Here is a 68,879-nt window from a genome sequence, read left to right as displayed (position 1 = left end):
CTGGCTCCACATGTGCCCAAGTTGAAAAATCCTCTGCCTGCAACGAAAATAAGACAAACATGCACATTAAATGGAGCATTAGAGGAAGATCAAGATGGTATTAATATTCAATTAGAAATGATCAGGGTGAGACTGAGGCTGACTCTTCTATTATTGCTTTGTTTGCAGGTGGCCCTTTCCTGCTGCTGGAGCTGGCCTGGGAGCAAGGGCGGTCCCCACGTCCTCCAGAGGATCACACGCTGGTCCTGAGCCCCCAGATGAGGCAGTGCCATCAGCTAGAGAAACTGGGAAGGAATTGCAACTTGTGGTGCTGAACCAGCCTGTTCTGAGCGGGTCTGGAGGGGGGAGCAGCCGCTCCCGTGGCAGAGGAACAAGTCCCAAGCTGCAGGGAGGATCCAGCCCCTCTTTGCCATTCCCATCCCCACAGCCACGGAGCACAAAGGCAGGATTGGGGCAGCAGAATAGCTGGGCTTGTTTGTGCTTCCAGGCTGTGCATGAATAAAACATCTGGGGAGCACAGGCCGCCTTTGTCCGGCTGCTCTGGGTTTTGGAGGGCAAGATTTTAATGGGACCAAAAGAAATGAGTGATTGTTCCGTGTGTCTGTGCCCAGCTGAGGGGCTTCCTCTGGCCACAGACCCCTAAATCCTCCCAAACAAGAGCAAAGTGCCCTCAGGGAGGTGGCTCTGATGGCTCTGCTGAAGCTGCACAGCCCTGGGTGCCTGTCCCACCTACTGAGCTGCTTCTGAGAAAAGTCTTCATCAGAAATGAGTCACAGCCAGAATAATTGAAACTTTTGATGTTTCAGAGGATAAAGGGCTCAGAGAAGCTCACGCAGAGCTCTGCCTGCACCCTGAGCAGCTTCCTGAGGCTCTGATCTGGAGACTGCCAGCCTGGAATGGTTTGGGTCGGAAAGGACCTTAAAGCTCTTCTCATTCCACCCCTGCCATGGGCAGGGACACCTTCCACGAGACCAGATTGCCTCAAGCCCCATCCAAACTGGCCTGGAACACTTCCAGGGATGGGGCATGCTCTGCTTGCAGATGTTTTTGGGTATCAGCCTGGGAGGTGACCAGGGGAGCCCACACTGGAACCATCCCAGCTCACCACTGGGTCAAAATGGGGAAAATTCCTAAAGAGAAGGGGATTTGCTGGCAAATGTCTGTCCCAGGGGAGCAGCAGCAGGCACAGGAGTGGAAAAGCTGCTCTGGCCTTGGCTGGTTCCCCCAGTCCAGAAATATCTGGGAAAACTCATCCCCCTTTGAGTCACGCTGCAGGCAATGGGGGAAACAGCACTTAAGATAACAACAACAATAATGATAATGATGGTAATAATGAATAATAATAACAATAATAATGAATAATAATAATAATAAACCAGTTCAGTGGGAGCCTAGAGGAGCAGAGTCTGCCCGCTGGAGTTATTCATCCCCTCCCTGTGGCCCAGTCCCTGTGCCTGTCCCCGCAGGACCGTGTCCCTGTGGATGTGACACCTGTGCCACCCCTGCGGGGTGCAGAGCCACTCTCAGCAGGGTGACAGGTGCTTGGAAATAGTTTATTGTGAAAAATGGAGCCTCTAAAATGTTCCCAGAAAAGCGACTGGGAGGTGTTTCACATCCATGTGATTTTCCTTTCTTACAGATGAAACCTCTCCACGGCTGTTCGGCTCAAGGAGAAGCTGCTGAGGTGAAAATGAATGATTAAAAGGTCCGATTTTTTTTTTTTCCCCTCCCTCAAACAGCAACAACTTTGATGGCACCAAATAAGCGACAAAATGTTCCTTCCAAGCAGGAGGTTTATAATTGGAGACGAGGATTTGTTTGTAATTCCCAGCCAGGAGCGGTTTCAGTGGCTCTGACGAGGACACTGAGCGTGTGTCCCCCCATCAGCTCCGGTCCCAGCTGTCCCCATGGAGCACTTGGAGCACATCCCTGTCCCCCAACGGCAGCTGGAGGGGAATGAGCCGACTGCAGCCGGGGTGAGCCTATATAGGGCTGCAGCCCGGGGGAGGAGTGTTTTTGGGAAGGAGGACAGCTCCCAGCCACGGCAGGGGTGAGCCGTGGAAAACCGGGTGCTGGTTAATCCCGCCGGAGACACCCGGGAGAGCAGGGAAGCAGGAGGAGTGGCATGTGAGCGCTGATTGCTCGCTGCAGGCGTGTTGGCTCCGCATGTGTAAAAACAATAATTAAACGTAAGATGTGGGAGGATTATTAAAGGTTTTATGGCATCTAATCCTTTTTGAAACCTTTCTGTAGGCTGGAATCTGAGGCTGGAGCAATAAAAATGCAAACTACACCCAGATTAATTCCGGGCACCATTATTTTCCCTCCCCAGCCCTTGCCCTCGGTGTTTACGGGGCTGTGGGAGCCGGATGGGAGGCAGGAGCTGGGATGGGCATTGCCTTGTGCTGTTGATGGTGGGGTACTGTGGGATACCAGTGGGATACAAGGCTGAGGCCCTGAGGCTCACGGGATCGGGAACCACATCCAGCTGGATGCAGGATCCACACCGGCACAGGGTCACGTGTGCCTGTGAACACACAGACACACAACTCCAACATACAGACACACATATCTTAACTCCATCTCCCAGAGATGCCCCTCGGGTGCTGCTCCCATCCCTCTGTCTGGGGACTGAACTGAGCAATCCCAGTGTCCCTGGCACGGATGTAAATAACTAAATAACCGAATGAATGCAGGCGCCTTTCGCATTTCAAAGCTGGGAGGGTTGGTTTTTTCCTTCCTTTTTTTTTTTTTCCCTCTTCTTTTTTTTCCCCTCTTCTTTTTTTTTCCTCCCCTCCTTCGGAATGGCTTATCTCCATGAAATTAGTAATTGGCATTTCTTTCTGAAGCTGGGGAAAGCGCCAGCAGCCGGTAACACCCACGCGACACTCCATTCTCTGCGAGAGAGGCCCCGCAGCCAAAGCAGCGAGGCTAATAAAAATAATAACAAGGAATTAAAGGGGGGGGGAGGGGGGCAAAAAAGGCAGAAAGTGCTGAAATCAGATTTTACTTTCCCTTTTGCCTCCCTGGTGTTTTTCGGGTGTGTAAAGCTGCGTCGGGCCGGGCAGCCAAGGGCGGCGGGCGGGTTTCGGGCACCCCTCGGAGGAGCGGGTGAGTCAGGGCGCTGGGTGCTCCCTCCCCGGCCCTGGCCAGCCCTTCTCCAGCCCTGGGTGCAGACGCGGATTTACAAAACCCCGTTTCATCTCCGAAGCGCCCTCGGGGCATCCTCCTCCTCCCCCGGAGCTCCCGGCCTCGTCTGGCACGTCGGGGCGGCAACCCCGAGCCAAAACAGGTTTTGGCTGCTGATTTCCAGCTGCTCATTAGCGCTGGGTTCTTCTGGTTGGCTTCATTAGGGTTTTGTTTTTTTGACATGTGTGCCAGCTCATCCTGCCCTGCTGCTGGTGCTTGGAGAGCACCTGAGAGCCAAATCAGCGCCTAAAGGGGCTCCAGGGGAGCTGGACAGGGACCCCCAACAAGTGACAGGACACAGGGAATGGTTTAACCTCTGCCAGAGGGCAGGGTTAGGTGGGATATTGAGAAGGAATCCTTCCCTGGGAGGGTGGGCAGGCCCTGGCACAGGTTGCCCAGAGAAGCTGTGGCTGCCCCTGCATCCCTGGAAGTGTCCAAGGCCAGGTTGGACGGGGCTTGGAGCAACCTGGGATAGTGGGAGATGTCCCTGCCCATGGCAGGGGGTGGTCCCTTCTCACCCCAGCTATTCCATGATTCTATCCCATGATTCTATGCAACCAGCCTCCTGGGGTTATCCCGAGTTATTCCAGTGGGTCTGGGGTCAGGGGCATCCAGAGTGACCCCCGGGCTGCTCCAGCATGCGGTGCCTCGTCTGGGGGAGCTGAGAATGGAGGAGCGGGGCCGTTCCCGGGCAGGGTGTGCCCGGTGCCTCACCGAGGGCTGCGGCAGATCCCTATCGTACATCCCAACCTCCCGAAAACCAACCCGGCCTGCCAGCGGCGGGCGAGCTCTGCGCGTCCCGAGATCCAGCGGCACTTCCCTGCTAATCCCCTTTGAGCTGCTGATGCCAACCACGCCCTGGGCCGATGGTTATCAGTGTGGGAGATCCTGGGTGCAGCCCGACGGCCCGGCCGGGCCACAGCTTCCCCGTGTGCCTCGCGTCCCTACGGTGTGTCCAAGGCTGCTGCAGTCCCTGATGGAGAGGTGGGATTTCAGCCCTGTCCGCTCGGCTGCTGCTCCGCTCGGATGTTCCAGCCCACAGCAGAGGCACTGGGGCAGACCGGGGGTCAGAGGAGGGGGCTGGAGGCTGCATCCCTCCTGATCCCGCTCCTCACCAGGGTCCTGGCCCGGGCTCTGCTCCCCGGAGCGGTGATTCACTCACGCTGCTCCCAGCGCAGCTCCCTGAGCGGGTTAATTACCTTAATAAATAGAAATTCCAGTGTGAATTAGAGCATGCTGTGGTTTCCAGCCCGGGCTTTAAGCAGCACCCCATTTACTGCTGTAGCCCGCTGCTGACACTGTGGGAGGTGGATGGGGCTGAGCCTGGGCACGGGAAGGGGGAACATCCCTGGGAAGGAGCCACAGACTCCATGTGCCCTGCCCATGCTGCACACCCCCATCCTTCTCCATCCCTCCCATTCTTCCCTATCCTCACCCATCACTCTCCATCCTTCCCATCCCTCTCATCCCTCCCCATTCCTCCCATCCCTCCCTCCCTGACATCCCTCCCATCCTCCCCCTCTCTCCCAGCCACACTGGGTGATGCAGGCACCAATCTCCCACTGCAAAGCATGGAACATCCATGGAAAAGTCATTAGGAATTTGGGTTTCATTCGGCTGAGTCCTGGGCCACGTGCACACACAGTTCCCAGGATTTGGGCAGGGACTCGGCAGCATCCCCATTCCCTCCCCCCTCCCAGCTGCCCACAAGAGCCAGGCCCCAACGAGCCACTGTAATTTCTATATTTTTTATCTTTCTTTCCTCGGCAAAACCAAGAGCACAGAAATTGTGACGAATCGATTCTGGGCCCCCGAGTTTGGACGGGTCCCATTTGCCGCGGTGTCGGTGCCCGGTGCCTGCGCCGGCGCTTCCATCATCCCATTACGCGGTGACACGGGGCCAGCACCGCCGAGGAGACACAAATTACCTCATAAATCACCTCCCGGGATGGAGAGCGGACAGAGCTATTAGGCTGCTCCAGAGAGGGATACAAACAGCCAGGGATGGATCCGGGCTGGAGAGGCTGGAGAGGGCAGATCTGCACCTGGAGCTGTGCTGCTGCACTGGGCCTGGCTGTGCCTGGATGCTCCATGGGCTGTGCCTGGATGCTCCATGGGCTCTGCCTGGATGCTCCATGGGCTCTACCTGGGTGCTCCATGGGCTCTACCTGGATGCTCCATGGGTTCTGCGCTGGCCCCATAACATTTATCTCCTCCAAGGCTCTGGAAGCCACTCCCTGGGCACGTGGACTGGGAGGAGGTTAATGGTGCTGGGGGTGTTTTTATCCTCCTCCCCCTTCCCCTGAATCCTCCTTGCAAGTTCTCATGGCTTTGACGAGGGATTCCGAGGGCTCAGGACTGAGCCTGCTCCAAACCATCAGGTCTTTGCGGCCGTCCCTGCACAGCCCTGCTTTCATTGTGGGATTATAATTAGCGACTACAATGCCATAATTATGCACCACTTAACTTCTTGGCTTTAATATCTGCGTGAGGCGGCATGAAAGCCAGCAAGCAGGATCCCGGTGCTCCGGCGGGGAGGGGGGGATAGGGAGGGAAGGGGGCATTTCCAAGGGGTGTCATCCTGGCGTGCAGCTCCAGCTGCCCTCTCCCAGAGCCATCCCTATTGTTCTCGGTGAGAACGGAGCGGGGCTGCGGCTGGAGGAGCCCTCGGCCCCGCCGGGGCGATGGGCAGAGGAACAAAAGAGGGCTGCAGGAAGGAAATGCTTCAGAACCTTCTAAAGGCTCCTCTCAGCAGCAGAAAAGGCTTTTGATTTTTATCACTTTTGTTCTTTCAAATAACCTACCCTTAACCTTTTTGTGTTTCCCTTGCTGGGACAGCGAGATAGTGCTGGGACTGCTCGGAACTCTTGGCTCCAGGGTGCTGGTGGGGAAGCCTTGGATCTCTTTTTGGTGTCCCTTGCCTTGTGTCCCATCTGTCTCTTCACCTACAGCAGAGTCATCTCCGCTGCAGCATCCCCATTTCTGGAGGCCCTGCCAGCCCAGGGTCACCCCCCATGGTCCCCTGCCCTCCTCTGCCCCTGGGATAACTTGATTTTGGGTGGGTGCTCCTCCGAGTCCACCACAGCCATCGCCCCCCCGTGTCATTTAACTCATCAAAAGCTGCCCCGCAACTCATTATTCTGGGTGAATTAAATTGTTTGTAATTGATAAATTATGCAAAAGTGCCTGCCAATTCCGAAATGTAGAGCTGATATCAACCCACCCAGGGGGACTCATTCTAATTTTATCTCAGCCTTGCATTGTGCCTTGCCTGCTTGATGTATGTTGTATTGATTTAACAAGGCTCCTGGGAATTGGGCTGATTTTCTAATTTTATCCTCTGGATGAAATGAATCAGATTTGAATACAATGAGGGCACTGCCTGAGGGGGGAGCGTGGTGGGAGAGCCAAGTATCCCCCAGCCCCACGGTGGACTGTGCTCACCAAGGGGATCCGTGGGCTCTGTGCTCATCCCGGGCTCACCCCAGTCCATCCCCCAGGGACTAAACCCACCCTGGTCTCCCCTGAGCTGGTGCCCCCACGCTGGTGCCCTCCTGGACACGAGGCTCCTGGTGGCAGATGCTCCCTGGGCTTTTCCTGCCCACCATCCCCCCAGAGCAGGAAATGTGAGATTTCTCCTTAAAATAGAATCATGGAATCCTGGAATGGCTTGGGTGGGAAGGGATCTTAAAGCCCATCCATTCCCACCCCCTGCCATGGGCAGGGACACCTTCCACCAGCCCAGGTTGCTCCAAGTTCATCCAGCCTGGCCTTGGACACTTCCAGGGATCCAGGGGCAGCCACAGCTTCTCTGGGCAACCTGTGCCAGGGCCTGCCCACCCTCACAGGGAACAATTCCTTTCCAATATCCCATCTAACCCCCTTCTTTCACTTTAAGTAGCCCTGGTTTCCTGGCAGGGAGCGCTGCTGGAACCTCTGTGGTGCTCCGAGGATGGCACTGGCCTGAGCAGTAATGTCAGGATTAAAAAGAAGCTCAGCAGAAGATTAAAGCTGCATTTTTCCCATGCTTATTCCATTCTACATGGTAATAGTGTATAAAGGGGATAATGGAAGAAGCTGATCCATGGATCAGGTACATCTTTGCAATCTCCATCTCAGAAATTCTCATTACGGTGAATTCACAGGTGTTCCCAGGTCCCTGGAGCCTCCCCAGGGCAGAGGGATGAGATTCAGCCCATTATCATCTCCCACTGGGAAGACTTTCAAAAAGCAGCATCTGATGCCCAGCACAGCTGTGCTCTGCCAAGAATTCCCTGACCCGCCCTTTCCCCCCTCCACTTATCAGATAACTGGGACAATTAGGAGATCGTGACCATAAATAATGTAGATTATGCAAGAAAAAAACAGTGGTTGGGATAACACATCCTGATGTGTTGGATTCAAAAGGCTGGGAGAGACCTTTGGCTTCTGGGCACGGCTCAAATCGCTGGGTTTGGAGGAGGTGGGTGGTTTGGAGGATGAAGCACCAGCCAAGGGCACAGGCTCTGGGGGCTTTGCTTTGTCTCTGGCTTCCTGCTGGGACTGTGGTTGAATCTCTTCAGGGCTTGGTTTTTGTAGATATTTGTTGTTGATATGTCCCCAAGTGCCACATGGCTTTTAAATCCAGCCGGGGATGGAGACTCCACCACTGCCCTGGGCAGCTGTGCCAGGGCTGGACAGCCCTTTCCAGGAAGAAATTTTCCCTGTTATCCCGTGTAAATCTTTTCTGGCACAACTTGACGCCATTCCCTCTTATCCCATCCCTGCTGGGGAGAGCAGAGCCAGACCTCCCAGAGCTGGGCAAGGTCCCCATTTTGCTCCTGTTGCTGAGCTTTCCTGTGGAGGTTTTATCCCTGGGATATTGGGTGCAGCTTGGAAACCTCCCCGGGATTCCTGGGTGGGAGCTGCCAGCCAAGAGGAGCACTGGGAATTACAGAATCCTGCAACGGTCTAGGTTGGAAGGGACATTTAGGGGTCATTAAGTCCAAGCCCTGCCCTGGGCAGGGACACCTTCCACTAGACCAGGTTGCTCCAAGCCCCGTCCAACCTTTTCCAGGGATGTGGCAGTGGAGGAGTGTCCGGAGTTCTGAGTGGGGATGGCATCTGCACCCTGGGGAGAATGTCAGGGAGTGCCAGCAGGGAACCAGCAGGCAGTGGGAGGAGGAACTCTGAGGTTCAGCCCCCTTTCCCTGCCCAGTCCCACCTGTTGGGCTCAGCCCAGGGGACAAACAGGGCCCTGTGCCCCTCAGGAACCAGGGCTGTCCTGCAGTGTCCCCTGGCCCAGAACAGGGGAGGGAAGGGGAGAGCTGGGCAGATCTCCCTGGTTGGGATGACAAACACAGAGGAGCCAGCAAGCACATTGGCATGCAGGAATTCTGCATAACTTGTCTGTGCATATGGCACAGCGGCCCCGGGGCAGCCCAAATCAAATTAAAATTAATATTTTTTTTTTTAACTCCTGTTTTAAATGAATATGCATGTTTTGCTTACAGTCAGGACCAGCTCTTCTCCCTCTCCTCCCTCCTGCCCTCCAAACCTTCGGGGCTTGTAACTGGCCTGTTGTTCATTATGTATTTCCAGAACATGGGAATATGCTAAAGCAAAAGTACATATTCCGGTGGTGAACTGGCTTTTGGGAAAGGGGTTGGCAGCAGGAGGAAGAGAGGTTTGATGTCTGGGTGGGGAAGTCCCCAAGAAGCTCCTGCTGGAGCTTCAGGAGGGTTTAATGCAGAGGGGATGGTTCTCCCTCCCCATGGGAATGTTTGCTGGGTCAGGGGGTGGTCCCAGGGCTGTGGAGCTCCCTGTGGTTCCCAGAACAGCTCCATCCTGCACAGCCCTCTCCCCCCAGACCTGGAATCCCTTCTGCCTCCACATGAAACCTCTGCTAAAGAGCATGGATGGACCAAGCCATGCTCTTCCATCCCTGCAGGCCAGCCCAGCCCTTCCCGACACAGCTCTCAACGTGCCATTAGGGAAACAAAAGTGCTTCTCCCACTTGATAGCCGGTCTTTTATTTTTGGAACCGATCCTTGCAATCACAGGCACATGGCCCCAGCAATTAGGGAGAAAAGCACTTTTCTTCTGCAGGCCCAATTACCCATCCTATAATTGACATAATTATTAGCTTTCACTTTCCTAATAATATTTATTGAACACCACAAATCCTCCCTGGCAGTGGAGCTGCTCGGGGAGCTCAGCAATTTTCCAGTCCTAACAGGGTCCTTGCTGGAAGGAGGGATCAATATGGTGAAATATATGGAAGGGGTTGTTCCCTGGGAGGGTGGGCAGGCCCTGGCACAGGTTGGGCAGAGAAGCTGTGGCTGCCCCTGGATCCCTGGGAGTGTCCAAGGCCAGGCTGGACTGAGCTTGGAGCAGCCTGGGCTGGTGGAAGGTGTCCCTGCCCATGGCAGGGGCTGGGATGAGATGAGTTTAATATTGCTTCCAACCCAACCGTTGCAGGATTCCGAGGTGCTGTGGGGCTGGATTGGAGTGCTGGATGAGGGATGCTCCTCCCTGCAGAGCCTGCCGGGGTGGCCCGTCACTCATGGCCAGGCACAATCCCCTGGTGCTTTGGGGCTTTTGTTTTTATTCCACGGTAAATAAAACTCTCTGTGATCCTGCCTGAAAGATGTCTGGGAGAAATTTCCGCGTGGTGGGAGGGGGGGAAGGGAGCGGTGATTTATTCCCTCCTCGCCTGGTGTAAAAGACACTGCGCTGGGTCTGCTGAGCTGGGAGTGTTTGTGTAAATCTGTCTGCTCCAAACGCCTCCCAGAGCTCACTGACGGCCCCCTGGAATTCAGCACACAGCTCCAAATCTGAATCCTGCTGGGAGCTGGGTACAGGAGCTCCTGTGCCAGGGCTGGGCTTTGGGGGTGCCTGCAGCACAGCGGGGGCACTGCTGACCCCCGGGTGGCTCCTCTGGCATTCCCATGGGATGGAGGCATTGCCAGGCACGAGGGGTGCCTGGTGGAGCCTGGGGATGCTCGTGGCTGTAGGGCAGCCTGAGGGGTGGTGGCCCTCTCCTCAGGGGGTGATTACGATGCCCATGGATTCAGTGGACTCTGGGACATCCCAACAGCCTCCCCTGAACTCTGGGAAGCCCAAGGGCTGCCATGTCCCCTCATGTAGGAGTCATTAAGGTACCCATGGGTTCAGGGGATCCCAGATCCCTGGCTGCCATCCTCGTGTCCTCTACACAAGCTCCCCACTCCAGCTCCTTTCCCACCCACCAGGGGCTGGGTTTGGGGCACAACAAGGCTGGTTGGCAGCCTGACCTTGGGGCAGGATGCTCAGCCCATCCCTCAGGGCATGGGATGCCACCAAGATACCCATTCCAAAATCCCACTGCCAGCCCTGGGATCAGCTGAGAGGCACCAGCTCCCCGGACTTGCCCGACTCCCATTCCTTTCTCCTCTTTCCCGTTCATCTCCCACTGAATCCGTCTGCCACAGAGCCCATATGTTTGCCTGGAGATGACGAGGTTTATTTTTTTTCTCCCCCCTGAACTATAAATAGACGTTTCAGCACAACTTCTTGCTGCCAGTTATCCGTCTGCACATCAACATTAACATAATTACCGCCGTGAATCCCTAATCCCGGCAGCGGCAGCAGCTCGTGCAGGTTGGAGCAGCGGATCTGCTTCCTAAACGGGGGTAATTTGGGTCTTTAGTGAAGTGACAAACCTGCGGGCGAATCACAGCGGCGGGTTGGGAACTTCCCCGGGTTCTGAGCCCTGATTGCTCCGGAGCAGAACGGTGACAAGCGAGATGGGAACAATGAATTACATCAGCCCCGGCTCCCAGAGGAGGGGATGGATCACAGCCGGGCTCGCGCTGTCAGGAGAGCCCGGCATCAATCTATCAATCTTTCATCTTCCTTGGTTTGTTTGCAAACGTCCCTGAAGGACGGGGCTGCAATTGGGCCAGGACTGGCAGGGGGATTTCTCTGCCGTGTTTTCCAGCTGCCAGTTCTGACAAACGCTCTGGGGAGCTGGTTTGGAGCCTGGCGCATCCCGGGGGTGATGCCTGACCACTCACCTGTCCCCAGGACACGCTGCCCAGGGCTGTGCTCACACCAGTGTTTGCAGGGCTCGAGCCTGTCCCCAAATCACCTTCCTGAGGCGGGGGCCACTGGCAAAGCACTGCTGCAAACCCACAGCAAGCCCTCACCTGTCCCTGCCTAATCATGGAATAGTTAAGGTTGGAGAAGCCCTCTAAGATCACTGACCCCAACCATCCCCCCAGCACTGCCATGCTCACCCCTAAACCCTGTCCCCAAAAACCACATCCACGTGTTTTTCTTGGAATGTGATATTTCCAAGAGATGCATGTCCCCTTCTTCCCAGGGAGGGGGATGTGTTTGCTGTTTGCAGGGGCTGGTAAGGGAGAGCTGCCCCTCTGCAGCCCCTCTGATGCCCCCAGGGCAGGAGGCTCCGTGCCTTGGCTTTGCCCAGCCAGGGATCCCACCAGCTCCCAGCTCTCCTCAGGGAAAAGAGTTCCCCCAAACCCCGAGTGCCTGTGTGTTCCTTTCCCAGCCTGTGAGTGATCCAGGCCCTGGTTAGATGGTTTCAGTGGTTGGATGACTCATGACCTCATCACATTGTGGCAACGCTGCTGCAGAGCTCACACTGCAAATTATGGGCTGGCTCCCTGTGGCTGAGTGCCCGGGGACTCCAGATAGGGCAGAGAGGGTGTTTGTGTGCTGAGCAGCTTTGGCTTCGGTGGGAGGGGTTGGGCTTGGGGTTGGTTTGTTTTGCCTGAGGAGGAAAGAAAGGATGGAGCCTTAAAAATGGACTGAGCTGTGCTGCTGGGTGGGATGGCCCTGGGTGGGATGGCCCTGGGCTCTGCATCCCTCCCAGCAGCACCAGAGCAGGGGATGGGCAATCCCCCCTGCACCGAGCCAGCCGTGCTGCCTGTGACTCCTCCGGGATGTGGGAATGGCATTTAAAGAAGGAGCCTTTCCCACTCACCCCAAAATCTCCCCTCTGGGTGAGCTGGCGTAGCTCAGGCGACGTTGGCAGCGCGGTTCCCACTGCTGTGGTGGGGTGCTGGGAAGAAACCTGCTCAAATAATCATCACTTTGATTCCCAGCAAAGGAAAGGAGCCGACTGAGTTAAATGCCTTCCCTCTGATGTGCTGTTTAGTTATTTTGCTTTCAAGAAAAAATAAATCCCCCCTCGGCGTGTGTACAGAGCTGATTTGGTGCTGCAAACACGAGCTGGAATTGGAGGGCAAGGCACTGTTGGAAGGAAAGGGAAGACAACCCTGGAGCTGCCAGAATGCCCCCGTGTGGGGCAGGAGGGGCCCTGGGAGCTGGATCCCCTTGCTGTGGGAAGGAAACCCGAGGCTGGGTTTGGAGAGCTGCTCCCCCAGCACTCCTCCTCTCCCTTCCTGGGCTTTCCCCTCCCTGCCCCCTCAGCACAGTGACCCCGGAGCTGCTCTCCCCGGGGTGATTCCCCCCATTTGCATCCTCTCCAGCTGCTTCCTCGGGCCCCAGCACTGCTGCTCTGGGTGGGGGGCTGGGCTGGGGACCCCCTCCACCCTCTGCCCATGTCCAGCCTCCCCCAGCCCCGGCTGCCTGCACGAGGTTTCACATTTGCATTTTGTTTGCATCCAGTTTTGGTTGCATTTGGGTTTTGTTTGCATCTCCTGCTCCTGCCTTGCCGGTTCTGGGGCGGAGGAGAAGGGACCAAACCCCCTGTCAGCAACCACCCCACGTGCAGATGTGCCAGATGTTCCTCCCCAGTGTGGGACGTGGGGGCTGTGACAGTGACAGCAAAGGGAGCCCAGGAAAGCAGCAGTGCTGGGGTGGAGGGATCCCTGACTGGGATGGATTGTCCTGGCCCAGAGCAGGGAATGTCAGGAGCAGCACCTGCTCCTCCTCCCCAAAATCCTCAAGATATGAGAGAGGTGGAGGGTTCCCCTGGAGAAGAGAAGGCTCCAGGGAGTCCTGAGAGCCCCTTCCAGGGCCTAAAGGAGCTCCAGGAGAGCTGGAGAGGGACTGGGGACAAGGCAGGGAGGGACAGGACACAGGGAATGGCTTCCCAGTGCCAGAGGGCAGGGATAGATGGGATATTGGGAAGGAATTGTTCCCTGGGAGGGTGGGCAGGCCCTGGCACAGGTTGCCCAGAGAAGCTGTGGCTGCCCCTGCATCCCTGGAAGTGTCCCAGGCCAGGTTGGACAGGGCTTGGAGCACCCTGGACTGGTGGAAGGTGTCCCTGCCTGTGGCAGGGGGTTGGAACTGGATGGGCTTTAAGTTCTCTTCCAACCCAAACCTTTCTGGGATTCTGTTGGGGCTGTTGGAATTGAACTGCCCAAATTTCCCTCGGTGCCTCCCCTTCCTTCACACCCACTCCCACGAGGGAGCTGAGCCAGGGGTGCGGGCAGGGGTGCAGGCAGGGGTGCAGGCAGGGATTACAATCACGGAGCACTACAGGGGGTGAGGGTTTGAGGGTTGTTTTCCTTCCCCGGGGCTCGTGTGGCTGCGCCAGCATCTCTGACAGCACCATCCTCTGCCTGGTGTCATCATTATGGAAACAAGCTGTAAATCTTCCCTTGATGTTATGTAGATCCGGGATGCTTTGCCTCACGGGAACAGCCGGCGTTAGGAAACAGGGTGTCGAACATAAAGATTAAACATATTGCAAGCACTAATTTGGGGAAGGAGGTGCCCGGGCCGGGGGGCCGCGGCCGGAGTGGCTGTGCCGAGCTGCGGGCCATGCCTGCCGCCCTCCCCTCCGCTCCCTCTCCGGCTCCTCTCACCGCACCCTCACCTTGCCTCCTTTTTTCCCTTCATTTCCTCCGGCAGGGCCGCGGAGCAGCGGGGGGAAGGCTCCCGCGGAGCCAGGGATGCTGCTGCACGGCAGAAGTTGCAGTGGGGATATTTTCGGCGCGGTTCTGCTGACCCGCAGACACCTTTGTTGGCCGCGGCTCCCAGACCTGTCATCTCCCCACCTGCTCCCATTTAATCCTGCCCATCCCGACCGGCTCTGCGTGTCGGTCCTGGCGCTGGGAGTGTTCCTCGCTCTCCTCCAGCAGCCCTTTAATCTCGGGGAATATTTTTTTTTTCCCTCTGACATCTCTGCCTCTCTTGTGAAATGCAAATTAATTAGATTCTAATTACTCACTGTGTGCTGTTGCTGTTTCCCTCTCGTGTTAGGTTAGTCGAACATCTTTGTTGTCAGCTGTGTGTTGTATGTATTCAGCCCATTAAAAGTGATCCTTGTTCAGCGGGAGACAGGCAGAGCAAAGAGACAGTTCCCCCCTCCCGCTGGGCTTTGTCAGGAGCAGCTTTGTCAGCACTTCCCGGCAGCACCGCCAAGGAAAACTCCGCTTTTTTTATTGTTCCCTTTTTCTCCTGTTTTTTGTAGCCCGGTGAGTTAACGAAACATTTAGTGAGCCTCGGCCTCTGGCTCCCTCAGGGCCTCGCTGGGCTCTGCTGGATTTATCCTGCCCAGGGGCTCCTGTGCACTGGGAAGGCCACGCTGGAACTCCTGACCAAGACCTGGAACTCCTGACCGAGACCTGGGACCTCTCCATCCCATACCCAACCCCATCCCACGTCCCACATCCCTATATCCTGGTAGGGGCTCACAGGCAGAGGTGGGACCCTCGGTGGGACCCTCAGTCCAGGGATGCTCATCCCTGGGGCCTGTGAAAGGTCCCATCACCACCCTGGGAAGCCAACACCAACCTGTATCATCTGTCCTGGCTGTGTCCCATCTCCTGGCCCCTTCCCCTCTCTCCTGATCGACCCACAGGACTGGCTGTGTCTCCTGTCATCCCTCTGCTCTCCATGAACCCCCTTTGCCCCATGGAAACAGCCATCTACGGGAATGATGAGGGATAGAAATGCTCCTCACTCCCCACGGAGCTCCGTGGGGTCCATGGGCTCACTGCTGGTGTGGCTGGGATGTGGGAAGAGGTTTCTCTGGATTCATCCAACTCCCAGCTCAGCACCTGCACCGGGAGATGGATGTGAGCTGCACTCCCTTGGGTGCCTCTTTGATGTGTTAACAACCCAACAAAACATGTGGCAAACAGGAGAGCTCATCCCACGCCCGGCGTCGGAATAAGACACAAAATTCCTGTAAACTGAGTGTGTAAGTGGGGAAGATGAGGGGGAATGACACAGGGAAGTGGGAGCATTGGCAGCACTTCTCTGGCAGCTGAGACTGTGGTGGCCTCCACTGCCACCTCCACCCCTGCTCCCCCACACCATTCCAGGGATGCTGGTGGTTGGGGGGGGATGAGGATATTTGGGGGTGATGGTGGTGTTTGGGGGTGATGGAGGTGTTTGGGGGTGGCCCCAGTGTGAGCACAGCTTGCTGGCGGTGCCACCGTCCTTGGGGTGAGGTGGGAGCCATCCTGGTCAGTGAAGGCTCTGTGGGAAGCTGGGATGGGGACGTAGGAGCAGGATTTGGCCCCCCTGCCAGGGATCACACTGCTGCCCCATGGAGCAGCCAGCACCCCTCCTGCCCCACTCCTGGCACACCTTATTTCCCTGTTCCCACCGGACTGGGCTCCTTCCCAGCGGAATGTGGCACTGGGCAGGGAAGGACCAGGCTGGGACCGTTCCCTGCTCCCTGTTCCAGCAGCACCTCCCTGCCCTCGGCGGTGGGAACCAGCCCTTGGCTCGGGGACGCTGATGGAGATTTGCATCGATCCATCATTAGGCTGTAACTCTCGTTTAAGGCAATAAAGGTGCTTAATTTCATAGGGAAAACTTAATGGAGCACTCAGTTCCCATGCGCTGCTTCCCTGACATTTTACAGTCTTTGAAAGTGTAAGTTAGTAACGGCCAGAACCCTGGATCCCCGGGGCCTCCTGACCCCCCAGGAAACAAAACAGAGCTGCTTGGAGAAAAAAAAAAAAAAAAAAAGAGCAGGTGTTGTGGAAAAGTCAGAAGATGCAAATTCTTCCTTCTCATTAATTATTGTATTTATTCCACGATTCCACCTGTCCGTGTGACGTCTCTCCCTCACGGAGACTTCTCACAGCAGATTAAAGTGCACTTTTATCATTATTCTGAAAGGCATTTCATGAGGGAACATTAGTTCTCCTACATTATTCCCGCATGTTATAAAAAGTGTCTTTTTAAAATATTAGACAGCAATCGAGGTTAATTTAAACCACATCAAACACGCTCGGCTGGTTTGCTGCAACGCTCCCCCCAACGCTGCTCCCGGACGCAGTGGCTCGGCTCTGGGCTCTGCTCCCAGCACCCATGGACAGGCAGGAAGGGGATGGTGATCCCAAACTCCACACAGAGGAACACAGGGAGGTCTGGAGCGTCGGGACAGGTTCATCCTGTCCCGGGGCTGCATCCCCTGTGGAGGTGATGGGGCTCATCCAGGTGTCTCCTCCGAGCACCACGACACCTCTGGACCCCACTGGACCCACAGCACCACTGGGCTCTCAGGGATCCGCCACCAGGGATCCATCACCATCCCTGGGAAAGCTGAATCACTTTCCTGGCATGACTTCCACCACTACTGCTGCTCCTGCAGCCCAGTCTGTGTCCCAATGGGGAGATGCTTGGGTTTTGCTGGTGGAACAAATTGCCCAGAGAAGCTGTGGCTGCCCAATCCCTGGAGTGTCCAAGGCCAGGTTGGGCAGGGCTTGGAGCAGCCTGGTCTGGTGAGGGTGTCCCTGCCCATGGCAGGGGGTGGGACTGGATGGTCTTTAAGGTCCCTTCCAACCCCCACCATCATGTGGTCCTGTGATTCTGTGACCCATTTTCATCCAAAGTCATTCCTCCGGGAGCCAAAAGTTTATAGAGCTTTTAAATATAAACTGTTCCACCTTTATCACCTCAGTGAACAAGGACTTTGCAGATCCTGTGGTCACTCCGAGCCGCAGGGTTTTATCACATCGGGCAGAGCAATCTCCCCTTCCCGCCGCCCCAGGGGCCGGATCCGGCAGCGCCTCACTTGGCATTCCAGCCACATCCTCCTCGAGGAGGACCTATCAGCCAGATACCTGAAAACACATTTTCAACTCCAGTGAGCAATTGACTTTCAAAGCTTGTGATGCTTGTCAGCCGTGTCTCCGAGGGCAACAAACAAACTCCGGAGAGCGGTGAGCCGGCTGCTGCCGGAGGAAGAGAGCACGGAGGGAGAGGATTCTGCTTGTATTTTAACACTATTTATGGGCTGTGCAGCACTTGGAGGAGAAAAAAAAACAACCTGCAGAAACTTTGTTCTGCTTTGCTTGGTGGTGTCTTGTTATAGGAGCATCTTCCTGGCTCTGCAGCTGCGGGTGCCAGGGAGATGTTGTATCCATATCCAAGAGCTGAGAGCTCCTTCCAGGGCCTAGAGGGACTCCAAGAGAGCTGGAGAGGGACTTGGGACAAGGGATGGAGGGACATGACGAGGGGGAATGGCTTCAAACAGCCAGAGGGCAGGGATAGATGGGAGACTGGGAAGGAATTCCTGTCTATGAGGGTGGGCAGGCCCTGGCACAGGCTGCCCAGAGAAGCTGTGGCTGCCCCTGGATCTCTGGAAGTGCCCAAGGCCAGGTTGGATGGGGCTTGGAGCAATCTGGCCATGCCATGTCCCTGCCCACGGCAGGGGGTGGGACTGGATAACAACCCAGCTCCTTTCCCACCCAAACCATTCCAGGATTCCATAATCAGGCAGCACAACTTGCAGCTCATCCCTCCCATCCTTCCGAGGTGTGGGGAGCGCAGTTTTCGAGGCAGCGCTTTCATCTGGTAAATACCTTGCTGTTAATTTGCATGAGGGTTAAACTGCTGAGCTGTGAGTGCTGCAAAGCCCTGCACGGAGCAGACACCGCGGGGTAACTCGGGCTCCTCGGAGCAGCCCCGTAACCAGTCGGCCCTGCCTGGGAATGCCGGGACTATCCGAGCTGCTTATTCAAAGCCTTAAAAAGCAACCGACTTCCTTGAAGTCATTAAAGCCTAACCTTTAAACTCCAGGAGTCTAATGGTTCAAGCCAAGCATAATGCTGAGGCACATCTGTGATAAATCTGCTTTTAATCTCCACAAAGTGCTTTTCATGGATTCCAACGTGAACGTATGAGGTGTTAGATGAACACACTGAGTGCTAGTAAAATACACCCGATTGTAATCTATTACCTTTTACACAAAGCAGCATTTAGTTTTATTAACTATTGAAATATACTGAAAACTGTTAAAAAAGCACCGTGTAAATCTCTAAGATGCATGCTGCTTGATTTTATAGAGGCCTAATTCCTTGCAAAAGTAGCAGGAGAGCAGTTCGGCCAATGACTTAATCGTTTGTAGCTGATTAACAGCAACCTCCCACCTAATCCCTGGGAAGGGCTGGATAATGAGGGGCCAGATGCTGTGCAGGGATGGAGGGGGCACTGTGGGAGCTGGTACCTGGCCCTGACACCCCACTGCAACCCAAAGCTCCTCTCTGCAGGGGTGGAGGGGCTTCGCCAGTGGGTGTTTAAAACTGGGATGTCCCTGGCCTCAGGTGTGTGCTGGGGAAGGATCATGGAATGGTTTAGGTGGGAGGAGACCTTAAAATCTCACCCAGACCCACACTCTGCCATGGGCAGGGACATCTTCCACTAGCCCAGGTTGCTCCAGCCTGGCCTTGGACACTTCCAGGGATGGGGCAGCCACAGCTTCTCTGGAAACCTGTGCCAGGACCTCTCCACCCTCCCAGGGAAGGATTCCCTCCCAATATCCAATCTAATATCCCATCCTCTCTGGCAGTGGGAAGCCATCCCCTCGTGTCCCATCCCCAGCACACAAGTTTCCCCAGGTGCAGCAGTGGAGGATCACACTGTGCAGGCCTGGTTGGGGGTGTGGGGGGTCAGGGCTGCCTCCTGCCCCCTCCGTGCCCTGGGAAGAACCATCCCAGCCCGTGCCTGCCCACGTGAGCCCCGGGAGTTTCCAGCGGGCAGGGGCAGGATGTGGGCTGAGTCAGCACCAGCCCTGCCGGGTCGGCTGGGGGGTCTGGGCTTCCCCTCCCGCCGCTGCCCCAGCGGGTGATGAGGAAAACCCAACCCACACATGAGCCGTGGGACCTGCCCGGGGCCACCTCCCAGCCTGGCCCTGCGTGGGGGGAGCTGGAGCCGCTCCCGGGGCTCCCAGCCCAGCTCAGGGTGTGTGGGCAGGGCTGGGGGGCACAGGGGATGTGTCCTGCTCCAAACTGGGCCAGGGGAGCCTGAGGATGTTTGGTGTTTGAACCCCACCAGACCTGGCTGAGCTCAGGGTCACCCTCCTGCTTGAGACATCAGCCCTCAAAAGGGGGACTTCTCTCTTACAGACATGGGTGCAGCCCAGCAGAGGCACACACGGGGACAGGCTGGATCCCCCTGGACACGAGGATGTGGCCATGGCTCAGCCTTGGCTGCACAGCCAGCTCAGGGCTGTGGGCTTCATTTGCCCCCTCGTGTGCCAGTGTCCGAGCTGAGCCTGCGTGGGAGGCTCTGGGATTGCACCATGGGATTTGTGCCCCTCGGCTGCCCCATTGCTGCCCATCCACGGTTTCCCAGCAATTCCTGGCAGCTGCCCACCCCTGGCTGCACCACAGTGCTGTGCTGGGCTGGGCATCCCAATCCAGGGCTGAGCCAGGGCTGATCCTGGTGCTGAGCTGGGATGGGTTTGATCCAGGGCTGATCCCGGTGCTGAGCTGGGATGGGTTTGATCCAGGGCTGGTCCCGGTGCTGAGCTGGGATGGGGATGAGCCAGGGCTGATCCTGTTGTCGATCCAGGGCTGGTCCCAGTGCTGAGCCAGGACTGGCCAGGGCCTCCTCAGCACCGAGGGAGGTTTGGATTCTGGGGCTGAGCTCGTCTCCATCTCCAGCTCTTCATCTGCACTTTTACAGCCAGCGGGGCTAATTGTCAGGAGAACACGCATTTGAGGGGAAAAAAAATCCTGTAAGCCACAGCAAACCATAAACATGGGAATAATTAAAAGATATGCAGGGCCAGAAAGTTAGCACAACAGTAGGTGATTTAAATACGTGCTGGGGAGCTCTCACAGGGCTTCCCGGCCAGCAGCTCCCCGAGGGCTCCGGAGCAGGGCAGGGAATGTTTGTTGGGGTGCCAGCAGCACGGAGCAGGAGCTGCACAGCCGGGCACGGCGGTGTGGCAGGAGGCAGCTCTGCACGGATCTGCCGGGGCACGGCTTTATTTTAATAAAAAGCTAAATTGAAAAAGGTTGTTGGAAAGGCTGTTCCAGATCTAGAGGAAAATAACTCCGGTCCAGGGCTGAGGAAGCCAAAATGTGTTTTGGTTCTTTCCACTTTTGGAAGAACTGTCGGTAGTTGTTGGTTTCTTTTTTTTTTTTTCTCTTGCTCTTTCTCTTTCCTCCCCCTCATATGATTATTCAATTTGCCATGAAAGCTGGGACCAAACCAAAACCTCCGTGCCAAAACCTCCGCACTTGGAGAACATTTGGACCCTGAGCTGGAGCTTAAATTACATCTTGCACATGGCCCCAGCCGCACTGGATTAAAATCCAAGATATACACGAGTTCCTGGTTGTTGAAACGCGGCTCTGAAGGAGTTGCTTTCCGCCTGGGGGGTTCTCTGTCTTCCCAAACACAGGGAAAAAAATACCCTGGTGCTCTGGGACGAGGTTCCCATGTAGGGACCTCCGTGGGTGCTGCGGTGCCGGGGTCACAGCTGCCCTTTGGGGGCTGTTGCACTGTTTGTACCCCAGTGTGGAGTTGGGGGTCCCTTATTGCTGGGTGGGACAACTGCTCCCTCCCCTTCCTGGGGAGGAAACACCTTTGGCAGTTCAGCCCTGGGGGGGAGGTGGGATGGGGAGAGAGCAGGTTCTGCCAACACCAGGAGATGGGGAGATGAGGGCTGGCACAGCTCGGCCCCACCAGGGGCAGCTCAAAGCCCTGGAGCAGCCACAGCCCAAAGGCTGGACACGGTCATGACACGGGCTGAGAACACCCCTGGCCTCGGGAGGAGGGGTCTGCCACAGCCTCGATGGCCAGGCCGGTTCCCCATGGGATCAGCCTTTCCCAACAGCAGGATGGTCCTCTCCAACCCTCCAACCCCACCACCTCCCTCTCCAACTCCACCATTTCCCTCTCCACCCGAAGGCCTCCTTTTCCATGGAAACCCTGTGGGACCCAAGCCACGGCCACCGGAGTTCTTGCCCTGGACACTCTCACACTTTCAAATCCCCTTTTTCTCCCTCCATTCCCAAGTCCCTTCCCACTCCTTTGCATCCAGCACAGCTCACAGACAGACACATCCTCCTGCCGTGGAGCCCATGCCCGGAGAGCTCTCGGCCTCCTTTTAGCCCGTACAAGGCGTTCCAGCGATTACTGCCCCTCAATAACGTGGTTTAACAATTAACAGCTTGTATAAAGAGCATTTGCATTTCCCTGCTGCCGAGCAGGAGGCTTTAATCTCCACGCACAAACAGTCGCGTCGGGACAAGCTGCGGAATCTCCGGGCCGTGCTCGCCCTGGTTCGCTGTCCCTCGCCGGGGTTTGGCCGGGAATTATCCCAGGGCGCTGCCGGGACCGGGCTGGGCCGGGGCCGGTGTGGCGGGGCTGGGCAGGGGGGGCCGCGCGGTGCCGGCTCTGCCGCTCCACCCCCCTCGGGCTCCTTTGAACGCGCTCGCCTCAATTATCCCTCATTCCCGGCGGTGCGGTGGGAGCCAGACGGCTTTGAACCTGGGAGGGCATCCGCGCCGTTTCCAGGTGGGAGCAGCACAGCCGCCCCGGCCACATGAAAAACGAGATTTCTGCAGCTATTAGAGAAGTGTCTTTGAGTGATTTAATGAAACAGCCACGCAGAACGTGTTCTCTCAGGTGTCCAAACCCCAGCGCAATGAACGACCGGATCCCTCCGATGCATCATCGGGGAAGGATTTTCCAAGGCAACCTGGGATGTCCACATTGATGGAGCTGAAAGGGACCCGGGAAGCTTCATCACTGCTCCAGTTCTCACTCAGAGCTCACCCTGCTCCATTCTTCAGTGTGCGTAGAGACGAGGGAGCATCTGAAGGTGGAACAGCGGGGCCACAATCCCATTTATTTTGGGGATGTCTGGTGCCCTTTTGCAGGCGCTGCTGATAAATGCTGGGTCAGGCCGCATTGTTCTCTCTGAAACCAAGAAACAGAAGCATTAATCATCCACCCAGGCATTTATCGTGGTTCGGGGGCATTCATTTGATGGTCTGTCATTTCCCTTTGGTTTGGGTGTTGTGCAGTTGTATTCAAAACACCCTCAATTAGATGTAACTGATGATATGGAGCTGTTTGAGGGACCGGTGGTGCCTCAGAGCAGGAGGTTCATGAGACAGACACAGCCCTCAGAGCGGCCACCTCTGACACTGGGGAGGAGCAGGGGGCAACCAGGCTTCCCCTGGAATCAGAGAATCCCAAAATGGTTTGGCTTGGAAGGGAGTTTTAAAGGCCTTTTAGTCCAGCCCTCTTCCACGGGCAGGGACATCTTCCAGATTGTGGCTTCCCCAATCCCTGGAAGTGTTCCAGGCAAGGGGTTGGATGGGGCTCGAGGCAACCTGGGCTAGTGGGAGGTGCCTCAGCCCAGGGCAGGGGGTGGAACAAGATGAGCTTTAAGGTCTCTTCCAACCCAGACCATGCTGGGATTCTACAACCCAGAGCTTGATCCCTGGCCGTGCATCCCCAGCAGGCAGCCAGGCAGACCACAGTGCCCAGATCAAAGGTGCCCAGAGGGGAGCAGAGCTGGGGCCGAGTTCCCTGGGCAGGGCAGCACTGGCAGCTCAGGGACCAGCGTGTCCCAGCCCGTGCCTGCCCTGGGCTGGCCCCGGGCACCGGGCGAGCTGTGGCCCGGTCAGGAGGGGTGGGTTTGGCTCCACGGGCTCGTTGCACAACCCGCGTGGAGCAGGTGAGGTCCTGCCCCGCTGGTTTGGCTCCCGAGGGCTGCTCCGAGCGCAGAGCACCCCGGAATGACCGGGCTGATTTGTGGCTGCCCGGGGAGTCTCAGCACAGTGGGCAGATCAGAGGAGCTGCCTGCACACAGCTCTGTCATCCCCTCAGCGCTGGCTGCGACTCCCTTATCTCTCCCAGACTGGGGCAGCTCCTCAGCACGGTCTGCCCGGGGTGCCCACGGTGCCAAGGGCACAGCGGAGCAGCAAACACCCATTAGGTGCTGGGTGGTGCCTCCTGAAGCCACAGTGACCACAGCAAAGCCTGGCTGGAGCATCGGGCTGGGGGCAGCACAGGGCAGGGCCAGGGGCTGGGTCAGAACAGCCCAGGTTGGGCCATGGCTGTGCCACAGAGACAAACTCCTGTGGGGAGAAAAGTGAGGGCCTTCCCTGCAGTGGTGCAGCAGCACATCCTGCCCACCATGGCCAGAGAGCTGGAGAGGGGCTTGGGACAAGGCATGGAGGGACAGGACACAGGGGAAATGGCTTCCCACTGTCAGAGGGCAGGGATAGATGGGATATTGTGAAGGAATCCTTCCCTGTCAGGGTGGGCAGGCCCTGGCACAGGTTGCCCAGAGAAGCTGTGGCTGCCCCTGGATCCCTGGAAGTGTCCAAGGCCAGGTTGGACAGGGCTTGGAGCAATCTGGGCTGGTGGAAGGTGTCCCTCCCCAGGGCAGGGTGAGAGATGAGCTTTAAGGTCCCTTCTCTCCCAAACCATTCCATAGTTCTATGATTTTAACACTCTGGAAAGCCCTGTCTCCTACAGAGCTGCTCCAAAACAACCCAGGGAAAGGCAGCTGCTGCCCTTTCAGAGGAGGATGATTTACTCCATCCCTGGGATGATTCACTGGGAGCTGGTCTGGGCTGTTTGGTCAGGGCCGTTTTGCAGGCTGGGCTCAGCTCCTGGGGCAGCATCACCTCAGGGGCCCTGGGCACAGCAGCTCCCTCTCAGCCCTCTCAGCTCCCCCACTGGGTCTGGGGGCTCTTTGGGCTGCAGGGCTGCACCCTGGCAGTCATCCCCAGGGCTTTGCCCCGGGAACTGAAGCACTCCCAGGCTGGGCTGAGCTGTGCCCCACACTGAGCCCCGAGGCCACCTGCACCATGGGTGCAGAGCAGGCAGGTGGCAGTGCCAAAGCCCCCGTGGAACACTCCTGGCAGCTCCAGCCCCTCTCTGGGAGCGCCGAGCCAGGCCAGGCTCGTTAGGGCTGCCACAGCAATGCCTCTGTTCTTCCCAGAGCCCGCAGCGCTGTGCACTCTCCCTGGCTCCAGGCAGTGCCCTGCCTGTCTCCACAGAGTGTGAAGCCCTTCTAAAACTCTCCGGCTGGCTGACAAAGTCCTCCGTGGTGCGGCGGCCCCGAGTATTTGCTTGATCTTGTGTTGCCACACATTCTTCCGAGAACACCCCGCGCACGTCACTCCCCTCCCGAGAGCTGCTGCCGCCGTAAACCAGGGCTGACAAGTGTCAGCCCTCCTGCCAAACCCGCGCTGACTGGCATTCTCCTGAGCGTTGGTCAAACAGTGAAATCCATTCATTTGTCTAAAAACAAACCCACAGCGTTCTCCCCGTCTCGGGCTGGGACAAAGCCTCTGCCTGTCTGCTCCCAGCGTCCTTCCGATGGGGGCGGGGGGCATCGCCCCCTCCCAGCCCCACAGCTGGCACCGGGGGGGTGGCACGGCCCCCCTGGATGTTCGCTGGTGGGGGAGGTTTAAGCAGGAGCCCTGGCAAAGCAGGAAATCCAAAGCTTGGGAGATACTGCAGCGGGAGGTGGCGAGGCTGATGTTCTAACACAAGGTTTGATCCCCTCCCATCCTCCAGCACTGCAGACACAGGACAGTGTTCCCAGCCCCAGGACAATGTCACCACCCCCAGGACCCATCTCTGCCCCCATGGACTCCACAAGGCTTTGTTCTCCCTGGCCATGGCACATGGATCAGTTGGATTCCTGCTGCTGGGAGTGACTTGAGTGTGCTCCTGGTGTGTGATTGAAGCTGCTGAGGAGGGAGATGCTTCCCTTCCAGCCCAGCACCAGACTGAGCAGCAGAAGCATCTCTCCCTGGAGTGGGGCCTTCAGGAAGCTGTGGGTGTTTATTCCTTTCCTCAGACGTTGGATTTGTGCTGGGAGGAGAGCGGGAAACGGGGGGTGAGCATCGTACAAACCTGGCAGCTCCTGAGAGCAGCTCGTGCTCGGCATTCGGCCACTGAGCCACTCTTTGCAGGCTGCTGGGATCTCAGGGATGGGAGCAGCCCTTAGTCCTGCAGCCCAGGTGGCTTTGAGGACCAGCCCTCTGCAGACAAACACCGTGTTTCATCGGGCATGAGGAGGGGCCTCTTCATCTTCCCTCTCCTCCATTTTCTCTTGCTTTGAGGCAGCTCCTCCCGGGGATCCCAAACCCCACACTGCTCCTGCCATCACAGAGGCCCACGTGGAGCTTGGCTGTGGAAAAGCAGGTACCTGCCTGAATTTTTGATGTCAGAGCTGCCAGGAGAGTGGCCAGCTGGCTTTGGAATCAAAATTGTCCCTTACATGGGGTCCTGCTCTTCTGCAGCCATCAGCTCAACCCAGCCTGGGGGGCTCTGAGGATGCTGCCCCTTGCTGTGGCTGTACCAGCTGGTACCAAGGTCCCAGTGCCTTTTGGGGAGTTCCTGAGCTTCTGGACAGCTTGGAAATTATCACCCCTCAGTGCTGACAGCCTGTTTTAGCCCCAAAGCACGTGATTTAGGGTCGGGCTATAAACCATGGTTAATGAGCCAAGGAATGGGGTGCAGGGACAGAGGGTGCTGCCACCGCTGCTGGCAGCCATGCCCTGCCTACCACGGGATGGAAAGAGCCCCAGGCCCGTGGGAGACAGCACGGGTAAGAGGTGGGAGAGTCGTTATTCCCCCAAAGAGAGCCCACCAACAGCCCAGCAGATCCCGGGAGCAGCGCTGAGCTCCGGCTGAGCCCCGGCCCGACGCGCGCTCTCGTGTATCAGCGGTGAATGTCTTCCTGTTTAAAAGCTCTCCAAATCACAGGGGCAGCTTGTTTTGACATTTGATTAGCCACAGAGAACAACTTGAGAGTGCTTGAGTGAGTGAGTGAGTGAGCAAACTCCGCAGCGGGGCTGGTGCTGAATGCTCCGGCCTGCTGGCGATAGCGGGCAGGGGAGGGTGGGCACCGCTCCAGGGGAAGATAAGTGGGCTGCCGGGAGAGGCGAAGGCGAGGAGAGGAAGTGGTGAGTGAAGTCAGCTGAAAACAGGGTTTTTTTTGCTCACTCTGACTCATAAATTTCATTAATACCTCGGCAGCATCTCCCTGGCCCCGCACGGAGCCGAGCGCTGGAGGGGGATCCAGCGGGATGGATCCACCATCACCGAGGGCTCGGGCCGGGATAACCCCCCTGTCCCCTGCGCTGGTGGCCTTCGCAGGCCCGGGAACCGCTTCTCTCGTGGGTGGCAGAGTGATGCTGTGGCTGGAGCCCCGGGTGTGGGAGCAGCTCGCAGGCCGGGGAGCGGTGCCGGCAGGGTTTGGGGATCATTCCCGCTCCCAGCCGCCCTCCCGCAGTCATGAACTCCCAGGGCTTTGTTTTCTTTCTCTCCCCAGACCGACAACATGTTGTGTCAGGTTGGTCGTGACACTGCAGGGCTGTTTTCCTTTCCCTCGCTATCATCGCTATCAAGTAGGAGTTAACAGCTCTTGTTTATACAATGACTATCTGGCCAGAGGCTGATTTAATACCTCCCACTTCTTTTAAGTGCAAATAGACTCTAATGTGTGTATTAGGCTACTTGAACGGCTGTTCTGGTGAAATACTAGCTTTCCAAATAACTTATCTACAGTTAATGCCGAGCAGAGGAGAAGAGCAAACTTCTTAAGAATTTAGCAATAAGGAAAAGAAAACAATCCGTTTAATATTCCGCTCTTCCCTTGGCTAAGCCTTTGGCCATACCGAGCTCGCTGGGATTTCACAGGCAGGATCCTGAGATGGTTTATGGGGTCACAGCCCTGATTCAGCTCCTCCTGAGCAACCCAAGCCTGAGCCCGACCTCTCTTATCGCAGGCGATGCCCCATCTGGGGACACGGAGGTGCCACTGTCCCCGCGTCCAGCCCCGCGTGGGCACCGGCCGTGACATCCCACGTTCCTCGCGGACCCCGAGCCACTGGAGCGTGGCAACCGGCGAGGTGGGAGCGGTAGCCACGCTGCACAGGCAGCCGTCTGCAGCCACGCTTGGCAGGAGAGACAAAGAGTAACATCATCCCTGAGCGAAACTGCGGAGTTTCTGCTGAGTCACAGTCATCAGGGAATGGGGAGAGCAATTACAGCCGAAAACTGGGAAGGCATCCCAAACAAATTGGTTATAATTAACAAGTAGAAGAATAACACCAGTAATACCATTAGCAGGCCCAAAAGCCATTTGCAATATAATATCTATAATTAGACAGTGCACAGCAAAAGCCTGGGCTGAGCTGTTTGCCCCGGGAAGGGAGGGCAGGTGAGATTGTGGATCAGAGGGATCACGGACCGGGATCCGGGGGCGGGGAGCACCTGAGAGAATCCAGGAGCATCCGTGAGGATCTGTGAGTGACCTGGCTCCGGCCACGGGGGCCGGGGAGGCTGGCAGGGGGACAGCCCAACCTGCTCTGCTCTCCCACCTCCCTCCGGGGTGCAGCCTGGCACTTCATATCCCTGAACAGTCCCATCCCTGGAAGTGCCCACGGCCAGGCTGGACAGGGCTTGGAGCAACCCGGGCTAGTGGAAGGTGTCCCTGCCCATGGCAGATGGTGGAACGAGATGAGCTTCAAGGCCCCTTCCAGCCCAAATTGGAGCTGCAGGGTTTGGACCTGAGCTGCCAGTCCTGGGCATGTTCCCTCCTCCAGTTCCTCCTGTTGGTCCCAACTTTTTGGCTAAAACTTTGCAAATCCAGCCCTTTGGAGCTGCCTCTGCTGCCAGGAGCATCCCTGGACTCTCCCTTCCTCCAGCCCCTCGTCCACCTCCTCCCACCCCCCACCCCAAATTCAGGGAGACAGGGGAGAAAAATGTTGCTTTTGCTGCTGGGCCCCTCAGTGGGCGCTGGGAGGGGTTCTGGGGGTCCTGAGCGGGTTCGCTGCCCCCCTGGCCCCCCTGTGGTGCCGCAGCAGCCGGAGGCGCTGGGCTGGGCCGGGCACGGGGATTGCTCAAGCAAATCCGCGGATGAGGGTGAGGTCAATGGGAGTTTTGCTTGTGAAAGGACGGGGTAATCGGGGCCTGTTGTGGCAACACCAGCAACCCGACGCTCTTCCCGGTCCCGCCTGGAAACGTCACAGAGTCCTGGAATGGTTTGTGTGGGAAGGGACCCCAAAGGTCGGGTCCAGCCGTGAGCAGGGACATCTTCCAGCAGAGCAGAGCTGCTCCGAGCCCCATCCCGGCGCTGGCTGAGGAGCCGCTGGTGCCAGAGCCGGACTGGAGCCTCTCTTGCCGAGGGGCCGTAAAAGCTCCCTGCCAAGAGCAGATAAAGCCCAACTCCCCACAAAGCCACATATCCGGGCTGAGAGCTCTCCCTGCTCGCCGCTCATTCGTATGCGTTTCGCTGCCTTCCCAGCCCTGAAATCCTTGTTTAGATAAACTTGAAAGCTAAAGGAAATTTGGCAGGCAGGGTCCTGCCCTGCGCGGAGGGCAGATAGTGTCACCTGCAATGTAAACACACACCATTGACCGGGGTTGGGACCGGCTTGTCAGCGATAAAGTCACCTCTCGGGGCGGCTCCCGTCACGCCGGGCGAGCTCGGCTGCTCCCGGGGCCGGGGAGGGAGGAGGGGACAGGAGGGACACACGTGGGTGCGTGTGTGTGTGTGGCTCTGTGTGCGGGCAGGATTCGCCTCTCCCCCTGCCACCTCCTCTGCGGCCTCGCTGCAAATCCACAGGGAAGCTGCAGCTGGACTTTTCCCCGGAAGGGGAGATAGAAGTTTGGGGGAAAGTATGTGTCCTATGGTGTCCAGTGGGTGTTTTGGACCTGGTTCCCGCAGGGATGCTCAGGGTGACTGCGGCTGTGCAGATGTTCAGTCCCTTCCAGCTGTTCCAAAGCTCATCCTGAGGGATTCTTCCTTATTCCCTACAGCTGACCCATGGCCCTCAGGATGGCCCAGCCCTTGGGAAGGGCTGAGGGGGGCTGTGTCCACCCCCCGAGGGGCCAGGACCTGGGGTCACTGGGGCCAGCAGGGGTGGCAGTGCCAGGTCATCATCTGTGGGAGGATGGGGACAGCGGGTGTTCCCCACAGGGGCCCTTTGGGAAGGGGAAGGGGAAGGGGAAGGGCAGCTCAGACGGTTTCCCCGAAAGGGTGGCATTGCAGTGGGGACAGGACGGTGTCACAACACCCTGTGCCCAGAAGCTGAGCCCGAGGTTTGTCCCAGACAGGGTGGGGGAGGACATCTCCTGCTTCCCTTCCCGGCTCTGAGAGCTGCCGGGGGGCCAGGGCTGCACGTTGGCATGGGCTGGGCACAGCTCAGGGACAGGGGCACATCGTGGCCTAAACCACCCCTGGAGCAGGGACATCCTGAGGGAGGGACCACCCCATCACCCTGAAGGGCCCCAGCGCCTCCTGCTCTCCCTGGGCCGCTCCACTGCCACATCCCCATGGGAAGCTGTCCCTGGCCAGGCACCCCAGTGATGACATTGGCCTTTGCTGGGTGTCCCCAGAGCCCTCATCCCCATCCTCATCCTCACCTGGGGCTGTTGGCTGCCCCATCTGGAGCAGGGCTGGGAAGAAGACAAGGTGCCTCCATCCCTGTGTCCCTCCTGCCCCTCACGGCCCACAGAGGAGCAACACAATGTCCCCAGTCACGGTGACAAAGGCACCTCGTGGCTGGCTGGGGCAGGAGACAGTGGCTTCTCACACTGAGGCCTTTTCTAAGATCCTTAGGAAAAAAAAAAAAAACTCTCAGAAAAAGAAAAATAAATTATGGGAAAAGATCACGGGTTTATAATTGGGATGTGCAAATATCAATTTAAGCAGATCTTAAATCAATATGAACCAGAACGTTTCCTTTCACCCCTAATCGTTCTCTTTCTTCTTTTTTCTTTTCTTTTTTTTTTTTTCCCAAGCAGGTGAGTTTTAATAAGCTAAAATAAACCAGCTCCTATTTCAGCACAGTCCCAGTGTGAGGAATATCAATTAACGAGAGACATCCTTGGTCGTTTGAGTTCACCACAACAGCGCAGGAGCTGCAGCTCGATGGGAATGGGAAGAAAATTACAACCTTTTCGGGGAAACCATTAAGTAAAAATCAGAATTTGTCCATAAGTACCGCTGGGGGAGGGGAGCAGCTCAGCTAATGTGTTCTATTTTGAGCAGTGAAGTGAATTTTCAGTGCAAAATCGCTGCTTTCCATGGCTCTCCCCATGGCCTCCTGTCCCCAGAGTTAGGACCTGGAAAGCTTCTGGGATAGAGGGTCTGGCTCAGCCCCACCCCTGGGATCACCCCCCTTTTCACACTTCTCCAGCTCAGTGAAGCACAGAGTGAGGATCATCCTGGAATCACAGAACCCTGGAATGGTTTGGGTTGGAAGGGACCTTAAAGCTCATCCCTTCCCACCCCCTGCCATGGGCAGGGACACCTTCCACCAGCCCAGGGGAACCATCCAACCTGGCCTTGGACACTTCCAGGGATCCAGGGGCAGCCACAGCTTCTCTGGGCAACCTGTGCCAGGGCCTCTGACCCTCACAGCCAACAATTTCTCACCAGTATCCCATCTCTCCCTGCCCTCTGGCAGTGGGAAGCCATTCCCTGTGTCCTGTCCCTCCATCCCTTGTCCCCAGTCCCTCTCCAGCTCTCCTGGAGCCCCTTTAGGCCCTGCAAGGGGCTCTCAGGTCTCCCTGGATCCTTCCCTCCTGCAGGTGAACCGCCCCAGCTCTCCCAGCCTGGCTCCAGAGCAGAGGGATCCAGCCCTGGGAGCAGCTTGGTGGTGTCTGGGCCGGATGGAGAGGAAGGGCAGTGCCTGTCCTGTCCCCAGGGGCCTCACAGACCAGAGGGTTTCCAGGTGCTGCTCCCTGTGCTCTGCAATCCCCCGGGACCGATGTGAGTGTGTGACACCAGGAGCACTGGGCACGTTCCTCCACTAAATAGCTGTCACCTTGGAAGCACTTGGCAGAGGGAAGTGCCAGGGAGAGCACTTTGCAGGAGAAATAAGGACCGGTTTCACCACTAATATTTCCAGGGTTGCTCGTTGCCATTAATTTTCACTGTTCTCCAGCACATGAAGCCTCAGGAGCCCCCCCTGCTCCGTGTGGTTTGGAGAACTGTGCACTCCTGTTCTCCAGAGACTGGGCCAGGCCCTGCCTGCCTGGCTGCATCCCAGGGGGGCTTTGCACCCAATGAGTGCCCCGATGGGAACCCCAATGAACACCCGGCTGATGGATGCTCCAGTGGGTGACTCAGTGTGCACCCCGATGTGATGGGAACCCCAGTAGGCATCCTGGGGACATCCCAATGGATATCCCACTGCCTCCTGATTTGCACCCCAGTGGGCACCCCAAGTGCACCCACATTGTGCCCGGTGCAGAGCAGGGGTTTGCCGAGAGCTGCTGCCTCGGCAGAGGGAAAGCCAAGAAAAGGCCCAAAGGGGCAAAGCGAGGACATCAGGAGGGGGGGATGGCGGAGGAGGCGGGCAGGGCGCGGTGGCTCCGGGCCCGCGGTGGCTCCGGTTCCTCTCCGGGATCCGCTCCGGGTTTCGCGGCGCTCCCGCCGCGCCTCGCGGGCCCCACGTGGGGCGGGGGCGGGGCCGGGCGGCGGCAGCCAATGGGCAGCGCCGGGCCCTGACAGCGCTTGTCACGTCAACAGCCGGAACGCGCCCAATTAGCGGCGGCGGGGGGGCCGGGACACCCCAATCCCGCACCCCGGGGGTCAGCGGGGCGCTCCGCACCCCCTGCACCGGGAACCGGGGGGCGCGGCGGGACCGAGGGGGGTTTCCCCCCCCCGTTTGATTGTTTAAACGGCGGCGTGTGATTATTGCCGCGGAGGAGCCCCATCCGGCGCGGCGGTGCCGGGGCCGCTCGGCGCGGCCCGCCCGGCTCGGCGGTGACAGATTGTTTGAGCGGGGGGAAGCGCCGGCCCGGGCTAATTACGCCGCCATGGCGGGCGGGGGCTGCGCGCCGCGGCCCCGCGTGGCTTTGATTGACAGCGCCGCTCCCCGCGGCCAATCGCGCCCGGGCGGCGGCCCGCTCCGCGCTGTGATTGGCGGAGGGGCGCGGCCCGCCGCGCGGCCCCACGTGGGGCGGAGGCTCCGTCTGACGCGCGGGCGAGCGGCCATTTTGTGCGCCGGGCCCGCCCGTGGGGCCGCGGCCGCTCCGGCCCCGCCGCCCCCGCCCACCGGGCCGGGGCTGCTCCCTCCGCCGCCCCGGCCGGGGTCCCCCGCGGGCGTGCGTGCGGGTGTCCCCGCGGGTGTCCCCGCGGCGCGGCGGGAGGCGCTGACGTGAACGCCATTGCCCGTGTTCCTCGTTACGGCCCCTCGGGCGCGCGTGGGGGCGCGGAGCGGGGCCCTCACAGCACATCAAAGCGGCCGCGCGGCCGCCGGGGGAGCCAGGGCGGCCATGTCGGCGCGGGGGGCTCGTCCCGGGCGCTCTGCGGGCCGTGAGGGGAGAGCAGGGTGTGACACAGCGGCTCTGAGCGTTGTGCGGGGCCCGGCCGTTCTCACCGAGGCCGCTCCATCGCGGGCTCGGCCGGGCCAGGGGAACCGGGGGGAGGGGGCGTGGCCTCGAAGGGGGCGTGGCGCGATAGGCGTGGCCCGCGGGCAGCCCTCTCGCGGACACAAGCTGGCATTGTGACGTCGCGCGCGGCGGCGCCCAATCGGCGCCCGCTCGCCGTGCCCCCACGTGGGCGCGGCGCGCCGCCATTGGCCGCGGCCGGAGCGGCCGGCCGGGTTTTGTCGCCCGCCCGCCGCCCCGCTCCGCCCGGGCGCTGTGGCCGCACCGCGTGCTCGGCGCTGCCGCCCCGCTCCGGCCCCGCTCCGCGCCCCCCGCGCCCGCCATGGCCCCCGCGCCCGCCGCCCGCCCCGCGGGACGCCGCTGAACGGCCGCCCCCGGCCGGGGGGGATCCGCTCGCACTTCGCATGTCCGCGGCGCCCGGGAAGTCGGATGTGTACGGCCTTCCTCCCCCTCCTCCTCTCCTCCATGGCCGTCGTGCTCCGGCGTTAGTTCCTGGCTTTGCTTCCCCTTCTCCCGGCCGCAGGAATACCGCGGGACCCTCCTCCCGCCGCCGCGTTGTTGTTGTCGCTGTGGCTTTTTCGTCTGTGTTTTTTTTTTTCTTTTTTTTTGGGGGGTGATTTTGCTTTTTTTTCCGACAGCGAGTGCCGGAAGGAGGGGGTGAGAAGCGGAGGCCCGCGGAGCGCGGCGGCCGGGGGTCGGCACCTGGCCCCGGCGGTGCGGAGCTGGGCTCGGCTCCGCGGGCGCCTCCCCGGCGGTGCGGGGCCGGGGGTGGTGTGTGCGGGGGGAACCGGCCGAGCCCGCTCCCCCACCCCTCCGCCCTCCCTCCTCCGCCCCCCGCACGGACTTTCCTCTCGTCCCTTTGTTCAGTTCTCGGCCTCTCCGGGAGCGCTCCGAGCCCGGCGGGCAGCAGCGGCAGCACCGCACGTCGCGATCGCCCTAGCGAGGCACGGCACGGCTCGTCCCAGTGACCGCGCCCCAGCCCGGCCATGTACCCCCAGGGCCGGCACCCGGTGAGTCCCGGTACCCCCTCCCGACCCCTCTCCCGCACCCCCGTACCTCCCCCGCCTCCCTCCCGCTGTATCCCCACGGTAACCTCCCCCCGCACCCCCGGTAACCGACCCCGGTGCCCCCTCGCAGGCTCCGCACCAGCCGGGCCAACCGGGCTTCAAATTCACCGTGGCCGAGTCCTGCGACCGGATCAAGGACGAGTTCCAGTTCCTGCAGGCCCAGTACCACAGGTGAGCCCGGGGACCCCTGGCTGCACCCCCGCCCCGCCGCCCCCGCCCGCGGGGTCTCACGCTCCGCTCTCCCCCCCCCAGCCTCAAAGTGGAGTATGACAAGCTGGCGAACGAGAAGACCGAAATGCAGCGCCATTACGTTATGGTGAGAGACTTTAATCAGATTTCGGATCAGCCTGTAAATGTTATTAGCTGGGAGCCTGCGGACGGGGGGGACCGAGGGACCCCCCCCGGGACGGGCACTGCCTGCTCGGGGACCCCCGGAGGCGCTGGGGGGTGCCCGGTGCCAGGCGCACGGAGCCCCGGGCGGCTGGAAGCGCAGTCCCAAGTTTCCTGTTAACCGCTTTGTAGAGCTCCGGGGGGGTTGGGGGAGGCTGGAGCAGCGCCCCCGAGCTGCGGGGGGGTCCCTCGGCGTGGCGGGGGTCCCCCCTTTGCTGCCCCGAGGCGCGGGGTGAGGCCACCCGGGAGCCATCCCAGCTCACCCCGCTCATCGTTCCCGGGGGAAATGGGCTCTTTTGTTGCCTCAAAACCCTCTTTTTTAGCCAGATTTTCGGCGCGGGGCCCCCAGGTGGGCTCGGTTGGGTTTCTCCTGGGTTCAGCAGGATCCAGCACCCCCTTTCCCGGCGGCTCCCGGGGCTCCCAGCAGCTCCACTAGCCCTGGGAAGGGGGGGGGAAAATAAATCCACCCCCCCAGTGAGAAGCTGGAATTTTGGCCAGACTCCGGGCTGTACCTGTTCTGCCAGGGCTGAGCAGACGCCTGTCACCCAGTTCTGCGCCTCTTTGTTTTTCTAAGTAGCTTAGGAGGAGAAAACAGGAGTCAAAAGGAGTGTCCCCTTGTTAAGTGCCTGCCAGTTAAACCCATAAACATCTGCTTATTATAAGGTGTAATTTCCTTGGCTACCAGTGCTTTAAGCCCAGTTTTGACCAGGATGCTTTTTGGTAATGACCTTATGCAAATACCTTCTGTGAAGTTAATTCAAATTCTCCTCGGCTCTCTTCTTTAATTGAATTTATTTGTGTGTTTTTGTTCCCCAGTACTACGAAATGTCGTACGGTTTGAACATTGAAATGCACAAACAGGTGAGTAATTTCGAGGGGGGAAGTTGGGATTGATTGATCTCCTGTTGCCCTTTTCCTCAACCTGAGGTAAAATGGGCCCTGATTGCACTAAATAGGGAGTAAGTGCTGAAGGCAGGGATGTGACTCCAGGTGGGAATCCCGTGGCCTGGCAGTTGAATTGGGAACTGCAGGTTGTTGGCAGGTTGGTGTTTTGTCTGTGCTGCTGAGAAATTCGGGTTTTAAGCAGAGTGTTTACGCGAGGGGGTGAGAACAGCCTTGCCTGCCGTGCTGGGCTGTCGCTACCTGGAATAGTGCGTTCCCAAAACTGGGAAAACACTGATATGTGCTGCCTTTGCCTCTGGTTGTGTTGTTGGTACAACAGGACTGTTTCTGAGGTCATACCCTGATCTTCCCCACGCTGTAGCGTGAGACTGAGGAGGGAATTATCTCCAGGGCTCCGATAGCTTACGGTGTGTTGCTCAATGTCACGGATTTGTCTTTGCATCTGGGAAATGAAGCAATGTTTGGGGTTGGTGTGTTTTTTTTTTTTTTTCCCTTCCAGTCTCCTCTAATATGTAACTTGCCTGAAGGAAAAAATAGAGAAGGCCCCAGCAGAATGTGGTGTGGTACCTTGATAAGATTATCGTTAAAGAGCCTAAAGGCTGCGCACATGATGGTAAAACTTAAAGGAATAAAGTTATTATTGAGATTAGACCTGATTATTTGTGCTGCTGCTGCTTACTGGTTTTAGAAGGAGTTCTAATTAAGAACTTAAGGCAGATAGAAGTTGACATCAACTTTGCCGCTCGCAAATCAGCCCCATTCAACTCCAGAGTGGTTTTGCTTAATAGCAGCATCGCCCTCCTCTAAGGAAGCGTCGCTGGGAGCTGATGAAATGCAAAGCAGCGTCTCTGAATCTGCCTCTCTTTTCTTCCCTTTGCCTTTCTGCGGCGCAGTCACAGGGCAGCGAAAATAATTCCTGCTTAGTCTTCAGTTTTTTAAAAATATCTTCTCCCGTGCAGATAATCCCGACTCCTTGCCCGCTCTCCCTGGCTCTGCCTGGACCCAGGCAGGGCAGGGCGGCCCTGGGGGAGCCCTGGGGGGCTGCGAGGAGCCGGGACCCCCGTGCTGGGGGAGGCCTCGGGCAGGGTTTGGCCTGGGGAGGTTGGAAATCCCCCCGAGTGCAGGGGGTTTGGGTAGGCCCGTGGTGGCCTCCTGCGAGGAGGGGACATTGTGTGTCCGAGGGACACGGACCCTGCGACACCCAAGGGACTGGAGTAGTGCCCGAGGGATGGAATGACACTGGAGGCACTGGAATGACAGGAACAGGGTTCTTTGGGGACAGGAAGTGCCTGTGCCCACCTGGTTGCTGGGTGTTGGGCGGCTCCGCTCTGAGCGATGCTGGGAGATGCTGGAATAACGCGTGGAGATGTTGAGTTTGTTGTCCCGATGGAAGCTTTGGAAGCAGTTGGTGCTCCTGAGGTGTGCAGTGTGTTTTTCCACCAGTCCATGGGTGCAACCTAAGGGATCTTCGAGGTCTGCCATCCTCGGGAGGTGCAGATGGATCACCCCATCCTCCGCTCTGCCGGCCGTGACCGCGTAGGGCCTCTTCCCTTGATGTGTCTGGTGGTTTTGGGGGTGACTGAGGAGCCCCTGCATTGCCAGGGCTGGTTCGGTGCCCTGGGAGTTGCTGGGTGGTGTTGGTGGCCCGGGAGGCCCAGCGTGGTCCGTGTGCCTCGCCGGGAGCTTTGCAGGCGGGGGGATAAATCCCGTCGGGATGGTTCCAGGCTGTGCCCAGCACCCCTGCCCGCTCCGCTGACAGACGCTGCGGGCTCAGCGAACTTTGGGAGGCGAAGCTGCCTCGTTCTTTAATTGACAGCAATGTGCGCGGGGCTGCAGGAAAACAAAGCCCCGAGAGCTGCTCCCAGCGCGCTTCCAGGCGAAAATGGGGCGAGAGGGAGCGGCGGGATGGGAGAGCTGGACCGAGGAGGGGGCCGGCCGAGGGTTTTCCCCCTCTCTCGGGCCGCAGCATCCCCCTGAAAGGCATCCCGGCTGCAGCATCCCCCCGCAAGGCATCCCGCTAATTGCGGCGTGGTCCTGCCTGCATCTGGTTGAGGGTGGCTGGTCCTGAACAAACAAGTTTATCAGCTGACCTGTTTAGCGGTTGACTTGTGTTTATCTGCACACAATCAAGTAGACTGAAGTGCTTGAATTATTCATGCAGTGTCCTGCCCTCCAGACTTGACTGCTTGTGATTACATCTGCTCCAGACAAACATTGATGGATACTTCATCTTTAAGCAAAAGGGGATTGTCTGTCTGTGGGCTTATATAACAGATTATCTCTTCTACGCTGAATATTAAGTGTGTGCATATGTGGCTGCGTGTGGGGTTGTTGTGTTTTTTGGTTTTTTTTTTTTCCTTCCCCCCTTTCTTCTAGTTTTGTTTCTTGTTAAGTAAAAAATGTACTTTCATAAACAACTCCATATGCAAGGAAATATTTAGGAAGTGACTTGGTTGCAGTGAATCGCTCCTTACATCAGTCTTCCTGCTCCACTAAGCTCCCTTCCCCGGGCTCAGCTTTCCTAAACCCGAGTCCAATCATGAGTTTTCTTTTGAAACCCCGGCAAAACTTTTTTTTTCTTTTTTTTTTTCCCCCCCTCCTCTTCTTAGGGCTAATTGATTTTTCCAAAAGAAACTTTGCTTCCCCTGTTGGCTTTGCATTGTTTCTGTGCAGATCTCCGTGGATAATCGCCGACTGCAATAACCATTCCAAAAGAAAAACTAATTTTGCGTGGGGAAACGGGACACCTCGGAGGACAGAACCTTTGTGCTGGGTTTTATTTCTTTTTATGGCTGAGAACCCTCCACATAAGCACTTCTTGTTTTCGTGCTTAAACACTTAATGCTTGGAACAAACCTAAACCCCCCTGACACTTCCAGGGAAGAGAGGCAGGGTTTTTTTTTTCCTCTAGAATATTCTAGGAACACAATATACTTTCTGTCATGCTCGTTAGCAAGGAGTGCCAGGTAATAATTTGCTAAATACTTCAGAAGCCAAGTAATTTGTTAGCTCTTGCTCTCAGGTCTCCTAAGGTAGAAGGGAGCATTGTCAGAGCTTCACCTCTCCCTCCCCTCGGCTTTGCAGGTGGATTTTGGGGGTGCTGGGTGCCTCTCGGGGGTCTGAGTGGGCTTTGCCCCCCACATCCCGGTTGCTGGTGGTAATTCCGTAATGAGGGGTTGTGTCCTGCCCCTCCACCCCCCCCTCCCTGATTTAATTCTCATCAGCCTGGCTCTCCACTTTGCTAATAACGATAGCAGCCACAAATAGCTTTCAACATGCCATTGACAGCCCGGTTGGAGAGAGCACTTGAAATAGTGGTAGACAGCTGAAAGTACCCATAATTGTGCGCCGGAGTGAGAACCACACTGCTCAAGGGCCTTATTTTCATGTGCTTAAAGAGACAATATCCTGGTTTCAACAAATGCTGCTGGTGCTTCACGGCTGGTGTGATTTACTCCTCCTTCTCCCACCGCCCTCTGCCAGGGAGGAGGTTTGGGGGGGGCTGTGCAGCAGGGGTGGGGGTGTCCTGGAGTGCCTGAAGGAAGGCTGGGGGGTCCAGACCCGTGATGGAAACAATGTTGGGGGGGTTGTGGAGGGATCTGTGCTTTGGGAGCCGAGGGGAAGCTGGGGGCTCGTGGGTGGGAGTGTTGTGTGAGCTGTGGGGTGGTGCTGGTGCCACGTTCCTGCATCCCATGGATCACTGCCTTTGGCAGCCCCACCAACCCCGGTGCTCCAGGGTTTTAGGCATGCAGTGTGTGTGTATGTTTATACGTGTGTGTGTTTATATATTTGCACTTCCCCAGGGCAGTGGTCACAGCCCCAAGGCTGCCAGAGCTCCAGGAGCGTTTGGACAACACTCTGAGGGACAGGGTGGGATTGTTGGGGTGTCTGTGCAGGGCCAGGAGCTGCACTGGGTATTCCTATGGGTCCCTTCCAGCTCAGGATATTGTGTGATATGGATATGTATGTTTTGGTGTGTTGCAGTGTTTTGGGGTGTTTTCCAAGAGGAGGAGGGGCAGTGCTGTGTGTTCATCCCTTCTCTTCATTCTTCATCCTGACATATAAATCCATGAGCAAGGGCAGCTGGAACTGGGGCTGCTGTGGCCCAAAATCTGTTCTGAGGCTCTGTCTGCCATGGCCTGGTGTGCACTGCTGTCATTCCCTTCCCTACAGAGGTTTGGGGTGCTTTGTGCAGGATGGTTTGAGGTGCTTTGTGCAGGGTCTTTGGGGGTGGTGGTTGTGGGGCTGTTTTATGGGGCACCTCCATCCTCCCAAGGACTGGGAGCCCAGGAAAGGTTTGGATCCCATCCTGTGCCGTGAGGGAATGCTGGGGGTGCATCCCCAGGGTTGGGGCCTCCCTGCAGCTCCCGTTTTCCTCCTCAGCTCCATCCAAGGCTGATGTGTTTTGGCTCCACCACGCAGAGCAGTATCCGTGGGGTATCACTCAGGATCCCCCAGGCTCCAGCCTGGAATTCTGCACTCCTGTGCTCTGGGTCATTTTGAAGGCAGCTCCTTTCAGCCCTGCTCTGCCTCTCCCGTGACTGATGGCCCGCAGGGTTATTTTTAAACTTCCCTCTGCCACATCCAGGTGTAAAGACGAGCGGCCGTGGAGCTGCTGGGCAGAGCCAGCCCCGAGCTATTTAACACCATGCCAGCCTGTTCCTGCTCCCAGAGCCCCATCCTGGCTCCTGACAGGCTGCCAGGAGCGGCTCCCTGTGCCCTCCAGTCCTTTGGGTGCTGGTGGGGGCTCTGGCCGTTTTAAGGGCGGGTGGGGTGACAGGACCCGGAGCCAAACGGTCCCTCTCTTGATTTATCACCAGTGCAGATGTTTTCTCTGGTTTCTCCCTCCGTGGTGGTGAAACACCACCCCAGAAGTGTTTCTGCTCAGGCAGGAGGTCAGATTCTTGGCAGGGGCAGGGGGTAATGGGGGGTTAGGTGAGGATTTCAGGTTCTCTGACTTCTTGCCCTTTTTAACGACCATCAGCATCCCCGTGCCCGGGTGAGTGTCCCTGCAGGTGCTCCCACACACCCCAGGAGGGGCACCCAGCACCCACCAGGCACCTCCCATGGGGGTTTGGGTGGGTGAGTTCCTCTCCTGGGCACTCCCCAGGGTGTTTTATCCCCGCTCCTTTGCAGCTGTGGTCCAGGGAAGATGCAGGGCATCGGAAGGGGATGCAGAGCCTGGGATTGCCATGGCAACCTGCTGTGGGGAATGGAGGTTTTTCTTGGCAGGAGCAGCTCGGGGGGGCTCGGGGGCTCTGGCACTCTGGGCAAGGTGATGAATGAGCCCTGTTATGGGGAAGGTGTCGGGCATGAAGCCCTTCCCTGTTCCCAAAGTGCTGGAGGATCCCCTTTAGCTCCCGATTAAACTTTTAATGGGGACAACCAGAGTTTAATATTCTGTGGAATGGGAAAAGTTAAAGTGAACAAATATTTAAAGACTATTGAATCTCATGTTCACAGGAAACCTCACGGTTGTAAACATAATATTTTGGAGATCTAATATCTTTCTGCTCACTGAGTGCCACATGGGAAGTCTCTCTCTTTGCGGAAAATCTTTGTTTGGAGTTTGGGCAGAACTGGATTTAAAGGTGGAGGAGATGGGTGGCTGTGAGTCTGGACCGGGGAAAACCCAACACCTTCCCTTCCTCCTGCCTGCACTCAGCCTGTTTGGGTACTGTGTTTTCCTGTTACACTGACCCCACCTGTGCTGGCACCGCTGTTTGCACCTCCAAAAAGGCTGGAATTTGTTCTGGAACTCGGGAGCTGGCAGGGAAGAGCTCACAGGAGCGGCGGCCGGGCTTGTCGCATCCAGAATCCAATGGGCTTCAGCTGAAGGAATAAATATTTAATGGAGCTGCAGTCTATATATAATCTAATCGATGCCTCGGTGCCAAAAAGCCTTTAAAGAGCTTTTGCCATCGCTGGGCAGCGCGTGGTGGGAGCGCTGGGGTGGCAGTCGCGGTGCCAGCCTGGCCCCTCCAGACACAGTGCCGTGGCTGGGCTGGATTGGGGCAGTTTTAGCTTCCAGCCCCATTTTTGGGGTGCAGGGTGGTCCTGGGGTGATGTAGGAGTGTGGGGTGGTTAAACACCTGTGCTGGCCAGAGCTGTTCCTCAGGGCAGGGATGTCGCGCTGTCACGATAGGGAAGTGTCTCTGCAGTGACAGGGGAGTGGCTTCCCACTGCCAGAGGGCAGGGAGAGATGGGGGATTGGGAAGGAATTGTTGGCTGTGAGGGTGGGCAGGCCCTGGCACAGGTTGCCCAGAGAAGCTGTGGTTGCCCCTGGATCCCTGGAAGTGTCCAAGGCCAGGTTGGTTGGGGCTTGGAGCAGCCTGGGCTGGTGGGAGGTGTCCCTGCCCATGGCAGGGGTGGGACTGGATAATGTTTAAGCTCCCTTCCCAGCCACACCATTCCAGGATTCCATGAGCCCCAACTGCCTCCTGATCTGCGCATCCTCACGTTGGGGTCCGTGATAATCCTGGTGACTGGTGTAGCTGTAGCTGGGGGTACCTGAGTCCAACCCCTAGTCACTTCCCGGTGCTCCTGCCTTGGCACAGTGTGCCAGCACGTTCTCCTGCCCTCTGGAATTGCTAATTAAAGCATCAGGTGTAACCCAATCACTGGGGTGCTTTCGGAGAAGACGATGGCCAGAAATATCCCCGTGGCTCAGCAGCCGAAAGCAGCAGTGGGCAGGTGTGTGGGGACCCCTTGGAGCAGGACCCCGAGTTCTGGTGTCTGTGGGGTTGTTCCCTCCATGGGGGTGGCTCCAGGCTGGGGGAGAGCAGGGTTTTCCTGGTGTCTCCTTGCTTATGGTCATCCTGGGGACGTTGGTTGTGCTTGTTGGGTTGGTCCTGTGGTCACAGCGGTGTGACCTGGCCATCACCCAGCTCCTCCCAGCAAGGGCTGAGTGTCTCTTGGGCTCTTTCTCCCAAACTATGATATTTGGGGATTCTCCTTGCAGTATTTGAGAGCGGGTGGAGCCCAGAGCTCCTCTCTGGGTCAGATGGCCCTCAAAATCCACGGTGCTATAGGACCCATCCTCGGCGCTGAGCTGTGGGATGAGAAGGGTGAAGCCTTGGGATGGCAGGGATGGATTTGGGGGGCACGGGGGGGAGTTCTCTGAGGGGGAGTGACTGCTGGCTGCCTCGGGAAGAGGCCCCTTGCCAAGAGGGAGGCTGGAGCGAGCCAGTGAATCACTTGTGTTATTGATAACGAGCTGCCCAGGGCTGTCGGAAGGAATTGCTGGGTGTTTGATTCCCTGCCAGCGCTCGGCCCGGCCATTGTTGGGCGCTGCATCCTCGGCTGCTCCGGCCTGTTTGACTTGGAGCAGGAGCTGTTTTCACAGCTGCCCTGGTGGAGCAGCAGAGTTAACCTTTGGGAGCTGAGGGATCCTGGCAGGAGTGTCCATGGGGTGTGTGGGAGGGTGGCACCTCCCAGCACCGGGCTGGGGGCATCCCTCCAGGAAAACAGCATTCTCAGTTAGTTATTCCCACAGTTATCAGCACAGTTGGTTGCTGAAGTCCCAACAGCTCAGTGGAGCTGGTGGTGGATCTGGGTTGTTCCGGAGTGGGATGTGAGGATGGTGAAGGGAACACCACCAGCTTTGTGTGGGATGGGCAGAGAGCAGAGCAGGGACCCCCAGCTGGTGTCTCTGCCAGGGTTTCTCCTGGAGAAACTCAACACCCACCACAGTGCCAGCAGTGGGAGGTGATGGCGAGGGCCACCAAAAACTGGGTTTTATGGGATCCAGCCTCCAGCAGCTGCTCCAAGGATGAGAAGCTGTTCCAGTGCCTGGCTACATTTTCACGAGGCCAGGGAAGTCCAGGGTGGTGCAGCACTGCTGGGGCTGCTCTGTGACACTCATCCCACGATGGGAAGGGGCCTGGAGTGTCCCAGGGCAGCAGGGACGTGTCCCTGTGCTGCTGTGCTTGAAGGTGCTTTTGTTGGGAGCTGCTGCTTCCACCTGGAGGTGTGGAAGGGGATGGGAGTGGGGTGTGTGGGGAGGGACAGGGAGGGGATGCACAGCACTGCTGCAGGAAGCCTCGTGCCGTCTGTGGGAGCCTGTTTGGTGCTGACTGTTGGTTTTTCTTCTTCCTTTTTTTCAGACAGAAATTGCTAAAAGACTGAATACAATTTTAGCCCAGATCATGCCTTTTCTGTCACAAGAGGTAAGGAAGTTTTCACACCCTGGGTGGGGAGTTGCTGCTTCTCCACAGGGAGGTTTCCCCAGGCGGGCAGTGCTCAGCCCCTCAGGGGTCCCTGGGGGTGTGGGGCTGAGTGAGAAACGGGGTTCAGATCCCCCTGTGCATTGGAAAACCCTTGGGATGAGGGAGAGCTGGGCCCTGTGAAGGGGTTTGGGGGTCTGCACTGAGCCAGAAAGGCTCTGAGGGGCTTCTCCACCTCCCTGCACCCCGTGGAGCCGGGAGGTGCTCCCAGGCACGAGCAAAACAGAGCCCAAAAGAGGGGTGAGCATCTCTGGAGGGGGGTCCTGCCCCTGGGCTGGTGCCCCCATGCCCAGCTCTGACCTGGCCCTGCCCCTCTGTCCCCGCAGCACCAACAGCAAGTGGCACAGGCTGTTGAACGTGCCAAGCAAGTGACAATGACGGAGTTGAATGCTATCATCGGGGTACGTGGACTTCCCAATCTGCCTCTCACCGTGTGTATACCCCTTTTATTCCTATCATTTACCATAACCAGAGGCAATCCTGCGCTCAGGAGGGATAGAGCAGGGCGGCTCACACCCCCCCTAAATGACCAAAACCCCCCCAATTGGGCATCGAGCGAGACAAGGGGTGGAATCTCCACCTCCTGCCCCCTCCTGGGTGCTGGCGCCGCTCCGGGAGCCTCCAGCGACCAAATTGGATGTTCTCCATGGCCTGGGCAGCGTTTGGGGTGCAGAGCAGGACCCAGCAGCCCTCCCAGGCCCCCTGAGCCCAGGCTTGTCTCTGCTGGGCTGTTGGTGTGGAATGTGCTGTGCCCTTGGCGGAGTTGTTGTCCCATGCATTGACTTTTCCCGCTGACCGGGCTCTCTCTCGCAGACCTCGGGGGGGGTTAATTTGAGGATTAACCATTTTTATTGTTTCTTTAATTGATGTCATGGTCTCAGTCCTGCAGCAAACCTGCTCCTCACCCCAGAACATCGGTGTCCCCATCCAGCATCCTGGGCAGGTGGCTCCACAGCTCCTCTGGCTTTAGGTCTTTGTTTTCCAGAAGACGCTCATTTTTAATGCCTTTTTTTTTTTAAAATAACTATTTGCGCTTCTTAAGCTACAAGGATCTTTATAATTCTCTGCATTTAACCTGCTCTTCTCTACATTTTTTCTGTATTTTGTGGGTAGCACCAAAGGTAGAATTGTGCTCGGGCTCCTACAGTCTTTGGGGATGAGGAAAGGTTCGGTAGCAGATGGATCCCTGGTAGTGGGGTTGGTGGCTCTTGGGAAGTGGCCCAGGTATGGGAGATGAGTTTTGGGGTGGCAGGCAGCACCCTGCAGCTGCCTGGCCTTCTTCCTGCTCTCAGAGTCGCCAGGAGTGCTGGGAGGCGAGCAGAGACAGGGAGGGGGGAGCCCATGGCTTTGATGAGCTGCTTGGAGCCGCAGGCAGGAGCCCCCGGCAGCTGGAGGCAGATATTGGAATTCAATTAAGGTGAATGAGCAGGGCCCGTGACCCCCATTTCCGAGGTAATTGCTTCCTTGGATCAGAGCGAGTGCCTCCTGTCATTAAGCAGCCAGCCCAGCCGTTTAATCGCTTTCCTGACGAACTTTCAGCAGGAATTATGGGCATCTCCTCCCGCCATGGCTCGCTGGGGAGGGACACGGTGCTGGCAGGAGGCTGGTGGGCAATTCCACATCCTTCCGTGGCTTGCAGGGGAGGGCAGAGCTCATCCCGGAGCTGTGGAGCTGGTTTGGGTGCTAGGTCTGTGCTCAGGTGCCCCCCAGGGCACAAAACCCAGACAGTTTTTGGGGTTTTGCCTCCTGTCTGTGCACAAACCAGCTCGTTATTGTAGGGTTGCTGCTGGCAGGAGGGTGGGGATTCATTCCTTGTCTTGTAGAGGAGGTTCCAGGCTCATCCCAGAGGTTTGGAGGTGGTTTGGGTGGGGGGTCTGTGCTGCTGCACCTGCTCTGGTGCCCCTGAGACACCAAACCCAGGGGATTTGGGGTTCTTTTCTCTCCCCTCTGTCCATGGAGTGGTTTGTAATTGTAGGGCTGCTGCTGACAGGAAGGTGATCGTTGATTCCATGTCCTTCCATGCCTTGTAGAGGAGAGGTTCCAAGCTCATCTGGTTTGGTCTGTGCTGCTGCACCCACTCAGGTGCCCCCGAGGCACCAAACCCAGAGGATTTGGGGTTGTTTTTCCTCCCCTTGTTGCACCCAGGGGTTTGTTATTGTAGGGTTGCTCATGCGGACACGTCCCTCGTGTTTGTTTGCTCTCTCCGGGTGGGTGAGGGCAGCACTGGGGTGTGCACGGCCCCACCCTGTGTCCCTGGGGATCCTGTGTCCCTGGGGTGGGTGGCTCTGCTGTCCCAACCCTCCCACCAAGGGAAGCCCTCACAAACTGCCCCAGCATTTGTGCAGGTGCTGCCTCACACAAAAACCCACCGGATCAGGAAAACCTTTTTTTTGCCCCTTTTGAGGTCAAGAACTGTTAATTTTATGCATCTAGGCCATTGTCTCACAGTTCCTCTGCTTCAGGCTTGTGTGAAATTGAGCCCTTGATTTGGTTATAGCTCTGGAAATGATTAGACTACTTTACTAAATTTAACGCAAGTGGTGAACTTAAGTGGTGAACCATTAAATCGGTGAACAAAGGCATGAAGCATGATGTACATAATCCAATTAAAGCCACTCCACGGACCAGATATTCCTTGCCAGCTTTCCCCTAAATTTATAACCTCTTCATATCTTCACCATCTCTGGCTGGCACGTGCTGAGGGACCCCAGAAGGAAGGAGACCTCTCGGTGTCCACGCATCCCCATCGGCTCCCGCTGTCGCCCCGGGTTGGGTTGGCAGGGTCTTTATCCACTGCCAGCTGCTGTCCTGGGATGTGTGGGGACATGGATCCCTTTTGGGGTCCTGCCAGCAGATGAGGAGCCCCTAGGGCAGCATCCTGAGCGGGACTGAGCTTGTGGTTCAACTGGGGAGGTGGTGGGAGGGTCCCTGGTTCCGAAAGGCTGCTCCAAGTCCTTGTGCTGTGTCACTTATCCCTGTCCTGTCCCTGCCATCAGCACCCAACTGTGGGTGCTGGGGAGTTTTTGGGAGCCCAGAGAGCTCCTGCAGCTGGCCCATCCCTGGGATATTTGCAGCAAGCCCTCACACTGTGTGTTTTTAAAAACAACCTTTTCCAGGCTTGGAATAAGGGCCGGGGAGGGAATTTGGGCTTTTCAGCAGAGGACACGCCGAGCGAGCACCGTCCCTGTGCCGTGGAGTCCCAGCGAGCCTCCAGGATGTTATTCCTGAGGGATGTGCTTCGACTGCTCCATGGGCTGACACAGAAACACGGCCGTGGAGTCCCAGGCGGGCTTTATCCCACTCCATGGAGCCCCCAGGATGTTATTCCCGAGGGATGTGCGTCAGACACAGTGGAGTGGTGTGGATGGGAAGGACGGAGGAGGGAGCTGTGAGCGGAGCCTTGGGGTCTTCCAGCACCACCCCGGGATGTGCACTGGGCTTGTTGGCTCATCCTCTTCTCCTTGCCCTGGGAGTGATCCAGCTGGGACACGGCTCCTTCAGCAGTGCCGGGATGGAGCTCTGCAGCCCCCAGGTGGGATCTTGGCCACTCCATGGAGCTGCAGTGCTGGATGGAGGGACAAGGCCACTCCATGGAGCTGCAGTGCTGGATGGAGGGACAAGGCCACTCCATGGAGCTGCAGTGCTGGATGGAGGGACAAGGCTTCCAACCAGTGAGGACTTCCCACATGGATTCTGCTCACCAGTTCCTGCTGCCAAGGGGAGGAAAACACCTTTCAGTGTTATTTTGAGCCACAGTGGGATGTTGTGCCCTGACCTTGGTTTCCGTGTCCCCCGGAGTGGGGCTGCTGTGAGGGGCTGTTCCTGCAGCTCACGGAGCCCTTGGATGGATTTATTTGTTGACAGCCTAAAGAAAAGGAAGAAAAACCAGTTTCCTGCTCTGCTGGAGGGTGAGGCTCTGGGTGCTGCTGTGTCACTGTGGTGGAGCTGTGTTGTTCCCTGGGGCTGTGATTCCCCATCATCATCCCGGCAATGGAATGTTGATACCTGGATTTCCACGAGACCACATCCCTTTTTTGGGGCTCCTGGGATGAGTTAAGCCATGCAGATGTTTGAGGTGGAGATTGCTGAGGATAAAACGTTGGATCTCGGTGTGTTGTGGCCCTGCAGGGATGGGCACCACTGGAGAGCCTGCAGGGGAGGAACGTGCTGGGCTGGAAAGCCATCTGGGACCATCCTCTGGGTGATGTTCTCGTACAATGGCCAGCCCTGCCTCTCGCTTCAGTGGCTGGAAATCACATGGAATTGGGATTGGGAGGAGCCTCATTGATTTCAGGAAGATCTGAGGATCTGTTCCACTTGCTTTGGTGTTGGAAGGATGATCTTGGCACGTGTGTGTGGCAGGAGATGGGATTATTGAGGGAATCCCCCCTCGTGGTGCTGCCTCACCCCACCAGCTCTCCTTGTTGGAGGACACTCCTGGAATGGTGATCCTGAGGATGCTTCCTGTCCTTGCCCTGCGGATGGAGCAGCCTGGGAGAAGCTTCCAGCTCCTGCTTATTGAGGGCACAGTGATTTATGCTTTTCCTGTACCAGAGGCCTGATTGCCTTCTCCCTTTGGCTTCAGCCGGGACCTGGGTGCTGCCTGGAAGAAGCTGTTTGGAGATAACGTGGCTCCTGCCACTCCTCCGTGGGGAGTGGGCTGGAGCTGTTCCCACGAGAACTGGGCCTTGGTGTGGGAGAACTTACCACAGAATCCTGGGATGGTTTGGCTTGGAAAAGAGCTTACAGCTTACCCAGTTCCCCGCTCTGCCCTGGGCAGGGACACCTTCCTTAGCCCAGGCTGCTCCGAGCCCTGTCCAGCCTGGCCTTGGACACTTCCAGGGGTGTGGGGCACCTGGGTGTGTCTCCTTCCAGTTCTGCTGGAAATGTCTGTGATGGAACTGTTGGAATCATGGAGTCCTGCACACCTGGGGATGTTGTTGGTGTATTCCTGGCGGTGTCCCTTGGGCTGGGCCGGGTGGCAGCAGGTCCTGCTCTTTGTCTGTGCCCTTTGGGTGCCCTGGGCAGGACACAGGCTCCTGCTTGGTGACACTGAGGAGAAATCCTGATCCAAGGTGGCTGTGGGGATCTGGAGGGGGCTGGGAGGCTCCACTGCAGCTCAGGTGTCCCCTCCCAGCCCGAGATTCCTGCTGGTGCCCATGTGTGACTTCACTGGGGGTACTGGGGTGCTGCTCGAGGGGGCTGTGGGTGCAGACAGGAGGATCCCAGACAGGAGTGCCACCTCCAAGACCCTCCTGGCTGGACCAGGGGTGTCCTGGGAGCGAAGGAGCTGCGGGAGGGATGGCTTGGGGACTCTTGGAAGCAGCTCCTTGGATTTCAGCGGGTTTTCTTCCAAGTTTGTGTTTGAAATAGAATCACTGGGGATGTGTTTGGTTTTCCTTTCCTCTCCCCAGGGCTGTAGTTCAGCTTTTTGCAGCTGAAATGGAGCAGGGAATCAATCCCCATGGCTGGATGAGTGCGTGCTGGGACGGCTGGGACTCAGGGCTCCCAAAAATCCCCTGGGAGCAGCTGGGAGCTGTCCCAGCTGGGCTGCAGCTCCCTGTGTGTGTGCCAGGGTATGGGGGGGTCCCTCCATGATTTATCCAGTGCAAGGGACAGCCAGTGATGTCAGAAGGGGTTGGGAGAACAGGATGGTGGGATGGGGCTGGGGCACTATGTGGGCATTTTCCTCTCCCCTTCAAACACCCCAAAGCTGGTCCTGAGTAAATTAGCAAAACTTGCTTTCCCGAGGTGTCTGGGAGGATCCTGGCTGCTGGAATTTCCTCTTTCTGGCTGGTTTAGCCTCTGCACTCTGTCCCGGGCCACTCTCTCCCTTCTGGGTGGGATTCCTGTATCTCTCTTTTGCTTTTACCTGCTGTAAACCCCAAACTAACCAGGTCTGCAGCAGTGGTGTGTGTTCCTGTGACTGAGGGAGGGCGTGCCACGTGTGCACTCCTGGCATGGGGGCCGTGCCCGGGCACCCCCTGTCCCTCCTGCTAACGGGGCTTCTCCTTCCAGGCGTCCCAGCGGGGCAGCTCCCGGGGCATCACCTGGGACACCGGGAATGTCCCTTCCCGGCACCGCTCGGTGTCCCCAGCACCCCCAGCGCCTGCCCCTCCCCGCCTCACTGGTGCTTTCATTGCAGCAGCAGCAGCTCCAGGCCCAGCACCTCTCCCACGCCGCCCACGGGCCCCCGGTCCAGCTGCCACCTCATCCCTCGGGGCTCCAGCCGCCGGGAATCCCGCCCGTCACCGGCACCAGCTCGGGGCTGCTGGCCCTCGGAGCCCTGGGCAGCCAGGCACACCTCGCTGTCAAGGACGAGAAGAACCACCACGACCTGGACCACAGAGGTGAGACAGAGGGGCCAGGGGGCTGCTCCTCTCTGCGTCCACTGGTGCTGGAACTCGTGGAATCCTGGAATGGCGTGGGTGGGAGGGAGCTTAAAATCCAGTGCCACCCCCTGCCATGGGTAGGGACACCTTCCACCAGCCCAGGGTGCTCCAAGCCCCGTCCAACCTGGCCTTGGACACTTCCAGGGATCCAGGGGCAGCCACAGCTTCTCTGGGCAACCTGTGCCAGGGCCTGCCCACCCTCACAGCCAGGAATTCCTTCCCAATCTCCCATCTCTCCCTGCCCTCTGGCAGTGGGAAGCCATTCCCTGTGTCCTGTCCCTCCATCCCTTGTCCCAAGTCCACACTGTGGCTGCGCATGGGACTGTCAGAGGTTATGACTTTGGGGACAAGCACCAGAGGCTGCTGCCATTCCCTTTGGATTCAGGGCATTTCCAGCTGTGTTTTGCCAAATAAATCACATGGACAAAAAGAAAGGGGCAGGAGGGGGCAGGGGCTGGATGAACAGGAGGATTTTAAAGCCAGAGAGAGCCCAGAAGGGTTTGAGTTCAGAGCATGAGGAGCTTCTTGGTTTATTTTCTGGTTTAAGACTTACTCTAACTTGCTTTATTTGTCTGTTCTCCCCTTTGTTTTGGCTGTGACCTCACCTCTGCCCCGGCATCTCCTGACAGAGCGAGACTCAAGTGCAGTAAGTGCCATTGCCTCCTTTTCCCCCAGTTTTTGGTGGCTGTGTGGTTTTGGTTTCTTTATCCCTTCGAAACCCATTTTGTAGGTGGGAGCTCCAGGGCTGCCTTTTGCACAGGTCTTGTTACATAATAAAAACCAGGCAATCCAAAGCTCCCACCCTGCCTGAAGGGCTGTGCTGGGATGAGTGGGGTGACCTGGTCCCGAGATGTGGGTTAAATCTCTTTGCTTGGGGCAGAGCCTCATGGTTTGGTTTTGAGAGAGCCCAGTCGGCTCCAAAATCCTTTTAGTGACTGGGAAAGCTGTTTTATTCCTGATCACTCTCCCATTACCTTGGGTCATCTCATCTGCTGGGATGGTTTGGTTATTACACCACCTTAAGTCAGATTTGGAGGGTCGAGCAGTTCCCAAACCACCCGAATCCCTGGATTTTGGAGGGCACCGGTGCCTCTGTCCATGTCCCTGACACCTCAGGGGCAGTGGGTGGGTTCTGGTTTCCCTGGAGCAGGGATGGGGAGGCAGGGAGGATACTGGGAGGGGGGAGCTGTCCTCACCATGCAGTGGGGCCCAGCTGGACCCCCCACACCCTGGTGTGCACAGCACCCCTGGCTCAGGGAAAAGGGACATCAGAAGGAATTTCTGCACACGGTGTGACCCTTGGGAATGGTCCTGTGCAGGGCCAGGAGTTGGACTCCACGATCCCTGCGGGTCCCTCCGCACTCAGCACATTCTGTGATTCATGGAAAGGGCTGTCAGGCCTTGGAGAGGGAGCTGGTGGAGTGCCCAGCCCTGGAGGTGTCCAGGGAAGGCCTGGCCGTGGCACTCAGTGCTCTGGGCTGGGGGACGAGGTGGGGATGGGGCACAGGGCGGGGGGACTCGGTGATCCCGGCGGTCTCTCCCAACCCCAGTGATTCCGTGTGAAAAGCTGCCAGGACAAAGCCCGGCTGAGCCGCGGCTTTGCAGCGATTTCCTGCCATCCCCGAGCCCACAAATGGGCCTTTTGAGAGCCGGGGGCGGGCGGGAAGGAAAGTGCTCTTTAAAGGGGGGAGAGGGGAATTGGGCATCATTAACCCGCTCCTCGGGCGGGCAGGGGGCCGGCGGAGGTGGGAAGGTTCCCGATCCATAAGCCCGGAGCCGGGGTGTTCCCGGGGGAGGTTTAATGCGCCGTAATCAGCGTTAGTCATTCATATTTTCCCCAGCCTTTGCCTGTGCAATAAAAAATATTTAGTTCCTTGGCGCCGGGCCAGCGGCGGCGCTGAATGGATCGATGCCTCTAAATGCTTGACATGATTCTCCGGGAGCTGCGAGGGTTTTCAGCATGACTGCCTGGGAAGAAAGAGCTCGGTGTTATCCAAAGCTGCTTACTGGGGACCGAGGAGAAACATGAACTGCTTTAGTTCTCCCTTTCAGCCGGGGAAGAAAAGGCAGGCACAGCAGCTTAGGAAACGCTGCTGCTTAGCGGGGCTGGCAGGCTCGGGAAGGGCGGGCGTTTCTCCTGCTGCTGCTCCCAGGAACTCGGGGAAGGGAAGCTGGGATGTGGGGAAGGGGCTGTGCCGGGGGGGTTGATGTGGGATCAGGGCCGGGCATGCTCTGGCGCTCGTGAGGTGGTTTTGTGCTGCCATCTTTGCTCCCAGCATTCCCGGGGCTTTCCTGGGAATGTCGGCGCCTCCTGGGCTCTGCTGCTTGAAGCAGGGGCAGGAGCCCCCCCAGGCTCTGCTGCTCCCGGTCACGTGGGTTTCCTGGGATATTTTGTGGATGTCCTCTGGCTCGGCTGCTGGTGCCAGAGCCGGGATGCAGCCATTCCTTTGTTCCTTCTGGATGAGGCCTCCCAGCTGTGCCAGTGCCAGAGGAAGCACCCATGGGCTCTGGGGCTTTCCTGGGAATGCTGGATCTCCTGGGCTTCGCTGCTCAAAGCAAGGACAGAAGTCCCCCTGAGCAGGGCATCCTTGTGGACACTGGGCTCTGGTGCTCCTGGTCACAGGGGGTTTCCTGGACGTTTTTTGGGTGCCCTTTGGCTTGGCAGAGCTCAGCTGCTGCTGTTGGGAATGGGATGCAGCAGTTTCTTTGCTCCTCCTGGATGAGGCCCCCCAGCTCTGCTGATGCCTGTCCATGGTGCCACCCTTTGTGCAGAGCCCTGTCCCTGCCCAGGGCAGGGGTGAAGCTCCTGTTCTTCCATGGGGAGCACAGGATGAGGGAGATGGGGCTGATTTTAGGGAGCACAGCTTTTCCCCACTCTGCACTCACCAGTTCCCACTGGTGGATCCCAGTGATGACTGGGAGCTGCTGGAGTGTCCCACACCTCCCTCTCAGGGTCTGCCTTTTTAACAACAACCACCTCCTCTGTTTTTCCTGCTGTGCTTGTGCAGTGAAGGGGTTCAGGTGTCCGTGAGCAGCCTCACAGCATTCCCAGGGCTCCCAGTGAGGGTGGTGTCCGATCCTGTCACCTGGATCCTGTTCCCTGCTCCCTGGTGTGGTGGGAGCCACGGGGTCTCACCCCACTGCTGGGACAGGGCTATATGTGGCACCTTCTAAGCTGCTGCTGCTGATGTAGTCCTAATCCTTCATCGTGAAGTTTCCAACTTCAAAGCTTCTTGTGGCCTTGCAGAATAATTCCGTGTCGCCCTCGGAGAGCCTGAGAGCCAGCGAGAAGCACCGGAGCTCCACGGATTACAGCATCGACTCCAAGAAGAGGAAAGCAGAGGAGAAGGACAGCATGAGCCGATATGTGAGTGACAGGGGACTCTGGGAGCCCCAGGGACACGACCAGGCAGGACCTGGGGTGGGAGACAGCGGGTTTGGGTAACATTTTCCGGGTATGGTGTGGGTCATAGAACCATGGAATCATTTAGGTTGGAAAAGCCCTCTGACACCATTAAGTCCAACTGTCCCCCAGCACTCCCAGTGGTAGTGTGTTACTACCACTAACAATGTCCCTAAGTGCCACATCCACACGGCTTTTAAATCCCTCCAGGGCTGGGGACTCCACCGCTGCCCTGGGCAGCCTGTTCCAATGCTTGACCACCCTTTTGGGGAAGAAATTTTCCCTAATATTCCCCCTAAGTGTCTGGTGCTGTGGAGGGATGGTTCAGCTCCTCAGGGGTGCCCCCACCCCAGTTTTTGGGGCTCTCTGCGGGGTGTGACTCACTTTGTGTTCCAGGACAGCGATGGTGACAAGAGCGATGACCTGGTGGTCGACGTCTCCAACGAGGTGAGTCCTTGTGGGTGGATCTGCCCCTCTGCCCGTGCCACTGTGGGGCTTGGGGGTGATGCCAGAGGCTGCCCACCCTGCCACAGGGGATTCCAAGGCTTTCTCCTGTCCCACAGGATCCCGCCACCCCCCGGGTCAGCCCGGCCCACTCGCCCCCGGAGAACGGCCTGGACAAAGCCCGCGGGCTGAAGAAGGGGGATGCCCCCAACAGCCCGGCCTCGGTCGCCTCCTCCAGCAGCACTCCCTCCTCCAAGACTAAAGACCTGGGCCACGTACGTCCTGTGGGGGCTCGCTGGGGGCTGGGGGTGCCGGTGCTGGACCCTCACCCCTTGTTTCCCATCCCTTCCCCACCAGAACGACAAGTCGTCGACGCCCGGGCTCAAGTCGAACACTCCGACGCCGCGGAACGACGCGCCCACCCCGGGCACCAGCAGCACCCCGGGGCTGCGGCCCATGCCCGGCAAGCCCACCGGCATGGACCCCCTGGGTGGGTACCCTGCTGGGCACGGCTCCAGCTCAACCCTGCCTGTGGGAAATCAGGTTTATGGGGGGCCTGATCCAGGTCTGGCTGGGGTGGTCCCCGTGTCAGAGGTGGGGTAAGGAGGGAGGCCCAACCATTGCAGCTCTGGGGTGAGAGGGCACAATGGACATGGGATGGGATTGGCTCAGTTGGTCCGAGCAGGGTGCTGGTAACAGGAAGAATGTGGCTTCAATCCCTGTACTGGCCTGACCATTCACTTAAGAGTTGGACTTAATGATCTTTGTGGGTCCCTTCCAACCCAGAATATTCTGTGATCTGTGACATGGCTTCAAGTTGTGCCAGGCAAGGCCCAGGTTGAAAAACAGTGGAATTTCTTCCTGGGAAGGGGCTGCCCAGGGAGGTGGTGGAGTCCCCATCCCTGGCGGGGTTCAGGGAACGACTGGACATGGCACTCGGTGCTCTGGTCTGGGGGACAAGGTAGTGACGGGTCGCAGGTTGGACTCAGTGACCTCAGGGGCCTCTCCCATCACGGATGACCCCGTGGACGCTGCCTCTCTCTGTGTCCTGACCCCGTGCCCGTCCCTCCCGCAGCCTCGGCCCTGCGCACGCCCATCTCCATCGCGGGCTCCTACGCGGCCCCCTTCGCCATGATGGGGCACCACGAGATGAACGGGTCCCTCACCAGCCCCGGCGCCTACCCGGGGCTGCACAACCTCCCCCCGCAGATGAGCGCGGCCGCCGCCGCCGCCGCTGCCTACGGCCGGTCACCAATGGTGAGCTTTGGAGCTGTACGTAGCACTTTTAGCTCCTTTTCTCACCGGTGGGGAGGGCTGGGGAGGGTTTGGGGGGACCCCCTAGATCAGCTCCTTTTCCCCAAAACAAGCCGTGTTTTATGTCAGCTGCCGTTAAAGGGGGCTGGGGGTGGAAATACCTCCCCGTGGGGGAATGTGGTGCATGTGCTGCTACGCTGGGGTTTCTCCTTCCAGGTACTCAGCCCCCTTCCCAATACTCTCACTAGATTCTCGATGCCATGTGTTAAGGCAAAACAGGTCACAACAAGAAGTAAAACACTGCCATTAATGCAGAGATGGGGTTTCTGCAGCCAGAGTGCTGAGCACGACTTGGCTGCTCCTGTCCTTGGGGATTTGGGGACAGCATGGGGAGGGAGGAAGCATGTCCCATGCTGCCCTTTGCAGCCCCAAAACTTTTGACTAATACCTCAGCTTTCCCCTTTCTGCCAGGGGAATAGTAACAATTAGCTCTTGAGCAGCAAGGGAAAAGGGGGAGCTGCTCAGTGTCCCGTGGGCTCGTGGATGGGAAGGTGTTTGGTGTGCCCAGCTCGTGTCCGGCCTCACCCGTGCCCGTGTGTCTCTCGCCAGGTTGGTTTTGATCCACACCCACCCATGCGAGCCCCTGGCCTGCCCTCCAGCCTGGCCTCCATCCCCGGAGGGAAACCGTAAGGCCCATTTTGGATTTTTATGGACTGGGGGGGAATCAGTGTGGGCGGGAGGGAGAGGAGTCCTTCACCCAGGGCTGGGTTCGGCCAAACCCCCGCTCGGGGCACGGCGTGGCAGCCGCACTGCAAAGCCACCCGCTGCCCCCCGTTAAACCTGCACCTCTGGGCTGAGCCCCCTTTGCCCCGCCGTGGCAGAGCCTACTCGTTCCACGTGAGCGCCGACGGGCAGATGCAGCCGGTGCCGTTCCCGCACGACGCGCTGGCGGGGCCCGGCATCCCCCGGCACGCGCGGCAGATCAACACGCTGAGCCACGGCGAGGTGGTGTGCGCCGTCACCATCAGCAACCCCACCCGGCACGTCTACACCGGCGGCAAGGGCTGCGTCAAGATCTGGGACATCAGCCAGCCCGGCAGCAAGAGCCCCATCTCCCAGCTCGACTGCCTGGTAAGGGGCTGGGGGGGCCGCAGCACCCGGGGGATGTCGGTGAGACGTGGTGGGGGCCTGCTGGTGCCAGGCACCCGTGTCCCCTCCTTCCCCCGCCTCCAGTGCCATTAATCATCTTCTCCCCATTGACATCAACATCTCTTCCCAATGTTGCCATCTATTTTTCCTCTCCTCCCCTCATTACCATCCCTTTCCTCTTCCCTGTTACCACCTGCACCCCCATTACTATCTTTTTCCTCTTCCCCCGCCATTTCCGCTTCCCACCACATCTTTGCCCCCCTTAATGTCTCTTTTCCTCTTTCCCCCTTTAACATTTCTTTTCCTTTGTCATCCTCCCTTTCCTCTTATCACCATCTTTTTTCTCTTTTCTCATTGCCACCCCTTTTCCTCTTCCCACCACCATCCCTTTTCCTCTTCCCCGTGGACATCTCTGCCCCCCTCGACACGTGCCCGCTGTCCCCCCCAGAACAGGGATAACTACATCCGCTCCTGCAAGCTGCTCCCGGACGGCCGCACGCTGATCGTGGGGGGCGAGGCCAGCACGCTGACCATCTGGGACCTGGCGTCGCCCACGCCCCGCATCAAGGCCGAGCTCACCTCCTCGGCCCCCGCCTGCTACGCCCTGGCCATCAGCCCCGACGCCAAAGTCTGCTTCTCCTGCTGCAGCGACGGCAACATCGCCGTGTGGGACCTGCACAACCAGACCCTCGTCAGGTGAGCGGGCTCTGCTCGGGGTCGGGGCCTTGCCAGGTGTGCTCTGGTGGGAGGAGCTTGGAGACCCTGGAATGGTTTGGGCTGGAAGGGACCTTAATGCTCATCTTGGTCCACCCCCTGCCATGGGCAGGGACACCTCCCACTAGCCCAGGTTGCTCCAAGGCCCGTCCAGCCTGGCCTTGGACACTTCCAGGGATGGGGCAGCCACAGTTTCTATGGAATGATGGCAGGAATGCTCTCTTGGTGCTGCACCATCCATCCTGTGGTGCTCATCTTTAAGCAAGCCCAGTACACTTCTCCATGCTGCTGCTCCTCAGCACAGGATGCTCCTGGGTGGATTGCCAGGCATGTTTGGTGTGGATAAGCCTCACAAATGACGTCTGAGCACTTTGAACCATCTTCCATGCTTTTCCTAGCGTTCCCCTTGCAGATTAGCGTGTTTTTTCTGGTTCAAAGGCAATTCCAAGGCCACACAGACGGTGCCAGCTGCATAGACATCTCCCATGACGGTACGAAGTTGTGGACAGGGGGCCTGGACAACACGGTGCGTTCGTGGGACCTGCGGGAAGGGCGGCAGCTCCAGCAGCACGACTTCACCTCCCAGGTAACGGGCTGGGCACGTGCCTGGCCCCGCTGTGAGAGACCCCACAGAGGGGTTTATCCCTCCACGGAAAGCAGGGCAGCTTGTTTGGCAGCTGGATCATGGCGGGCTGTGGGAGGGGGGGCTTTTCCTGCTGGGAAAATGGTCCTGTTGGCCCTGAGTGTGGCTGTTCCTGCTGTGTTCGGTGGAACCCCGGAGTGTCAGAGGCAGTAAGAGCCAACTGGATCTGGTTGCAGCTTCTCTGTCCTCATTTCTCCATCCCTGCACAGTCAGGCTGCCTTGAGGAAGGCAGTGCTTCCCATGGGATGGCTGTGGATGTAACAGGTTTCTGTGGGTGGGCTGGCTGCAGGGATCAGGATCCTGCCTCCTCCAGCAGACCCTTTCAGAGCCCTGATCCAAAGGGACAAAGCTGGCATCTCGATTCTGTTTAGCAAGTGCAGCAGCATCCAGGGGGCTGGGGCCATCCCGGCATTCACAGCTCATGTGGCTGCTCCAAACACACGGATGTGCCTCTCCAACCCTGCTGCACCAGTCTGGGGCTGCCCAGCAACCCCCACCCGTGCCATAGATCCCAGAGTGGTTGGACTGGAAGGGACCTCGAAGCCCCTCTAGTCCCAGCCCTGCCCGGGGGGCTGTGGGCAGAGCTGGCGTTCAGCTCCCCCTGAGCATTCCCGTGTGCCACCTCCCCTGCAGATCTTCTCCCTGGGGTACTGCCCGACGGGCGAGTGGCTGGCCGTGGGCATGGAGAGCAGCAATGTGGAGGTGCTGCACCACACCAAGCCCGACAAGTACCAGCTGCACCTCCACGAGAGCTGTGTCCTCTCCCTCAAGTTCGCCTACTGCGGTAAGCGAGCCCGGAGCTCCCTCCCTTCGGGCATGGGTGGGCACCATGGAATGGTTGGGCTGGGCAGGGACCTGAATGAACATCCATCCCGCCCCCTGCCATGGGCAGGGACACCTTGCACTAGCCCAGGTTGCTCCAAGCCCTGTCCAGCCTGGCCTGGAACACTTCCATGGGTGGAAGTGTTGTGGTCACCAATGGCCATGTGGCATCGTGGGAGGTGGGGAGCAGCACTGCTGGGATGTGTCCCAGTGGAGAGGGGCTGGACAAGCCTCTCCAGGGAATCTCCAGCTTTTCCCATTTCTCCAAAATGGCCACTTGCTGAGGTCAAACAGCCAGAAGCCTGGGGGACAGGAAGAGGTTGGCCACGGGATCTGTCTGTAGGGGTGGCAGTGGCAGGGTTTATTTGACTGCTGACACCGTGTTTCCTGGGAACAGGTAAATGGTTTGTGAGCACTGGGAAAGACAACCTGCTCAACGCCTGGAGGACGCCCTACGGAGCGAGCATCTTCCAGGTAGGAGCCTCTTGGGAAGGGCAAGGAATGGGGGGCTACACCCAGACCCCCTCTCGGCATCGTGCCTGGGGCCGCCAGCCCTGGAGAGAGGGAGGATCCTCCTGGGGTGGCCGGGTGGGTGCCCAGCCTGTGGGATGTGGTGATGCCACCAGCGTGGAATGGTGCCCGGTGAGCCAGGGCAGCCAAACTAAACTGATGGGTGTTCTCCCTTCCTCCTCCATCTCCTCACCCCAGTCCAAGGAATCCTCGTCCGTCTTAAGTTGTGACATTTCAGCGGATGACAAGTACATCGTCACGGGCTCTGGTGACAAGAAGGCCACAGTCTACGAGGTCATCTACTGAGCGTGGAGCGTCTGGGAGGGCTGGCAGCTCCCAGCCCCGCAGGACTCGGGAGGCAGCGGGGGGATGCCACGGGGTGGCCCAGGGACCGTGCCCGCCCCGAGGGGGCCCTGCCCGGCGTCCGCCACACACGGATTGATTTGGAGATCTGCGACTCTGGCACACGTTGGAGCCCTAAACGGATGTTCCTTTGGTTTTAGGGTCGTGGGGTTTGATTATTTTTTTTTAAAAACAATTTTTTTTTTTGGTTTTCCGGTTCTTTCCGTCTGCGCTTTGGTGGCACTATAAAGGACTCCTTTTTTATCGTGACTTTTTTTTTTTTGGTTTTGTTTTTGTTTTGTGCAGCCTTGCATAAGACTTGTGAAAAGTGTAAATACCGGACTAGTAAATAGCGTTGAAGGGGGTCCCTCCCGGTACACTAGTTGTGTATTTTTCGTCTGCTGTAATTGTATTCCACTGATGGTTTTGGTGGTGGCAATTTTATTATGGGTTTTTTGGTTTGGTTTTTTTTTTTGGTTTTGTTTTTTTCCCTCCCCTGCCCCTCTGGAAGCGTCCGTGGGGACGTGACTTGGCCACCCAGGCCGAGCAGAGCTGTCCAGTGGTGAGAAGCTGTCCCTGCTGTGGTCCCCGTGCGTTGTTGGGTGTGTTAGTGATGGTGGGACGCCGCTGGAATGCCGGGAGCGCTTGGATCCTCAGCTGCTGACGGGACATCAACACAGTCGCCTGGTTGGTTTGGTTTTTTTGGTTTTTTTTTTAATATATGGATTTATCCTTATTTTTTTCCGTGCTTGGATGTTTGAAGAAAAAGGGGAAGCCCACGCTGCGGGATCGTCTGCGCAAGCCCTTCTTGGTCTTCGGACAGAAGCAATGAGGAGTGATTTCAAAGAAAGCTTAGAAAATTCAGCTCAGGGAGCCACGAAAGATAATAGCAACTTATGTGTTTTGTATTCAAATGAAAGTAAAGAATTAGAATTGATAACCTTTAAAGAAAAAAAAAAAAAAGAAAAAAATACAGGGTTTTTTTTTTTGTTTTTGTTTTCTTTTTTTTGTTTGTTTTGTTGTTGGTTTTTGTTTTGTTTTGTTTTTTAAGAAGCAAAAAGTTTACTAACAAGTAGGGTTTGTGTGTGGTGGGGGGGCCGGGGCTGGTTGTGGTCCTGTGGGCTTTTATGGTCTTGTGTCTTCTGGTCTTTTGGAGCAACCCCCTCCCCCCACAGGCCTGTGTCAGCCTTTTGTACTAAAGGGTTAAAAAAAGGACAGAAAAAAAAAAAAAACAAAAAAAAAAAGACCTAACGGGCAAATAAAAGTATTTGTGTAGCAGAAGTGCTCACCCTGTATTGTAGCATATGGAAGAGGATTTTTATACGACATTTTTATGGATTATTTTTTGCGATTTGAATCTGGTCCAAAATGAATAATGATTAGGGTTATGGGGAGAGTGGTTTGGAGAGGGGGAGAGGAGCAGGGAGAGCTGGGACCTGGCATTGCATCCCTCTGAGGAGCCTCTGTCCCATCTCTGTCGCTGCTCCAGGTGTGGACAGTTGAGCTGGGGTTGGAAGGAGGAGAGAGCTCATGGGAAATCGTTATTTTTTCCCATCAAAATAAGAGGTTTTTGAGATTTTTTTTGCCCTTTTCAAAGTAGAAGTAAGGGAAGGACCCAGGCACAGGGTGCCCACTCGGTGTGTGGGATCAGTTTTGGGCACTGATGATCCAGCAAAGGAAAAATCGAGTTCTTTAAAGCTGCTTTTAGAGCAAGTGATTTTAGGGTGGTTTGGCTCAGATTAATGACTCTGAAGGTGCCCCTGGCGCCAACAGGAGGGGTTCAGCAATGCCCCAGGTGTGTTTTGGGGCTCAGGTTGATCCTGGGGCTGGTTGGGATCTGTGAGGGCAGCACTGCCCATTCCCCTGTGCCCCCAAACCTGGGCACAGCATCCCCTCTCTGTGGCCTTCGGAGCATCCCCGTCCGCACAGATGGGAGGTGTTGGAAAGGCCTGGGGGGCTCTGATCTGCTCCCAGGGCAAAATCCTCCAGCAGTGGGGTCACCCCCAGCTTTGTGTCCCCCAGAGTCACTGGTTTGCAGGTCGGTGCTTGGTTTTCCTCCCCGAAATAACAAGAATAAAATCCAGGAACTGCATGTACCGGAGCTGGCCGAGTGTTCTGGAGTCAGGCTCTCAACTTTACACCAAAGTATGTAGCAGAATCTGTACAGCTGTTAATAACTACCACTGGTTTTTGTAAAAAAGGGCGAAAAAGAGAAAAAAAAAAAAAAAAGAATAAAAAGTAAATGTACTGAAGCTCAACCGAAAGCAAAGTGTCTCTAAACCCTCTGATCCCTGAAATCCTGCCCTGAGGGGTTGATAAGAGTAAAGTAAGAGAAGGCCTGAGGGGCACAGGGCCCTCCTCATCTGTGGGATGATGGTGGAGGTCAGATGTGCAAGAGCCGAGCTCAGGATGGGTGGGAGAAGCCCCCTGAGCTCCCAGCCCTTGGCATCTCCCCCCTCCCGTGGTGCCAAGGGATGGGCTCCACCTTGGGCACCCCCCAGCACCCTCAGACAGCCCCAAACCCCATCCTCCCCTGTTCCATCCCCAAGGCATCACCAGCAGCTTTATTTGTGCTCCTGCCAGGACTTGGGGATGCAGGGGCAGGGCTGGGAACGGGGCACCCAGCACCCAGGGGTGCCCAAGGGCCTGGGCCCATGGGCTGTGTGCCCTGGCATTCCTGTGCTCCAGCCCGGGCACCCCTGACAGAGACAAAGCACTTCCCTTGAACTAGGACATGTGTAGGGTCCTGCGGGGGCTCCCGTGATGGATTGGACATGACAGGGCCTGCTGCGAGGGAGAAATAAAAAGCAGGAGCAGCACTCTGCCCGCTTGGCTTCCCGATAATGTGCAGCGGGAGAGGGTTAGGAGTGCATTTCAATCTGATTTTAAGCTGGATGGAACGAGGGGCTTACACAGGGGACCATTAAAAGATCAAAATTGCCAGCAATCCTTTGTTGGAAGATTTGGATTCCCGGCGCAGGGGAGCGGAAGGGCCCCGGCCCGGCCCCCCCTTCGGCACCTGAGCGGCTCCAGCTTCGCCTTTCAACAGTTCCCAGCAAACTGTTGCCCTTTGCAGCTCATTTGGTCGGGCTCCAGCCTTTCCAAGTGCCGAGGGAGGAGGTGCTGGAGCCAGGCAGGCTCTCTCCCGTTCCCATTTATGCCCAACAGCCGGACTGGGAAAGAGCTCCGAGCCCCCACGCTAAATTTTTTTTAAATTATATATTCATAAGGGCTTTTTTTAATGTGCTTTTAGTCAGGCTTGGATGGTGCTGTGACACGTTGGGGTGTGATGGCAGGGACTTCACGCAGCAGCTGGAAAATCCAGTGGGAGTTACTGTGGGACCCCCCCAGGATCCCCAAGGGTGTGCAGGTTGGCCATGGCCTGGCATCCTGGCAAACTGGCACCTTTTGGGGGGCATTGCCCACTTTTTATCAGAGATTTCTTTCTGTGGAAGTGCTGGGAAATGGGCAGAGCTGTGCCCTGTGTGCTGTGCCACGCTGGGTGTTCTGTGCCATGCCATGCCATGCCATGCTGTGTGTGCCATTCTGTGCCATGCCATGCCATGCCATGCCATGCTGTGTGCCATTCTGTGCCATGCCATGCTCTGTGTGTCATGCTGTGCCATGCCATGCTTTGTGTGCCATGCCATGCCATACTGTGTGTGCCATTCTGTGCCATGCCATGCTGTGTGTGCCATGCTGTGCCATGCCATGCTATGTGTGCCATTCTGTGCCATGCTGTGCCATGCCATGCTATGTGTGCCATTCTGTGCCATGCCATGCCATGCTGTGTATGCTATGCTATGTGTGCCATGCTGTGCCATGTCATGCCATGCCATGCCATGCTTTGTGTGCCATTCTGTGCCATGCCATGCTATGTGTGCCATGCTGTGTGTGCCATTCTGTGCCATGCCATGCCATGCTATGTGTGCCATTCTGTGCCATGCTGTGCCATGCCATGCTATGTGTGCCATTCTGAGCCATGCCATGCCGTGCCAGGCCATGCCCACCCCAGCAGGGCATCAGGCCACACTAGGCTGTGCCCTGTCACATCCATGTGCTTGCCCACCGTTCCCCTTACCCCGTCTATCCCGGGCTCTGTGCCCGGCTCCGGGAGCAGCTCACCCCGGGGGTGCACAGGGCATCACCCCCAGAGCGGGGCACCCCGGGAGCCCTTTCCCACCCCTTGCCATCCATCCCCCTCCCGCTGCCGCGGCACCCAATCCGTTCCCGGGCTGGGAACACCATCCCCGGGCTGGGAACAGATGGCAGGAGGCGGCTCGGGGACACCATCAGCTGTTGTTATCGCTGGCTGATGACACGGAGTGTAAATTCTGTTGGCACTACTCCCTTCGTCTGTTCTGCCTCTGCATCCCACCAGTTTTAATTACTGTAATTGAGTTATAATGAATGATTGTGCGCTGCCATTGTCTGTAATGTGGCGGGGAGGCTCCGGTGCCGAACACACTCCAGCTAACGACGAGCCCCTCCTCGCGCTTTGTTTATCTGGTTGAAGGGTGTCATCACTTCAAATGGCACAGATAAAACAGCAGCAGAGTGGCTGCCTTTAGATGTTTATCGTTTTTCTCTTCTCAGGCGCTGGTGCTTCACTGAATCCCAGTGGAAAACTGCAGAAACAGATAAAAACTAATTTGGCTTAATCCCTCTTGGAAAAAAAAAAAAACAACAAAACCAACAACAACAACCAGAGCCAACGCAAAAAGCAGAACACCACAACAGCAAAAAAATCAAGCCCCGTGGAGCTTTTTCACGCTGAAAAAAATCATTAGTGGGGTTGGCACTCGGTGCCTGTGGCAGGAGGGGGCTGGTGGCACTGGGGGCTTGGGACAAGGGCCTGGAGGGACAGGACAAGGGGAACGGCCCCCAGTGCCAGAGGGCAGGGTTAGGTGGGATGCTGGTAAGAAACCCTTGGCTGGGAGGGTGGGCAGGCCCTGGCACAGGTTGCCCAGAGAAGCTGTGGCTGCCCCTGGATCCCTGGAAGTGTCCAAGGCCAGGCTGGATGAAGCTTGGAGCACTCTGGGCTGGTGGGAGGTGTCCCTGCCATGGCAGGGGTTGGCACTGGGTGAGCTTTGAGGTCCCTTCCGGCCCAAACCATTCCAGCATTTGATGATCCACCTACCAAAAATCCCACTGCTTCCCTGGACTCCTCTCCCTGTCAGTCACACTCCTGTCCCCAGGGCTGTCCCCCCAGCCCCTGCTGTTCCAAGGTCTTGTCCCGTGGCCAGCCCTGCTCAGGGGGGCCTCTATTTGCTTTAAATCCTCACCTCCTTGACCCACCAGTGTGGGATGAGCCACCCCACATCCTGCTGAGCCCGGAGCATCCCTGATCTCTGCCTGGGAAAAACCCTCTGCCACTGCCCATCCAGGATTCAGGGCTGGTGGGATGATTGTGGAGGGTTTTTTGGGGGGCCCCTCCCTCAGACAGCCCTGTGTGTGTGTGTGCACCCACTCAGGTAGCCCCGTTATCATCCCCCCCCATCTTCCCCTGCCTCGAGGAGCTTCTGGGGGTTTCTGGCTTTTATGTGCAACAATAAAAACTTTCATTGTAGCAAAAGATTGGCTGGTCAAAATTAGCCTCGTTAATTCCAGGGAATTGTTTCATCTCAGCTCAACAGTAATAATGAATCTTTTTTTTTTCCTTTTTTTTTCTCTTTTTTTTTTTTTCTTTTTTTTTACAAGATGAATTGGTGAACAGCCAACTTCCTCTGGGGTAATTCCTGTGCTGTGTTGATCCCGCTGGAATTTACCTCAGGGAAAAAAAATAAAAAAAAAAAAAAAAAGGGGGGGGGGGGGGAATAAAAAGGCAAGAAAAAAAAAGGCAAGGTTTTGAACGGATCAAATGCTGCTTTTCATAACAACATGTTATTTAGCTCAGCCATTTACTGACAGCGCACAGATGGAGCCAAGGCTTTTACACAACACGCTCCCACAACACTTCCCTGCCGAGCCAGCTCCAGCCCAGCAGGAAAAGCGGGAGCACACAGGAGCCTTGTTATCCCCGGGGAAGCCCAGGGGCACCCGGGCAGGGCTGCCCTGAAAGACTCCTGCCAGCTTGGCCCCTGCCCCGGGGGGATCCTGTGCCACCCCTGGAGCTGAGCCCCTTGGACACAGCTCGGGGTCCCCAGATGTCCAGGGGGGTCCAGTTTGTCCAAGGGGCTGAGCAGGTTTATCAGAGAAACCTCATCAAGGCACTGCTGGGGCTGGAGCTGCTTTAGTGAGAGTTTTGAGATTTTTATGCTTTAATGAGGCTTTTCCTGCACTTTTGGGCCAGGAGGGCATCCAGTGGCCACCTCACTTGAGATGTCGGTGGCAGAGGTGGTGGCATGTCCCCTTTTCTTCCCCTTCAGGCCCTGGCAGGGGCTCTCAGGTGTCCCTGGATCCTTCTCTTCTCCAGGTGAGCCCCCCAGCTCTCCCAGCCTGGCTCCAGAGCAGAGGGATCCAGCCCTGGCAGCAGCTCCGGGGCCTCCTCTGGAATCGCTGCAGCAGCTCCACATCCTTCTGGACAAACACAAACCTCCTTAAAGCTGGGCAGGGAGGGTGAGATGGGGAGGACAGGGACATTGGAGACCCTGGGGGTGTGGCAGGGGGGCAGCACCTTGTGCCACTCCGGGAGCTGCTCCCTGGGCCTGTGGGCACACCTGGAACGCAGAGGGAGGCTGAGGAGAACAGGCTGTGACTGATTGATAATTGGGATTTCCTGGTGTGGTTTGACAGCACCTGCTGCGAGGTTAATTAACGGCTCGTTTAAGCCCCAGAAGGACTAAAGCAGACTCTGCTGCCAGGTCTGGGTCACCCAACGCCTTCCCCGCGGCACCAGGGGAGCTTTGCTGCGGGCAGGACACGGGGAAGAGCATTCCCAGTGGGAACAGGGACACATGATCACACACAGGCAGCTCAGGAGTGAGTTTTTTTGGGAGAGTTCCACGTCCCTGGGAATCCAGGAGCTCTTCTCCAGGCATCCAAGTGAATGCCCCGGCAGCTGGAAGTGCTTTATGGCAGCTGGGCTGCTCTCGAGGCTGCTGAAGCAGTTTAATTACATTTTGACACTAAGAGCTGTTTTATTATCCCAATTTTTGTTGTATAACCACAACATGCAATGGATTGTGGAGGCATAATCCATTAATACTCACTTGTGAGGATTTGTAGCTTTGGACTTGTGGCCTTATACCTTCCTTGCAGATAAATATATTATCCCTTGGGATTGGGGGTGGAGGGGGCAGTGAGCCCACGGGGATGATGTGTTTGGGAATGCTCATTCCTGTGACCCCAGCGTGAGGGGACACATCCCTGCTGTTCCAGATCCTCTTGGTGGGGGGGTCACTCCATCTTGGGTGCCATGAGGAGCTGAGGGGGCTGGACACGGGCACAGGGAGCTGCTCCTGACGGGATCCTGGTCCCACAACCAGCACTGGGGTCTCTCTCCTTTGCTCAGCCACTTATAGATGTGAAACAACAGCTTTAATCCCTCACCCTTCCAGCCAAGGGGGCTGAGGGGAAGGCCACGGGCTGGGACATCTTCCATGAGCTGCTCAATTCCCACCACAGCACTGCTCTGATGGCTCAGGATTGGAAATCAATGGAAATTAATGAAAAGGTGGAAAAGAGCAAAGCAGGGATGAGCTGACCTTTGTCAGGAGGTCACCAGGGCCGTGCCAATGCCACGGTGTCCCTTGGATGATCCAAGGGCAGGTTTGTGCCCCAGGAGGACCAGGCAGTGCTGGGGGTGCAAAGGCAGCAAAGCCCTCGCTGGGGGGACTCAATCCCACCCACGGCTTTGCTCTGTGCAGGGTCCAAGAGCTCCAAACATTTGTGGGAATGACATCTGGGAAGTCCCTGCTCCCTCGCAGACCCCCCATGCTGGGCTCCCACCCAGCCCAGCTGCCTCCCAAGAGAAACTGGGGAGAGCTCAGAGCCCCTTCCAGGGCTCAGAGGGGCTCCAGGAGAGCTGGAGGGACAGGACAAGGGAATGGCTTCCCACTGCCAGAGGGCAGGGTTAGGGGGGACATTGGGAAGGAATCCTTCCCAGTGAGGCCCTGGCACAGGTTGCCCAGAGAAGCTGTGGCTGTCCCTGGATCCCTGGAAGTGTCCCAGGCCAGGATGGACAGGGCTTGGAGTGGGAGGTGTCCCTGCCCATGGCAGGGGTATGGAACAAGATGGGCTTTCATGTCCCCTCCAACCCAAACCATTCCAGGACTCCAGGATCCCCCTCTGTGCTGTCTCTGCTCCCCAGGGGCCCAGCCCCTGGGACACAGCCCCGGTGCTGCTCTGCAGCTCCATCCACTGCCTGACTTCCCATAATCCCCACAAGCAGCTCAGAAATTCCTCAAAGCAGGAGCAGAGCTTTGCAGGCTAAGGGAGGACAGCAGGGATTAACCATATCCCAGCCTGGAGCAGCCCCTGACCCTGGCACTGCCCAGCCCCCCTGGCACATGCAGGGACCTCTCCCTGCTTTATCCACCACTCTCCTAAATAAGTTGCTTTTCCCCTCCCTTTTCCTAACACTTAACCTCGTGATCCTCCCTCTTGGAGCACAGGCAGTTCTGGCACACACTGTGCAGACCACCCTGGGAAGCAAATCCCGGTAATTTATGGAGAGGCTCAGCTGAAAACACGCCGGGTGGGGTTTTTTTTTTCCCTTCCCCCTTTCTACATTTTGTCCTGACTATAAATTCTTAACGGCATTTAGAAAACATGAGCAAATCATCAGTGACACTTTTATAACCTGCCTAATACTTGAAATTAAAGGCTCTCCCCAGAAGTGCATGTTGGGAGCTGGGTGCAGCAGCATTCCCAGTGCTGGGCAGGAGGAGAGGGATATCCACGGGTGTCCAGGAGCACATCTGCCACCAAGGCCCCATAAACAGACCAGTTTTGGGGGGACACGTGGTCTGGGATTTGGCAGAGCAGCTCGAGCTGGAAAGAGCTGGTCCCTTCATGTCCCCACCCCCAAACACCCCCCAGACCCACAATTCCAAGTTTCCCATGTGCCTGCACTCAGTGATCCCAAATCTACATTTCCAAGATCCCAGCCTGTACCCAAAGACCCCCAAATCCTCATTTCCAAGATCCCCATGTGGCAGGAGCCTCCTGGCCACGTCCACAGATCCAGGATGGGAAGAGAATCAGCAAAACCTGCTGATTCAGTACAAAACCTGCTGAGAGCTTTTGCCTGAAAATAAAAACCCACATAGGGATTCTCCTCCTGAAGGCACCAAAACGTTTTGTTCCTGGAATCTCCAAAAGGGAATTTAGCTTTTCCTTTTACAAACAGTGTGGGGTTTTTTATTTTTTTCTGATTTTTGAATTTAAAACTGTCTGAGCTTTTAAGGGTTAAAGCAAGACTTAAATAACCTGAAAGCACCGTGTGTTTCCTCCGAGATCAGACAAGGGGTTTTAGGTGGCCCTTGATGTGCTTTTGAAACAGCTCAACCTGATCCAGGCTGGTTGGACCCACAGTGGTCCCTCCTCCAGGTCAGGAGGTCCTTCTTCCCCATCCCCATGTCAGGAGCTTTGCTTTTGGCTGGGTTGGAATGGTGTGAGCAGCCCATCCACCCCTTCAGCCCCCAGGCAGCCCCCAGGGAAGGATGTCTGTTCTTCCTCCAGGCGGGCACACCCCGTGCTTCCCAGGCCTCTCCGTGTGTTCCATGCCTTGGCATTTTGGGGTTCCCATCCCGCCATCAGTGGTGGATGGCACGAAACCCCTGGCTGGGACATTTCTGGTTATTCACCCAGTGACCAGAGTCACCATAAGGGGATGTCACAAGAGCCTGACAAGGGCCGTTGCCCATAAATCCCCCCTGATTGGCATTAATTGCACCGTCCTGCTCTGCTCTCTATTAATTGAGTCCCGTCTCAGCTGCTCCATTATTCCTGGATCGA

At 57.5% G+C, this 68,879-nt stretch overlaps 1 protein-coding gene across 7 annotated transcripts; it reads left to right on the top strand.

Annotated features, from left to right (window-relative positions):
• The first annotated feature begins 33,065 nt into the window (after positions 1 to 33,065).
• On the top strand, positions 33,066 to 59,968 carry TLE3 (TLE family member 3, transcriptional corepressor). Of its 7 annotated transcripts, none has more exons than XM_050309534.1 (21): positions 33,066 to 33,205; positions 33,589 to 33,731; positions 33,859 to 33,959; positions 34,041 to 34,104; positions 34,995 to 35,039; positions 43,187 to 43,249; positions 43,633 to 43,707; positions 49,455 to 49,656; positions 50,328 to 50,344; positions 52,946 to 53,065; positions 53,498 to 53,548; positions 53,665 to 53,820; positions 53,903 to 54,035; positions 54,621 to 54,802; positions 55,409 to 55,485; positions 55,681 to 55,930; positions 56,397 to 56,644; positions 57,101 to 57,248; positions 57,939 to 58,089; positions 58,525 to 58,601; positions 58,836 to 59,968. In XM_050309534.1, the coding sequence occupies exons 2-21, from the start codon at positions 33,708 to 33,710 to the stop codon at positions 58,941 to 58,943; spliced, it is 2,292 nt and encodes a 763-aa protein (XP_050165491.1). In that variant the 5' UTR covers positions 33,066 to 33,205; positions 33,589 to 33,707; the 3' UTR covers positions 58,944 to 59,968. The 7 variants fall into 7 exon arrangements, with proteins under 7 accessions (XP_050165491.1, XP_050165485.1, XP_050165487.1 ...); XM_050309528.1 differs by having other exon boundaries at positions 43,633 to 43,737; positions 54,621 to 54,817; XM_050309530.1 differs by having other exon boundaries at positions 43,633 to 43,737; positions 49,452 to 49,656.
• The last annotated feature ends 8,911 nt before the right edge of the window (positions 59,969 to 68,879 follow it).

The sequence above is a fragment of the Myiozetetes cayanensis genome, unplaced genomic scaffold (assembly GCF_022539395.1).
Source record: "Myiozetetes cayanensis isolate MyiCay16 unplaced genomic scaffold, myiCay2020 scf14, whole genome shotgun sequence".
Classification (NCBI taxonomy): domain Eukaryota; kingdom Metazoa; phylum Chordata; class Aves; order Passeriformes; family Tyrannidae; genus Myiozetetes; species Myiozetetes cayanensis.
Note: the sequence above shows the minus strand (reverse complement) of the source record. Positions and strands in the feature narration are given on the sequence as shown.

What these genes read in the sequence shown, in the direction of transcription:
- TLE3 (XM_050309527.1), top strand. Translation starts at nt 33,708, where the DNA reads ATGTACCCCCAGGGCCGGCACCCG. An exon ending in CTGCAGGCCCAGTACCACAG is followed by an intron (nt 33,960 to 34,040) that starts GTGAGCCCGGGG and finishes TCCCCCCCCCAG; the next exon opens with CCTCAAAGTGGAGTATGACA. An exon ending in CACCGGCATGGACCCCCTGG is followed by an intron (nt 54,036 to 54,620) that starts GTGGGTACCCTG and finishes TCCCTCCCGCAG; the next exon opens with CCTCGGCCCTGCGCACGCCC.